Genomic DNA, 62,593 nt, shown 5'->3' with positions numbered 1-62,593 from the left:
TTTGATAAAAACTAACTTGAACTCACTAACCATCCACTAAAACCAAAGCCCACTACCCCCAAAAATATCCAAACTCTGATCCATGCATGTTACATCAGGTTTTCCCCTTTACAGTGTTTTTCAAGTATGTTCCAAGAACCACCTGCAATAAAATCACCTGGGATGCTTTTTCTGCAAAGTGGATCCCTGGGCCCGACTCCCAAAGATTCTGTTTCCGTAGGCCTCCGAGAGAAACCAGGACTCTACTTTTTTGTTTCCCTGATTCTTAAGTACAGTAAAGTGTGTCAATTACATAGTTTCCCTTTTTCACTGATTAATGAGTTAAGCTTTAGCTGTTTGAGCTTTATCTAACCAAGGTTAACACTTCCAGCAACAAAGAGCCTTGGGGGAAAATTCCATGAACTGAGAGATTTGGGCTGTTCTGTGGACAGTGGCCTTTTCCCATTTTCCTTCAATATCCTAAAACTATTAGATCTGAGGGAAGTGGGTTGTTTCAAGCCTAAACCTGTAGCTAGGCCCCAAAGAGAGATGATCTTGCTTTCATGTATATGACAAAGGGCCTGGGGAAGGGAAAGTTTCTAAGGATTCATGGGAGGACCTAGAGGATCTTGTATGTTAATTTAACAAAATAGCAACTTCTTTAGCTTTTAATGGCCAAGCAAATACCCAAAGTTTAGGTCAAAATGACAGACAAAGGAGATTTGTCGAGATGGGAAGGGAAAGAAGAAAGGGTACCAGTGGAGGAAAAAAATCACTGAGAGAGACAAATACTACATGATGTTACTTATACGTGGAATCTAAAAAAGTGATGCAAATGAACTTACTTGCAAAACATAAACAGACTCACAGACACAGAAAACAAATTTATGGTTACCAAAGGGGAAGGGATAAATTAGGAGTTTGGGATTAACAGATACACACTATTATATATAAGACAGATACACAACAGAGACCTAATGTATAGCACAGGGAACTATATTCAATATCTTGTAATAATGGAAAAGAATCTGAAAAAATATATACATATATACGTATAACTGAATCACTTTCCTGTGCACCTGAGACTAACACAACATTGTAAACCAACTATACTTCAATTAAAAAAAGAAAAAAAATCACTGACTCTTATGATTGTTTAATAGAACAGAACAGCTCCCTCTCTCTCTCTCTCCCTCTCCCTCTCTCCCTCCCTCTCTCCCTCCCTCTCCCCCTCCCTCCCTCTCCCTCCCTCTCTCTCCCTCTCTATCCCTCTCTCCCTCTGCCTCTCTCTCCCTCTCCCTCCCTCTCTCTCTCCCTCCCTCTCCCTCTCTCTCTCTCCCTGTCCCTCTCTCCCTCTGCCTCTCTCTCCCTCCCTCTCTCTCTCCCTCCCTCTCCCTCTCTCTCTCTCTCTCCCTCTCTCCCTCTCTCTCTCTCTGCCTCTCTCTCCCTCTCCCTCCCCCCCTCTCCCTCTCCCTCTCTCTCCATCTCTCTCTCGCTCTGTCTCTCTCCCTCTCTCCCTCCCTCTCTCTCTTACTCCTCTTCCTCTTCCTCTTCCTCTTTCTCTTCCTCTGCTATGCGAGGACACAACAAGAAAGCAACCATCTGCGAGCCAAGAAGAGACCTCACCAGAGCCCAACCATGCTGGCACCTTGACCCCAGACTTCCAGCCTCTAGAACTTACGCGGGCCTCTCACTGCCGTGGCCTCTTTCACTGCGGAGCACAGGCTCCGGACCCGCAGGCTCAGCGGCCATGGCTCACGGGCCCAGCCGCTCTGCGGCACGTGGGACTCTCCCGGACGGGGGGCACGAACCCACATCCCTTGCATCGGCAGGCGGACTATCAACCACTGCACCACCAGGGAAGCCCTGAATGTGGATCTTGATGTTTGAATATGTTTTAACCTTGCACGATGTCTATACTAACAATGTATGGGTTATTTAATAAATAAATATTTAAAAAAATAGAACAGAATAGAAGAATAATTATACCAGCGATAAGTCTATTATGCCATTTATTGATGATGGAATTACACTGGGAAACAATCACAACAAAAGAACCATCTTGAATAGAATCGTTTTCCAAGTGAAACATTCCTTTGAAACATAACATGTAAGAGACTCAAATATGTCATCAGGGAAGCCCTTGGCTTATATGTAGACATCTCAGCTGCGACTGCCACAAGCTCCACTCCACAGCACATTCAGGAATTGGTGTGTGTGTGTGTGTGTAATACCTGTATCTCGGAAGGAGGAACCATCTTTTAGCTAGGCTTCTTGGAATAGACTTGCTCACGTTGAGATGCAGGAAAGACAAGAGTTATTTTTGGTCAATGGGTGAGCACTTATCCTTAGCTATCAACGAAGGTGATTAACAGTTTAGCTTCTGAATATAGAATGGTCTGTTCAGTACCATGTCTTTTCGGTAAAGTTTCTTTCTGGTCCTTGGTGGTGCCTTAATTTCTTCCCTCTGATTTTCAGGAAAAGACAGAGGTATAGGTGAAACTGGTGTAGGAGACTTTGGTGGCAGACATCTGGTTGAGACCATTTTAACCAGCAACTGAGATGTCTGGGCAGGAGCAGGCTGGGCTGAGAGTTCTTGGCATGGGTTTAAAATGGAGACCCTGGGGTTCTTAAAGTTGTCGTAAGCTGCAATCACCTGTTTTGTGGTGGGTGAGGTTTTCAGAGCTGGTCTAGAATTCCACTTGTATTTCCCAGCATGGCTGCAATTCCACTTGGGAGCATTGTATTCAAGCTTGCAAGAAGCAGAATTGGTTTTCCTTTCCTCGTGACTTTTCTCTACACAAGTTGTCTGAAGACCCACAGAGAGTCGGAAGGTTTGGGCTGCCTCATTTTGGGTACAGCTATGGAGGAAGAGGGTCGTTCGGTGGCTAAGGGAGCACGGAAGGAAGTCTGCAGTCTCGACCGTTCTCTTTGAATAGTCACGTGCTGCCATCTCTGTCCAGTACAGGAGCTACCAAACGTTCCAGAGAGCTGTCTACAGGCTCCATTGTCATCTTCCAATTTTCAGAGTTTGAGATGGCTAATTTGTGCAAGTCCAGGATGTTGAAAGGAGGGGGGAGAAAATCAGGATATGGAAATACTTCACTTGGTTCTTCTGTAAAAGAGTCTTCAACATTTTTCTATTGTTTCTGGCTTTAAGTTCAGGTCCATCTTTTTAAAATAGCGGAGTAAAGTATCGTTTGCTTTTTCATTTTCTGATAAGTCACTTTCATCTGTTAAATTTTCTTCCACACTGCTGTTTCCATACTTCAGATTCCAATTTGGCGCAGTTAAAAGTTCGCCCCTGTTGTTTCCTAGAGTTGAGCATAAATTAATATGAGGCTCATTTCTGTCCTTAAAAAAGTCTCCATCAGCATAAGGCCAGCAGTGACTTAATGGCGTCTGCAGGGCAGGGTAGGAGCCAACTGGCTCGTCCACTGAAGCACTTGTTAGTGAGTGGCTCACAGCGAAGAGCCTCATGCAATTACTGGTCCCATTATAGCCAGTTTCCATTGAAGACTTTTTTAAATCCCTTAAAAAATGATTTATTTAATAAATGGTTGGTTGCCTAGAATTAAAATGCTATTAAAATGATAATGAATAAGAAACCTTTATCAAAGACTAGCTAATGTTTGGTTCCCAATGGCATATGTGTATCTATCTGTAACAGAAACATGTTAATTTTCAAATATGCTCTAACTATATACAGCTATATACATTTTTTAAAGTACAGATTAAAACAGTAACTGGGCATCCCTTTGTACATGCACAGGTGACTAGATCATTATACCTACAAATGGCTAACTGGCTATGAATGGCCACTAGGCTGAAAGTGTCTAATTATAGCTATTTGCCTATGATATAGTGTACGTTCAACTATGATGCCTGAAAAGGAGGCTAACCAACTCAAATTGAAATTATAGTGAAATGCTTATTTACCCAGAATTAGATAAAAGGAAACTCTCAAAGAATGTAGTTAGGTTACTTAAGAAGGGCTTCTACTTTAGCCACTGTGGTTTTTAAAAAATTATTCTAACAAAAAAGGAAACAAAACAATGTCTATCAAACAAGAATTATCCCAGATATAGTCTATTGTAATTTTCATCTGATTGTGCTCTTTTATTTTAGGACTAAAACTTCTAGGTATTATATTCAAATGAAAACTGCAAAAAAGCCAGGCCACAGAATTCTGAGTTTACAGTTAGTATATTTTTAAAGCTTACTAGAAATACTGCCATGGAAAGATCTGATGCGTTAATTGACATATTTATAGCCCTATTATGTTCCTGCTGCTTTTAAAGCCAATTTACACTAAAGACAACAAAGCAGTCTTGAAGGATTTTGAAAAGTACAGAAAATAATAAAAATTTATTTATTTAGCTAATAAATACTACAGGTTTACTGACTTCCCTCTGAAAAACCACAGGAAAATCACCTTAAATCTATAATTGATAACAGACACAATCCATGTAGTACAGTTTTAAAAAAAAAAGCATGGAATCTGGATGTGGAAGACCTAAGCTTGAACCCCTTTGCCACCAACGAGCAAAATGGAAATTATAATACCCACCCTGGAGGTGGTCTAAGAAGCAGACAATTACATGAATGTACTTTGCAAACTGTTAAACACTAAATGAAAGCTATGGTGACTTTTATTCTCTTTCCTTGTTGACAGCATATTGAGGAGAAACATCTCAGTAGTAAAATGTCTCACTGACCCCAAGCTTCCAACTCTGCACCATCACCAGGCCTCCCCAGTATCAAGCATGAGCACCCACCAAACGCGCGATTCTGTTTAGTCCTCACAACAGCCCTGTGAGGTCGGCAGTTTCATCTTCTACCTTTGACAGATGAGGGAACTGAGGCCCAGACTGGCTGAGGTCGCACATCTCGCAAGTGGTGGAGCTAGGATTAAACCCCGGCATTGGGTCCCACGTTCACGTCTCCAGCCACCGTGCTCTGCCGACTCATTTACGTCCTCTCACGTCACTTGACCTCTTCCTTTGAGTTCCTTCTCGTAAAAGCAGGCTTCCTCCCCCCATCACCACCCGCATCCCCAGGACATGAGTCACTACAATCGCCTTCGCGCCTCTCGGTTCTCCCCTCAACGTTAGCGCTAGGTGAGCTGTGTCCGGAGCCGCACAGGGGAGAATCCTCAGCCGAAGAGTCAGCGGCTGTCAAGGGAACCACACAGTTGTTAAAACTGTGTTGACAAAAGAGAGGAACGCAACTCAGCATCCCCGTTAAATAATACACTATGTAAAAGCAACACCCAGCGGTGCTCGATACATGTTAATTTCCCAATAACAGTAACCTGCGTTTTGAAGAAGGCTTCTAGCTGGTTCTCACGCACACCAAAGTTTAAGAACCAAAAAGTAAGAATTCAAATCCCAGGAAGAGACTGAATCAGGGAAGGGGGTCTGAGAGCGTGAACCAAGCTTTCACATTGTGGTTCAACCACCTGTTACTTGTCACCTGCTTCCATGTCCTCATCCATAAAATAGGGACAATGACAACAGTACCTCCCTTACAGGACTGTCCTGAGGGTTAAATGAGTTAATACACGTAAGGAACGAAAATCATTCCTGGCACATGAATTATTACTTTCCTATTACGGTTCCTTTTCACTCGAATGGGAAGTCCAAGCTCTCTCCGTCTAGACCCTCCTTGTAAAGGCCCAGCCACCTCTTCACCACACACTGTGCTGTCTGCCAGCCATGTCCTATTTTAGGGTGCGACTCTATAATTTCCCACTACTTGCACACAATACTTTTTTCTTCTGGTTGTTTTTTTGGCCTCGTACTTCAGCTGAGCAGTTAACTCATCTGTATCTAGATTTATTTCAGTAATTTAGGGGTTTACAAACATAAATATTCCCTCACCTGTTCTCCGTGGCACTTCCTTTGTTGACAGGATAACTCCATAACTGGAATATCCCTTGTTTACTATTCTAAGAACAGGAAAACCATGGACAACATTTTAGTCAGGAACTGCATGCCTTTTTTTAAAAAAATAATACTTTCAGAGTGTGATGAATAAAACCCTACCTGTGTTCTTTTGGGAGCATGCTCTGACAAAGTAAGTCCCAACATGAGTTGCTCTACTGGAATTTCCAAATGGTTCTATGAAGCAGCAGAAGACTTTTAAACACATGACATCTCTGTTCCCGAATCTTGTTCTAAGAATGTATAGTTCTTGTTCTAACCAAGCAATATATAGTAAAGTCCTATAATACTCCCTCATAGCCATATAAACGGTTTTTACTGACCTCAGCAGGAATTAGTATAATCTGTTTATAAACATCAACTAAACAGTGTTAACTAATAAGCCTTGACTATCATTAAGATTGTCTTTATTTTATTAAGTTAACTGTTTTATTTTTGATCAAAAAAAGTAAATGAAAGATTAATTTTTTTCACTATTTCAAAACTAAATATAACCATTTCAGCTGCTTCAAGATATCTTAAGGGCTGAGACCACTTCCCTTTTGGCAGTGACTGGAAAACATTATCTTTGCTACAATGTTAATTTCCACTTATAACACTGTTATGTTGAAAAAAGTAATATAGTAAGATATTTAATGACCAATTTGCAGCCTTGTAAAATAGTAAATAAAGGCTTTGACTTGTTTGAAGAACTCTATAGAAATAAAATTTAAATTTAACTTTGAGGAAAGAAATTTTCTTTAAGGAGCATACATGGTAATGTTAAAATAATGTTTTGTGGCTTCCCTGGTGGCGCAGTGGTTGAGAATTTGCCTGCCAATGCAGGGGACACGGGTTCGAGCCCTGGTCTGGGAAGATCCCACATGCCGCGGAGCAACTAGCCCCGTGAGCCACAATTACTGAGCCTGCGCATCTGGAGCCTGTGCTCCGCAACAAGAAAGGCCGCGATAGTCAGAGGCCTGCGCACTGCGATGAGGAGTGGACCCCACTTGCCGCAACTAGAGAAAGCCCTCGCACAGAAACGAAGAGTCAATACAGCCATAAATAAATAAATAAATAAATAAATAAAAATAATAATAATAATAATGTTTTGTGAATTACTTAAAACCAAATATCTATCCTTACCTTGTTAATTTTGTCTGAAAGAATGTGTATGAAGCTGGAAACAACCTAAGTGTCCATCATCGGATGAATGGATAAAGAAGATGTGGCACATATATACAATGGAATATTACTCAGCCATAAAAAGAAACGAAACTGAGCTATTTGTAATGAGGTGGATAGACCTAGAGTCTGTCATACAGAGTGAAGTTAGTCAGAAAGAGAAAGACAAATACCGTATGCTAACACATATATACGGAATTTAAAAAAAAAATGTCATGAAGAACCTAGGGGCAAAACGAGAATAAAGACACAGACCTACTTGAGAATGGACTTGAGGATATGGGGAGGGGGAAGGGTAAGCTGTGACAAAGCGAAAGAGAGGCATGGACATATATACACTACCAAACGTAAGGTAGATAGATAGTGGGAAGCAGCCGCAGAGCACAGGGAGATCAGCTCGGTGCTTTGTGACCGCCTGGAGGGGTGGGATGGGGAGGGTGGGAGGGAGGGAGATGCATGAGGGAAGGGATGTGGGAACAGATGTATATGTATGACTGATTCACTTTGTTATAAAGCAGAAACTGATTAAAAAAAAAAAAAAAAGAGAAATCTAGAAACAATAAATGCTGGAGAGGGTGTGGAGAAAAGGGAACACTCTTGCACTGCTGGTGGGAATGTGAATTGGTACAGCCACTATGGAGAACGGTATGGAGGTTCCTTAAAAAACTACAAATAGAACTACCATATGACCCAGCAATCCCACTACTGGGCATATACCCTGAGAAAACCATAATTCAAAAAGAGACATGTACCAAAATGTTCATTGCAGCTCTATTCACAATAGCCCGGAGCTGGAAACAACCTAAGTGTCCATCATCGGATGAATGGATAAAGAAGATGTGGCACATATATACAATGGAATATTACTCAGCCATAAAAAGAAACGAAACTGAGCTATTTGTAATGAGGTGGATAGACCTAGAGTCTGTCATACAGAGTGAAGTTAGTCAGAAAGAGAAAGACAAATACCGTATGCTAACACATATATACGGAATTTTAAAAAAAAAATGTCATGAAGAACCTAGGGGCAAAACGGGAATGAAGACGCAGACCTACTTGAGAATGGACTTGAGGATATGGGGAGGGGGAAGGGTGGGCTGTGACAAGGCGAAAGAGAGGCATGGACGTGTATACACTACCAAACGTAAGGTAGATAGATAGTGGGAAGCAGCCGCAGAGCACAGGGAGATCAGCTCGGTGCTTTGTGACCGCCTGGAGGGGTGGGATGGGGAGGGTGGGAGGGAGGGAGATGCATGAGGGAAGGGATGTGGGAACAGATGTATATGTATGACTGATTCACTTTGTTATAAAGCAGAAACTAATTAAAAAAATAAATAAATAAACTTAAAAAAAAAAAAAAAGAATGTGTATGAAAAAAAGACAATTAATAGGTACATAAAACTGGTGATATTCAAAACAAGCCCCCTTTAATATGAGTGGTTGTTCATATTATAAATTAGAATATAAATTTTCATATATTTATAAGTATAAATAGACACATGGAGGATTTCTTACCACCTGTGGCACTATCCCTTCCAGGTGGGAGGTTTTTATTTTCAGGAACGGGTACTTCTGTATCCAAATTCCAGTGAGATAAGTTGTAAAACAATTTTTGTTTTAGGATAAACTTAATGTAAGAACATCTTAAAAGCTCAAATACATAATTTTACAAGTCCCTTGGTTAAAATATAACAAAAGGCACAAAGTTCCATGACCGGCGCCCTCCCTCCTAAAAGGACACTCAGCATGTGTGAGGAGCTGGCAATGTTCTCATCAAACTATCATCAGCTGGACAACACCTCTTAGGAGATGAAAGGCTTTTATGAGAATTTATGATTTCATTCACATTTTGTAAAAATAATGGCACACAAGTTTTCAAAACTTGTGATTTAAAAAATACAATAAAATGTCCAGTTCACAATGGCACAGTCACCAGATTTTATCTATCTGAGTATCAGATCTGAAAGAGTATAAAAATCTTTCCAGGGGCTTCCCTGGTGGCGCAGCGGTTGAGAGTCCGCCTGCCGATGCAGGGGACATGGGTTCATGCCCCGGTCCGGGAAGATCCCACATGCCGCGGAGCGGCTGGGCCCGTGAGCCATGGCTGCTGAGCCTGCGCGTCCGGAGCCTGTGCTCCGCAGCGGGAGAAGCCACAACAGTGAGAGGCCTGCGTGCCGCAAAAAAAAAAAAAAAAATCTTTCCATCAACCGAACAAAATCCTCACATACTCAGCACTGAGCAGCCCACCTCTCATTCTAGACTCCAGATGCTGAGAAGCACTTAGGAAATATTTTTTAAGGCAAAAAATGAATAAGGATAGGTACAATATCTACTGAGGATTTATGTTCCAGACACTGTGCTGAGTGGTATGCAGGAAAAGCGTGGGGTGTGTGCAGGAGAGGGATGTGATCATTTATCCTGGAAAGGGAAAGTGAAGAGGTGAGCAGTTAATTTAAAAAAGTGATATCTGAGGGATGAACTCAGTTTTTATTTTTTTAATCTCAAATGAGAAAACCCTTTGCAAACCAAACTCCGAGCAATATACAAATGAAATGTTAGGTAGTACTAGGTATTATCTCTGCACTAAGGAGAAACAAGGACAAATAAGCTTAAGTACAGGATGAGGATTTAATTGATCCACAGGGAAGTTATCTCTCGACAGGAAGGAGAGTTGAACATTGGAATGTGGGCTGCAGATTATCTTTCTCTGGAGGTTTTCATGAAAAATAAAATTAATAAAATTCTCTGCTCTCTGAGATAACATACATTGGATCTAGTCTCTGCATGAGAATCACCAGGGGAGCTCTTTAAAAATAATAGTTGAAGAAAATGGCACAGATTCTGATTCAGTAAGATGAGGCCAGATATTTGTATTTTTAAAGCCTCCTGACAGATTCTCAAGCTTCTCTCAGCTCTGTAATCCTGGTTCCCTAAGGTACAAAATAACCTGTGAGAGAAATAGCCTTACCTTAACATGATAAAGGGGAGGTGATGAAAACCATGCTGTCGAGGTCATAGAATAAAAGTAACCAAATTCGTCAGCCAGTAAGGAAGGCTGTCAGTAGCCCATGAAGTCAGCCAGACTGCAAACTGCCTACAGGGTGGGCACTGGTTCTACTATTTGATATCCACCTGCCTTACCAATACTTTTCACAAAACACGTGTGAGAAAATTTAAAAGGTAAGCACTGCCCGACGGTTCAAAGTGGCATGTTTCACCAAATCCAACTGCAGTTAGAAATGCTTGGAGGACTTCCCTGGTGGTGCACTGGTTAAGAATTCACCTGCCAATGCAGGGGACACGGGTTCGAGCCCTGGGCCGGGAAGATCTCACATGCCGCGGAGCAACTAAGCCCGTGTGCCACAACTACTGAGCCCGTGTGCCACAACTACTGAAGCCTGAGCGCCTAGAGCCCGTGCTCCGCAACAAGAAAAGCCACCGCAATGAGAAGCCCGCGCACCGCAACGAAGAGCAGCCCCCGCTCGCCACAACTAGAGAAAGCCCGCGCGCAGCAACGAAGACCCAACGCAGCCAAAAATAAATAAATAAATAAATAATTTTTTTTTTTTAAGAGAAATGTTTGGAGATTTACAAAGAAGCTGGTTAGCTTTTCCTTTGTTAAAAGACATAAAGATTTTCAGGGAACTCTACTCAATACTCAGTAATAACCTATATGGGAAAAGAATTTGAAAAAGAATAGATATTTATGTATAACTGAATCACTTTGCTGTACACCTGAAACTAACACAACATTGTTAGCCAACTATACTCCAATATAGGATAAACATTTAAAAAAAGAAAAATTTCCATTCGGTATCTCAGATGCACCAAGAGGTAAAAGTACAAGCTGCTGCCAGAGAGAAAGCAGCGGGGGACGTGGCAGGAAGCTTCCGCGGAGTGAGGCCTTGACCGCCGCCTGGGCTGCTCCCCCGACGCTGCTTCCCCGGGCAGCTGCCGTACCTCTCGGGAGACAGACGCGCACAGCCTGGGGCCGCTGTCCTCACCATTTCTTCCCCCCGTCCCGCTTCTCTGTTTCCTCACAATCCTGCACAGGTGTGGGACAGGCACGCTGAGGGTACGGCACGAAGCTGATTTCAAAGAGCGCGTGAACTTGGGCTCCGCATCCAAAGGAGCTCAGGAGAAAGCTTAGAACGCAGGAGAGAGGGCCTGTGGGGTGAGGCGGGGTAGCAACAGGAAATTAACTGGAAGCCAGAGGCGATCAGACAAAAACGGGGGGCACAGAAAAAGCAAGGTGGAAGGTCTAAGTGACAGAAGAGTAGGAAGTGAAGGTCTGAAGTGAGAAAGGAGATATTTTCAGACAGGACGATAAAACACAAATTAGAAAAAGTATGGTGAATTATCTGGAATTAAAACACAGGGTCATGAACTCTGCTGTTAATGATTTAAGCCAGGTGCTCCGTTTGAAAGCAGGATTAACCTTACACACAGGCACAGCCGACACTCCCACATGCCTCAGAGGTACCAAAAGGCCCGCTCCTGTTTAAGGCGTAACTGTCCGAGAACTACAGTGTAATAAAACAAGTGAAGCAATCTTTAAGGCGTTGCTTAAACGGATTAAGGCATTGCTTAGGGCATGGGTATCTGCAAAAAACCACAAACTGAAGCCACCGCAGTACTCAGTGTCTTTGCTAGTCGTTTACAACTGTTTGTCGCCTAGAGGAAGGGTGGGTCCTGAAGACGCAGAGAACGCAGCTCAGGGATGCTCTGCATCAGTAAGAACCGATCCACCTGCGCCGCGCCCGGGCGGAAGGACGGGGAGGGAGGCGCGCGCGGGCGCGGGGCCTGCGGCGCCGCGGGGTGTGCGGGGTGAGTGCGCGGCCCGGCCTCTGTGACGGGGACCTGGGGAGGGGCCGGTGGGTGGGCGTCCGGCAGGTGAGGGCCGGGCCGCCTCTTACCTCTCGGCGCCGCTGGCCACCGGCTCGTTCCCGGCGGCGTCTCCGCGGGCGCTGCCGCCCCGAGGCCCCGGCCGCTCCGCGTGCACAGCCTCCGACTCGGCCCGCCAGCAGAAAGACAGACGGCAGCGCGCGACCCCGACCCCTGACCCCCGACCTCGACCCCACCCACGGCCCCGCCCCTAGCCCGACCCCTGACCCCCCGCCCCTGGCCCCGCCCCCGCCCCCGCCCCCTCGCCGGACCCGGACCCTGGACTCCGGCCCTGTCCCCGACCTTGAGCCTAACCTCGCCCCCGACCCCGGCCCTGACTACGCCGGGCCACAACCTTGATCCCGATTCCGCCCCCGCGCTGGACATCTCCTCGGACCCGGGCCCCGCCCCCAACCTGGCCCCCCCGCTCCCGCCCCGCCCCCGCGCCACCAGGCTGGGCTGTGTGTCAGGTGCTGTCCACGCTGCCAACATGCAGTGTCCCCATAACTGACGTGAGAGCAGGAAGGTGTCCCCGCTGAGCGCAAGCCCGCCTCTGGGCAGTTCCTCATGAGTCCAGATTCGATTATACGACAGAGCTCTGACATTTGAGCCAGAAATGGGGGTGGTCCTAATGCATTCTGTGCGTGTAACACCCAGCTCTGGACTCAACCCCCCAAAGCCTCATTAAGCAGCTAAATGCACTGGTTCTTAATATCTGGGGGGAGGGATCCTTGGAGAAAAATGCAGATGCACTAGATGCTGACCACCATTTCAAGGGTTTCTCAGATCTCTGACTCCCGCCTCCACCCCCAGCCCCTAAGTGTGTCCCCCATTTCCATTTTCCTCTCAGAAAAGCCTTCCCTGACTCCACTTTAAAGAAGCCCTTAAGCAGTGCCCTTCAAATTTATAAATATTTGAAATAAAATTATGTGGGTAAAACACACACACAAAAATAAAAATAAAGAAGCCCTTCCCATGCACTTTACTGCATCTCAGAACCCCCATCTTTCTTTCTTCCCTGGACTCCTCACCACCTTGTTTGCTTCTTTGTTGTCTGTCTCTTCCCAGCAGAATATAAGACTCCATGAGGGCAGGGGCCCTGCCCGTCTAGTTCACTGCTGTATCCCCATCACTTTAAAGCTGTGCTGGGCTCTCTCCCATCTTGCAAGATGGCGGGTGAAAAGGCTGAGAAGCCAGATACTAAGGAGAAAAAACCTGCAGCCAAGAAGGCTGATGCTGGTGGCAAGGTTAAAAAGGTGAAGCAGGGGGCTTCCCTGGTGGCGCAGTGGTTGGGAGTCTGCCTGCCGATGCAGGGGACACGGGCTCGTGCCCCGGTCCGGGAAGATCCCACATGCCACGGAGTGGCTGGGCCCGTGAGCCATGGCCTCTGAGCCTGCGCGTCCGGAGCCTGTGCTCCGCAACGGGAGAGGCCACAACAGTGAGAGGCCCGCGTACCGCAAAAAATAAAATAAAATAAAATAAAATAAAAATAAACGTGATCATTGTGACCTCCTGATTTCAGCCAAGGTCAATAAACTTCAAGTCTCTAGAAAGAGTCCAACAGTTGTTATTTAGACCAATGATTGAGAACATATGGATCAAATAGAGAACAGACTTGTGGTTGCCAAGGGGGAGGAGGGGAGGGGACGAATGGAGTGGGAGGCTGTGATTAGCAGATGCAAACTGTTATATATTGGATCGATAAAGAACAAGGTCCTACTGTAGAGCACAGGGAACTATAGTCAATATCCTATAATAAACCATAATGGAAAAGAATATGGGAAAAAATGTATATATATATATATATATATATATATATAACGGAATCACTTTGCTGTACAGCAGAAATTAACACAACATTGTAAATCAACTATACTTCAATAAAATGAATTAAGAAAAACATGGGTCAATTTATGTGGATTGAAAAAAATCGATTTTAATAAATCACTTCCTTGGCCTGTTGAATGTCTTAAGACATGGTTTGTTCTTTCCTATTTATGTAAATGAGGATTTAGAGTAATTCACCCAAATCTGCTTGGAAGAGAGAAACTTCTGGCTACCAGAATATTCTACCCACCTCACCTCCACCAATTCCCTTCTTGCTCCAAAAACACCCATGAAATTGATGAGAATCACATTCTATTCCAGTAGTTCTCGTTAGTTCTATACTATATATATATTTTTTTATTTTATTTTATTTTATTTTTATTTATTTTTTTTTTTGCGGTATGCGGGCCTCTCACTGTTATGGCCTCTCCTGCTGCAGAGCACAGGCTCCGGACGTGCAGGCTCAGCGGCCATGGCTCACAGGCCCAGCCGCTCCGCGGCATGTGGGATCCTCCCGGACCGGGGCACGAACCCGTGTCCCCTGCATCGGCAGGCGGACTCTCAACCACTGCGCCACCAGGGAAGCCCTATACCATATTTTAAATATAGTTGTATTTAAAGTATGCCTTTGTGTTTACTTTTTAAAGTTTTACTTTTTTAACATATTTATTGGAGTATAATTGCTTTACATTGTTGTGTTAGTTGCTGCTATATAACAAAGTGAATCAGCTATAGTATATATATATCCCCATATCCCCTCCCTCTTGCGTCTCCCTCCCACCCTCCCTATCCCACCCCTCTAGGTGGTCGCAAATCACCGATCTGATCTCCCTGTGCTATGCGGCTGCTTCCCACTAGCTATCTCTTTTACATTTGAGAGTGTATATATGTCCATGCCACTCTCTCACTTCATCCCAGCTTACCCTTCCTCCTCCCCGTGTCCTCAAGTCCATTCTCTACATCTGCGTCTTTATTCCTGTCCTGCCCCTAAGTTCTTCAGAACCTTTTTTTTCTTTTTTTTAGATTCCATATATACGTGTTAGCATACGGTATTTGTCTTTCTCTTTCACTCTGTATGACAGATTCTAGGTCCATCCACCTCACTACAAATAACTCAATTTCGTTTCTTTTTATGGCTGAGTAATATTCCATTGTATATATATGCCACATCTTCTTTATCCATTCAATTAAAAAGTGGAATTTTGTATCTCCTGTGCTGGGCACCATGATACCATCATGATTTTTTTACAATCCTGGCCAAGGGTTTTTAAGTTTGGTAAAAAGCTGGCAAACACTCCCAGACTTTGCCGTGGCACCCTTGGCTCATGTGGCTTTCCCCATTTCTGACCACTTTGGAGTGTGATTGTCCAGCCAGTTCATAGAATAGAGCAATTATGGTGAGCCTGGCTTAGCTGGAACACACTGAAATGAAGGAGCAGCGATAACAGACCTCATATTTACATTTTTGCCCCAGATCTGGGAGTAGTCGTTGGCAGCTTCTGTCTTTGTTGGGGGCTGTGCTATCAAGTGTGGTGGTTTAAGATTATTTAGTACGTCTACTGTCCTCTGCTTTTCTTTGATTTTGTTTTTTGATTTCTTAATTTTTAAAATTTATATCTTATTTTTAAAAATTGAAGTATCGTTGATTTACAGTGTTGTGTTAGTTTCAATTGCACATCAAAGTGATTCCGTTAGACATATATATATATACACATATCTATTCTTTTTCATATTCTTTTCCATTTAGGTTATTACAAGATATTGAGTATAGTTCCCTGTGCTATACAGTAGGTCCTTGTTGTTTCCCTGTTTTATCTTTCCTCTGCTTTTGGTCCACAATGAAGAATATCTTCTACAGTAAAGCCAGAGCTGAGAATTTTTGTTTGTTTACTTTTGTCTCCTTGGTGTTTGGATATGAGAATAAGAAGCCGGTGAGCTTCTTATCTGTGTTAATCTGGACATTTCCTCGGTTGTGGACGAGGAAGCTCTTTCCCCAGTTCTGCTTGAGAACTGTGCTGATGTGACCACACTCCCTCAGGGCCTGGTCGGTCTGTGGAGCCTTAATTATGTTCACACAGGGTGCATGGCCTCCACAGGGGCCCAATGGGAAAATAACACTGATGTGTGCCCACCGGGTGCCCCTTTCCTTTAGGAAAGCACCCTGTCTTCCCCAGATACTGTCCATGTCCAGACAGGAAACTGGGGTTTCTGCCTACAATCCCTGCCAGACTTGGGATATTTGTGAAAGGCTGATTTCCTCTGGTTGGAAGGTGCAGGGTGAGCATGCCGGTTCCAGGCTAAGCTCTGGGCCATTGTGACCCTCAGAATGCTCAGGAGTCAGAGACCAGAAAACGGTTTCCATGGTACCTTCCTGGAGATGAAGGAAAGCTTGGAGAAAGAGCAGTTGCGAGGGACTCCACCCTTCAAATTCTCTGTGCATTCTTCTCCGTAACTTAACGGGTCAGCATGGGAACAGCCAGGAACAATCAAGTTGAACTGAAACTCCCACTCCTTGAAAAACCTAAGACCCCAAAAAACTATAACCATCCTGAGGTTCTCCGTCACACCTTTGAGACTCTGTCTAACCTTCACAAGCTGCTTCCAAATCGTATGATGGAGCTGCTCTTTTCCTACAAGAGTGCAGAAGACAAGAAAAAATGTATGTGGGCAGAGGGTAGGTGCCAACTCTTTCTAGAAAGTGTACATTTTGTGGTGGTACCCACGGCCCCTCCTTTAGCCACGAGTGAGAATTCAGTCTTAGAGAGCAGCTGTGGTCCACCCTTGAGACCCATGGCCCATCCTGATCGTGCTGTGGGACCCCCTGCTCATGTGGGCTCATGTGGTTTACCCACACACTGACTTGACTTTCCCATGGCCTCGTCAGGTTCCTTCTGTTTAAGTTGGTCTTTTATGAACCAAGATAGTTCTGTCACTCTTCTTCAGGCAGAGCATACCTGTGGAAAGATGGAAAGGGGACTGAATGGCAGATACCAGTAAATGTACAATTTCAGCTTTAGATCTGATTTTAAGATTAGTGAGAGAACTTCCCAGTTGAAGGTCAGGCTTTGGTTTATTCTCTGGCTCTATTTTCTACTCCGCCTTTCTGTCACCAGGATTGTACCGCCCCTAGGGAAATGCTGGCCATTTCCCCGGGGCATTCTAGGCAAACTTTGCCTTTCACAGTATGGAGTGGGCTGCCCCTTCCAGATTCTGACCTGGAGGGTGATAACTCTGCTGACTCACAGAGCTGGGTGGAACCTACCTCCTGGGGTGTTCAAGCCCAGGTGGATGGCAGCCACTTGCGCCCCAAGAACTTAGGGAGCAAAGTAGCAGCTGTCACAGTGATTAATACACAAGTCCTGTGTAGGAAGGTGGGTATTGGGGTAATGATTTTAAAACATTATGGCCAAGTTGGCCATTTGTATTCTAATTAATCCCTAATCCCTGAATCCACAGTATTGTGAATCAATTGCAAGATCCAGATTACACTAAAGATTACCTAAAAATCATCAAGAAAAATGTAAGCAACCTAATAGAATAGATAAACGTTATAGACAGGCAGTTCACAAGATGAAACACAAGCCATCAATAGGCATGAAAGATGTTCAAGCACTCTGGTAATCAAAGAAGTAAAAGATAAACCAAGGAGATCCTTTTAGGCTATCATAGTGGTAACATTTAATAATAAACATGTGGGGAAATTAGTATCCTCACAACTGATGGCATGTTCCTTGATTCGGGCTCTTTCAAAGAAATTGTCAAAATTTTAAATGTATGTTGCTGGCTTATTGAATGAGTTGAATTTGGTAAAGAGTAAGCAGAACGTCATTTTCTTCTTCTCACAACTGCCGCCTTGTACCCATTCTGTTGATCTTCGCTCATCGCCTTTGGGTGAAATTACAAGCAGCTCTCGTAGCTTTCCTGGTCATGCTCAGGTACTAAAAAGTCCTCTCTCATCTCCAAACTCCAAACCCTCGTCCAGTTTGAAGGCTCTCTGCTCTGCACTTCACCGGCCTGATTTAGACTCAGAAACTGGCAGCAGGTGGGGCCACGGGCCGGATGTCTTCTTCTTGCTTTGCTCCCTCCCTTGGTGGCTACTCTTCGGTTGACAAGGGCGAGGGTGGGAGGAATGGGAAAACTTCTCCTCGATTGCAGAAACATCACAGTGTCCTCTGTCATTTGCGGTCTCTGGAGAGTGGCTGCCTTCAATAGCTGATCTTTTCTCTCCGTGGCATTTGTGTGGGTTCTTTGGGGGCTTCCACTGCTGGGGGTCTCACCTGCACAGCCTCCTGCTGACCTCTCCCCATCCCCCCACCACCCCGGCGTTGGCACGGTACACTTCCATCCTACTTCATCCCAGATTGCCTCAGCCTTTAACAGAGTCCTCTTGAAATCCTATTCAAGATAACTCAAAGCTGACTCCTTTCTGGGAGCTCGGAGGAAATTTGACCCCTGTCCTCTGACCTTCACCTGGTTGGTGAAAGTATAGCTAGTTTCCTGCACTGACCTCTTTTCTCTGTGGGCACAGGCAGCTGCGGTCCCAATCCTTTACCATTAGACCTTTCTGGGTGTTAAGGGTTGAACTGTGTGCCCCCAAAGATATGTCTAAGTCCTAACCCTCAGTATCCCGGGATGTGACCTCATTTGTAAATAGGGTCTTTACAGAGGTACAGATGTGATTAAGTAAAGATGAAGTCATAATGGAGCAGGGTGGGTTCTTAATCCAATATACTGGTCCTTATAAGAAGACAGAGACACACAGGGAGAAGATGGCCATGTGACGACAGAGGCAGAGATTGGAGTGATGCGTCTGTAAGTCGAGGAACACTGAGGATCCCCTGCAAACCCGAGAAACTGGGAAGAGGCGAGGAAGAATTCTCTCCTAGAGGCTTCAGAGGGAACACAGCCCTGAGGACACCTTCCTTGGCTCTGGATCTCCAGCCTCCAGGCTTTTAGACGATACATTTTTTGCTTAAGCCCCCAGTTTGTCATACTGCTTTATGGCAGCCCCAGGACACTAATACATCAGGTGTTAGGGGACGCAGCCCGGCTCACGTAGTTCTCTTAAAGTACCTTCATTTGCCAGGGGGAGGGGAGATGCTACAGTACCCAGCACTACAACAGCTCTGCCTAAAGAAGTCTTCATGTGCCAAAGAATGTTTAGCTTTTTCTTACACAGATAAGTTTGTTGTTCATAGCTGGGTATCAGGCACCACTGGATTTTTTCAGACTGTGTGGCCTTAGGACAAAACTGAGACAACAGAAAAATTCACATTTTAACATCCTGCTATATACGCATGCCCTTCAGCTTAGCAATTCCTCTTCTAGTTAGTGTCCTAGAGGAATACTGGCACCCGTGCACACAGATGCAGGAACAAGGGTGTGTGTTGAAGCAGTGTTTATAACGGTGAAAAACTGTAAACAGCCTAATGTCATTCAACAGCCAAATGGTTAAATAAACGGATACATCCATACTGTGGAATACTGTTAAAAAGAAAGTTGACGTTAAAATATCTGTAAAACACACTGCAGGGTTTTAATAAACAAGCTACAAAATAAGGAACAATGATTCCATTTTTGCCAAAAGAAGATTATGTATTTGTAAATGCAAATATGTATATAAATGCATAGAAAAGAGTTCCAGAAGGAGACACAGCAAATTCAGGGTGGTGCCTACCTCTGAGGAAGGATAGAGATGGGAGGGAGGAAGATGTTCCCTTTGCTGTTGACTTGAACCAAAAGGACCGCCTGGTATTTCTCCAGCAAAGACGGGTTTATTCAGGATCGGAAGAGAACCGCAATTCGGGGTCTGCAACCTTGGTGAACCACCGGCAAGTCTCCACATGGCATGGGAAGGAGAACATTTTATAGAGGGGAAAGGAAGTTAGGGGCGCAACAAAAATAGTAAACAAAGAGTCTGCGGTTGAGTCCTAGCAGGAAAGAAGGGAATCTTTCTTCTTTCTGGTTGGGCTCAGCTCTGAATGCAGGGGTGAGAGCTCCCCCTGCTGGTCTCCCGGCTCTATTTAACTGAGGTTTCTGTTCATTAATTTTTTACACTATGTATACTTCTTTAAGTTGTTTGATTTTATTTATTCCAGTGGAAATCTTTTCATGTGTCTTTAATTTTTGTAACTAAAATGCAATTTTAAAATCGAAAATATAGTGAGCATTGGAGGTTGGAGGTTGGAGAAGTGGGTTTTGATTTCCCAGTGATATTCCAGTTATATGTTGATTTAGAGTTTGTTCTCTTAGCCTCCCAGTGTAGACATGAATAGATATTGATACATCTTTAGCAACTGGTAGTGTTCCTGCCATGTAGGCTGCTGTCCATCTCATTAGATTTGAAATTCTGACAACCAAAGCAAGCTCTATGCTCTTCCTATTGTTTGGGCAAGCCTGTGGGAGCTTCTGGGAGCCCCAGCCGTGTGGTCACTGAGCTAATAAACTGCTGCTAAGAGCCCTGGCCTTCACCCACTGGGCAGGAGCTCCATATTCCAGGCCTGCTCTTGACTCACTTGGAGTGGTTTTTCTGGCTCCTAAGGATCAATCTATTCATCAAGTCATTAAGCCATTTAGTCCGAATGCCAACCTATGGTCCCTTGAGCCAATTCTTTGTCCCTTAGGTCTCTGTCAATTACCCTGCCTGGGAGGGACCTTCAGGGATTCAGCCTGAGAAATAATGGGGGCTGGACGAGCACTGATCTAATTCCTAATCCAATGCAGGGTCGCCCTGAGTCTCTCTGAGGCTCAGCTTCTCTTCCTACGGTAGGTGTGTAACAGCTTATTTTCTATGCACCCAAATGGATTACAGAGGTGCTCATAGCACAGCCTGCAAACTGGCTTTTGCTTCTCAAATTGTTACCAGCTGGCAAAGAGATAACAAGCTTACACTACAAGACAACTCAGCTATGTCACTAAACACCCTGCGTGGTCCGACTCCCCTTCTCCTCCCTCCCTCCTTCCCTCCTTCCCTTCCTCTCTCCTTCTCTCTCTCTACCTCTTTCTCCTTCCTTCCTTCTTTTTGGAGAAGATGGTTTTAAGGAAGGAAGGAAGCAGTGTACTGGATTACATTCTGGCACAAGCTCTTTGTGTCACTACGGATGTGCGATTTGGTTAGGGGCCAACTGAGGTCAGTGTGAAGCAGTGGATGTGATGTCAATGCAGAGTGTGGTTAATATCGCTGAAGATAAAAATAGTAGTCCAGTTACTTACCATTCGTTTGAGAATCATGCAGAGATCACACCGATGACCTTCAGTACCTGGGGTAGGACGAGCACACCTGCTTTGTTCGTTCATTCACTCATTTCCTGCTGTGCATCTATTAGATGTCTAGAACCAGGCTACGGTCTAAATGTTGCTCACTGATATTTTTGGAATGAAGAAATGGCAGACCTAAATAGCAATTAAGTGGCACAGTCTTTCTCAAATTAATGACATCTTACTCGTGCTATGCAAAGATGGAAAGGAACATTGAATTGTATTAATGATTGTTCTATTACTAGGTGAGAATTCTGAATTCTCTGGCTTAGAAAGGATCTTAGAAAGACATCAATTTCCCAAAGAGATTAATCTGACCCCCAAACCAAGCAGTATGCTCCTGTGGAGAAGAAAAGTCGACAACAATGCAAATCAGGGGTGGAAGAAATGCCATTTGTGGAATAAAAACACAGAGGAGCCTCCAATGTCAACCATAGTTGTCAGGTAGGTGCCTAATTTTTGTCCTATACAGGCATATTTAGAGATGTATAGGATGACCACAAACTCTCTTTATGCCTTAAAAAGCTAAAAAATGACAATGTTGTCTTTGGCATATACAGTGAGTGTGGAAACAAACATTGCTCTGTATAAAAGCGCATGAGTCCCGTTTTCACACCTCCCAGTGTCTGCAGGAGCCCTCACTGGGAGAAAACTCATGGAGACTGCAGCAGGAGCGTGGGTTCCCCACGGGCCATCGCATTCCAGGTCAGTGAGCAGAGACCTAGCACGGCTGGAGAGGGATTCTTAGGGACCTAACCCCCAAGCTGTAGGGCTTTTATGCTGCATGAGTTGGGAAGCACCAGCCCACCCCAAGCATGACCAGGGACCTAGGATAGTATCATATGAGTGGTAGAACTTTGGCTTTACACCTAGTCTACAAGATTTCTTCTTTTAAACATAAGCAGGTACAGCTATAAATTTTCCGCTTAGCACTGATTTTACTTTATCCCACAAGTTTTGTTAGGTTGTGTTTTTATTTCATTTGTTTCACGATATATTCTAATTTCCCCTTTGACTCATTGGTTGTTTAGAGGTGTGTTGTTTAATTGCTGTATATTTGTGGATTTTCCAGTTTTCCTTCTGCTGTTGATTTCTAGTTTAATTCCATTGTAATTAGAAAAAGATACATGATTTCTTTTTTTTTTTTTTGCGGTACGCAGGCCTCTCACTGTTGTGGCCTCTCCCGTTGCGGACGCGCAGGCTCAGCGGCCATGGCTCACGGGCCCAGCCGCTCCGCGGCATGTGGGATCTTCCCGGACCGGGGCACGAACCCGTGTCCCCTGCATCGGCAGGCGGACTCTCAACGCGCCACCAGGGAAGCCCGAACCTTGATTTTTGAAAATTATTTCTGTCAATCTGTTTTTTTTGATTGGAGAGTTTAATACATTTAAAGTAATTATCAATAGGGAAGCACTTACTTTGGCCATCTTGTTCCCGTATGTCTTATATCATTTTTTTGTCCCTCATTTCCTCCATTACTACTTTCCTGTGAGTTGATATTTTTGTGTTGACACATTTTGATCCCCTCCTCATTTCTTTTTGGGTATTTTCTATGGATATTTTCTTTGTGGTTACCATGGGGGTTACAGATAACATTCTAAAATCATGATGATCTGTCTTAAATTTTTACCAACTGCATACAAAAGCTACTGATTTACAACTCTGCCTCTCCATTTGTTATTGATGTCACAGATTACATCTTCATATATTATATACCCATTAACTTAGATTTATAATTATATCTTAAGTATTTGTCTTTTAAATCCTGTAGAAAATAAAAAGTGAGGTTACAAAGCAAAATTTCAATAATAGTTTTATATTTGTGTGCATGTATTTACCTTTGCTGGAGAACTTTATACTTTCATGTGGCTTTGACTTACTATCTAGCATCCTTTCATTTCAACTTGGACTCCCTTTAGCATTTCTTGGAGGGCACATCTAGTGGTAATGAACTCCCCCAGATTTTGTAGAGGAATGTCTTAAATTTCTCCCTCATTTTTGAAGAACACTATTTGCCAGATGTAGAGTTAGCAGTTGACAATTTTTTTTGTTCTTTCAGCACTTTCAACATATCATTCCATTGCCTTCTGGCTGCTGAGAAATCTGCTCATCATCTTATTGGGGATCCCTTGTATATGAGTTGCTTTTCTCTTTCTGCTTTCAAGATTCATGCTTTGTCTTTGACAGGTTTGATTATAATGTGTCTCAGTGTAGGTCTCTTTGTGTTTATCCTACTTATAGTTCATGGAGCTTTTTGCATTGTATATCATGTCTTTCCTCAAACTGTGTTAAGTTTTTAGCCATTATTTCTTCAAATATATGGCTCTGTCCTACTGTCTCTCCTCCTCCTCCTCATCTTCCTGGAATTCCCATTGTGTGCATACTGGTCACATGATGGTGTCCCATAAGTCCCTTAGTCTCTGCTCACTTTTGTTCTTCTTTTTGCTCCTCAAACTCAGTAATTTCAAATGTCTTTTAAGTTTGTTGATTCTTTCTTCTTCCTGTTTGAGTCTGCTGGTGAACCCCTCAGTGAAATTTTCAATTCAGTTATTGTAATTTTCATCTTCAGAATTAATTAAAAAAAATAATTTCCATCTCTGTTAATATTTTGTTCACAGTGTTTTCCTGATTTCCTTTAGTTCTTTGCCCGTTTTCCCTTAGCTCTTTTGAACATATTTGACAGCTGTTTTAAAGTCTTTGTCTAGTAAGTCTCATGCCTGTGTTTCTTCATGAACTATTTGTGGAGATTTTGTTCCTTTGAATGGGTCACATTTCCCTGTTTCTTTGCATGCCTTATGACCTTTTCTTGACTGTGCATTTGAAAGAACAGCCACCTCTCCCAGTGCTTGCACACTGCTGTGCAAGGCCTTGAAATGGTGGGCCCATGAGTCCTGAGATCCACCCAGGCCTTTTCAGGTTTAATTGGGCATGATTCCTGTCTGGGCCTGTGTGTAGGTTTAATTTTTGGGTTTTTTTTTTTTAATCCTGCCCTCCCCACCCCCCACTGCTTTTAAATGTCTTCCCAAAGAGTCTCATTCCAGCTTCTTCTCAGGGTCTTAAATGCTCTATTGTCTTCCTCTGCTTGTAATCTCTTTCTCTGCATCCATGGGTGTGCAATCAGCTTGTACTTTTCATGTGTTTCACTGCCTTCTGTGGCTTCTAGCCCAAGACCCAAACTATGCCAGTGTTTCCATCTGAACTTTGAGTCAGGCAAGACAGCAACCAATCCCTCAGGCAACCCAGACAGGCCAGAATGTTGCAAACAAGTTCCAGTCTGTTCCTTCCATCCCAAGAGGAGGTGGGAATTAGACAAATTCCTTCCAACCACATCATGCAGTGGAGTAGGTGGGGCAAGAGTGAGTAAAAATGTCACAAAACCTCCTCTCATTTTTAATGTAATTTTTTTCTTGACTGGACATTCACTTGTTTGCTGTAGATGTCTGATGGGTTTCTGTAGTTGATTATTTGATGTTTCTGTTGGGCAATGAGGACCTGAAACTTCCAACATCTTGCTGATGTCACTCTTATTTATTTTTCCTATAGCATTTTTTTCTCTCTGTACTTCACATTGCTTATTTCTGTTGATTTATCTTCTAGGTTCTTTGACTCCTTTGTCATCTACATTCTGCTAGAGTCCCTCCAGATAATTTTTTTTTTTTTTTTTTGCCACATCATGCAACTTGTGGGATCTTAGTCCCCCAACCAGGGATTGAACCCAGGCCACCACAGTGAAAGTGCTGAGTCCTAACCACTGGAACGCCATGGAATTTCCTAGAGAATTATTTTTAAATTTCAGATTTTCAGTTCTAAATATTTGGTTTTTTTGTAGTTTATTTCTCTGATGAGAATTCATGTAGTTTTAATCATTTCAAGTGTGTTTTTCTTTACCTTGTGGAGCACAGTTATGACAACTGCTTTAAAATCTTTGTGGGACAATTCCAACATCTAGGTCATCTCGGGATTGACATGTGTTGTCTTTTTTCACCTTACTGTTCACATTTTCATGGTGTTTTCTATGTCAATAATTTTGGATTGTATCATGGACACTGAATATTATGTTGCATGGATCCTGAGTTTTGTTGAATTATCTGGAGAATGTTGATGGTTTTGTTTTAGCAAGTAATCAACCTGCTTAGGTTGAGACTACAAGCTGTCTTGATCTTGTGTTAGTGGCGCTTAAAATCCCAGTTTACTTCCCAAAGCCTTTACCAGGTTGGTTTGAGCCTGTCCCACTTGTGAACCTAAGCTGTGTAGGTTCATACCTAGAATTAGGGGACGATGTCACTCCTCTGTTCTGGGATTCTCCTCTCCAGCCCCAGGGAATCCTTTTCCTGGTTAGAGGTATTCTTCTTGGCCTCAAATTTTGTTTTGCCAGCCACACCATGGCAACCACTGCACTGCTGCACAGTCGGGCCTGCCTTTGGGGCATATGTCCCGTGCTTAGGACAGAGATCCCAGCAATTGTTTCCTAATGTCCCACAATCTCAGAAACTCATGGGCAGATGCTTCTCCACATTTTGATGCCTTACCACAATCCATCTGCTTTTGTTTAATTTCGGCATCCTCAAACCATTGTTTTTCACCTTTTGTCCAAGGATGTTAGTTGAAGTCAGTGGGAGGGATGGGCGGCTCATGGGGACACAGTGGGGCTGGGACTCTCCGACCGTTACTGGGACTCGGACTCTGGAAAAGCGACTTACATCTCCATGCCTTGGACTCCTTACCTGTAAATGGGTAGCAGCAACAGTTTACCTCATTTTTAATTTTTGGCATTGTTTTTTGAGGACAAAACGTGCTTATGGGCATTAAGCACTAGAAACAAATAGTGCTCAGTAAACATGAATGGGTTATTATTATTAATATATTTCCTATAAGACTGAACACTTTGGATTAGGATTACTGGAATAAAAAAATTAAGAATTAAGAAGTTAGAGGTTCGGTGGGTTGGCTATCTGGATGCTGATGCTTGAAGGAGGTTAAAAAGGAAGGAGGACATTTAGAAGAGCAAAATATTCCATGCCAATCCTATAGCCACTGGAATTAAACTCTTGTCAAGTGATCCATGTGGCAGCCATCGAAACAGAAAGTCACAAGGACAGTTAGGGCAGCTTTCAGGTGTGCTTTTTATAAAGTACCACATTAAATGAGAATGAAGACTATACGATAAATGAGGAAATAATCACTGATACAGAACATCACTTTCCAATGAAACAATCCAATCCCTTCATCCCTTTTTATCAAATTATGGGGGTGAGGGTGAAACTAAGATTCTAATTTATCCTCTAGTAACATTGCTCCTTCTGTTTGCTCCCCCTGCCAGATGGCTGAAAAAGAACATGCAACCCACTGAAGATCTTGACTCGGTCATCCAGAGACTGTTGGTGTTTGGGCCAATCAAGTCAGTGAGCCTGTGTGGACGGCAAAGTGCAGTAGTGGTTTTCGAACACACGGTCTCAGCCTGCAATGCTGTGAATGCCTTTCAGAGCAGGACGCCGGGCACAGTGTTTCAGTGTGCCTGGCAACAGCGATTCATAGCGAAAGACGTAAGACTCCCCACTACCAAAAACCTACATAAATTCTCAAAGCTGGTTTCACATCATTTGTTTTTCATCAGGGCTCTAGTGAAGTATAATTATCGTAACTGGCATTTTAGCACGGAAAAAAGGCACAGCAAGGTTTACTTAGTTCAGGAATTGGAGAGCAGAAATAGTAGCACGTCCCTTCCTTGGAAACGTTCAGCTTTGATGAGATGGTCATCACAGACTCGCTTTTGTGGACAGGAAGTTCACAATGGCATTCATGCACTCATCTGACAGCCACCTCTCCTGCAGGATACTGCTTTCTTCAGCATTAATCGTGTGTAACTTGTCTTTCTCCCTATTTCTGATGACCTGTTTTGAAATTCTCATGGCCTGAAAAAACAAAACCAACAGTAAGGTTAAGAGGCATTCTAAGAGGAGTGAGATTATCCTAGAATTCTGATGCTTGTTTCTCTGTTGTTCATTTGATCCTCTGACACCTTAAGAAATATGTGTAGATAAGACACTGTTCCTCAAACGTTCGTGTGTGCACACATCCTCCCAGCAGGTGTGGGGCAGGGCTTGTGATCACACATTTGTAAGAAGCTGTAGATAGAAACCAAAGCTTCTGGTTCCAAGACCACATTTTGAGCAGTGAGAACATGAGAAAATCAGTCACCAGCCCTCACATATAAAAACGAAAGTGCTGCGTGGTCAGAAGCTCCTCAAAGTTAACCTGTCTGGCTGCTCACCTGGATTCAAGGATGAAAGTGCTGGCAGAGGTTGCCTATCAACCTCCTCAAAGTGGTGCCCAGAAAGAGCCACCCCTCTGTCTCCACAGCACAGAAATGGAATGCCTATTTGATACGTTTTGTAAAAATCAGTATTTCTAACATTATTATGCTTACTTTTAATCTCAGATTTAGATGTGCTCAGAGCCAGCTGTCTTGTTTTTTAAATTGCTTATTCTCTTAAGGCAAATAGATGACTTCCATGGTTCTTACAAGCAAAACAAAACAAACAAACAAAAAAAACGAATACTAACGTTTGGGGGGAGCTTTGCATATGCTTCCAGCCTGACCCGAACTTCGTTCTGAAAAGTGCCATCGGGAAAAACTTCAGTAACAAGTCCTTGGGTACATGCTTCCCGGGCTGTCAACTTCTTCCCAAAAACGAGCATCTCTGTTGCCTGAAATGAAAAGCAGGATTGAGACGTTAACGCAGTGAAACAAGGCTCAGCTAACTTCAGAATGAACTGCTTTCAGTAGACATAGGGACATCTCCTTCTGGTCTCTGAGGTCGCCAGTATTTCTCATTAAGGGAGAAACTAATGGCGCCACAGGCAATGGTTTGCCACTTTGTGCTGAGACCATTAGGCTTTCTAGACAGTTTGTAGAGGTTGCTGCTTCTGTGTGTGTCTACAATGGGGAGCAAGAGCTGGGAGCCTGGGGCAGAAAGGCTGTGAGGCAGATGTTGTTGATCCCATGACACACGGCAGCAATGAGTTCCTGTTTTATACACTATAAACAATTATAAAACAAAAAGAAAAATCACTGTCATAGGAAATGCCAACCAACATTTGGGAAAACCAACTGTCAAAATTCCCTTCCTTGGGTATTTCCCTGGTAGGCCAGTGGGTAAGACTCCACACTCCCAATGCAGGGGGTCTGGGTTTGATCCCTGGTTGGGGAACTAGATCCCGCATGCCTCGATTAAGAGTATGCATGCTGGGCTTCCCTGGTGGCGCAGTGGTTGAGAGTCCGCCTGCCGATGCAGGGGACACGGGTTCGTGCCCCGGTCTGGGAGGATCCCACGTGCCGCGGAGCGGTTGGGCCCGTGAGCCATGGCCGTTGGGCCTGCGCGTCCGGAGCCTGTGCTCCGCAACGGGAGAGGCCACAACAGTGAGAGGCCTGCGTACCGTAAAAAAAAAAAAGAAAAAAAAAAAAAAAAAAAAAAAAAAAGAGTATGCATGCTGCAACTAAAGATCCCACGTGCTGCAACTGAGACACGGCGCAGCCAAAATAAATAAGTAAAATAAATAAATAAATATATGTTTTTTAAAAATTCCTTTCCCTGGAAATTCACACAGTGGTCTGGCTTTGACAGTTTTCTTTCCCTGCCCAGGTACTCCAATGAGCTCCACTTCACTGAAGGAAAGTGAGGGAGACTCATGTTCACTTTCTGACAATACTGGGAACACCAAGTGGATATCCTTTCCTATATTTGCAATTTCTCTTCCAGAAAAGGAAAGACAGTTTCAGAGTCAAATGTTCTAAGCCTTAGGGTTGGATCTGCCCAAATTTTCAAAGTTCAAAGCTGTGTAAGAATTCAAGGAACGTGACTGAAGAAAGAGATTTAAAAAGGGAATTCCTTGGTGGCCTAATGGTTAGGATTTCAGGCTCTCACACTGCCGTGGCCGGGGTTCAATCCCCTATCGGGGAACTGAGATCCTGCAAGCCGCATGCCATGTCCAAAAACAAAAGAAAGAGAGAGATTTTAAAAATAAACATTTTTTTCAATGAAAACCTAATAGCAACGAACAGAGGCTCAATTCCCACTCCCCCCCTCTCAGATCCCGAAGGATGTTTGCTAAGCCTCTCCCTACCCCGGCTCTCGGGCTTGTCAGGATCCCCTTGGGGCCCTGCCCACCAAGGGTGGGCACCTAGGTGTCCATAACTGCAGGGACAGACCTGAGCGGCCACTGGGCCCCTTGGAGCCTTACTGCCCTGTGGGACAGTCTGGAGAAAAGGCTGTGGAGGCCGGGAGCGGCGCTGGGAGCACGAGGCACCCAGCTGAGAGTCACCCCCAGTTTGGGGAGAGAGCGTCTAAATTTCCCTACAGACCAGACGCTTCCCACAGCCTGGTTCCTCTATGTTTAAAACTCTTGAAGTTGGGGAGCAAATAATTCGCTTCCGTCTATTGCCTCTACTATCGAGGGAAAGAACAGAGAGTGTGGGGTTACTTTTGGAATGGAGATGACATTACATTTTGTCTTAAGGTTTCCAAAAATTACCTTGCTTGGGCCCATTATCTTCGGAAAAGTGTAAGAGGAGCATCCTTCTGGACTCTGGCCTAGTTGACTGAACGGAGTATGAAATGTTGCCTTTTTGAAGAGAGAGAAAAAAAAAGAGAAAAGAAAATCATCTTTTCACGTGTGATTTCAAAAAAATCACTATTTGTTTCTATCCTCCTTACAATATTTAATTGAAGAACTTTTAAAAAAATTATGGTTATTGTATGATTATACAGGCAGACCTCCTTTTATTGTGCTTCACAGATACTGCATTTTTATTTTTTTTATAAATTTATTTATTCATTTATTTAATTTTTGGCTGTATTGGGTCTTCGCTGGTGCACGCGGGCTTTCTCTAGTTGCAGTGAGCGGGGGCTACTCTTTGTTGCGGGGCACAGGCTTCTCATTGTAGTGGCTTCTCTTGTTGCAGAGCACAGGCTCTAGGCACGCGGGCTTCAGTAGTTGTGGCTCGTGGGCTCTAGAGCGCAGGCTCAGTAGTTGTGGCGCACGGGCTTAGTTCCTCCGTGGCATGTGGGATCTTCCCAGACCTGGGCTCGAACCCGTGTTCCCTGCATTGGCAGGTGGATTCTTAACCACTGCGCCACCAGAGAAGCCCCAGATACTGCGTTTTTTTTCTTTTTTTTTTTTTACAAGTGGAAGGTTTGGGGCAACCCTAAGTCGAGCAAGTCTGCTGGTGCCATTTTCCCAACAGCGTTATTTTTTAATTAAAGCTGTTTTAAAATGTCTGATTGTTTTCTTAGACATAATGCTATTGCATGCTTAATAGACTACAGTATAATGTAAACATAACATTTATATGTACTGGGAAACCAAAAAAGTCCCGTGACTCACTTTATTGTGATATTTGCTTTATTGCGGTGGTCTGGAACCAAACCCACAATATCTCTGAGGTCTGCCTGTATACACACAAAATCCACTCTTAACGTATGCGGTTTGAAGAGTTTTAAACAAATGTATACAGTTATGTAGCCATTACCATGATCAAGATATAGAGTATTTCTATCACCCCCCCACGCCAAAGTTTCCTCACGCCCCTTCTGCAGTCTGCCTCTCACCCTCAAGCAACCACTGATCTGTTTTGTTCCTACAGTTTTACCTTTTCTAGAATGTATATAAATGGAATCACACACTCTGTAGCCTCTTCTCCTTTTGTGGGCTTCTGTCCTTAGCAGAAGGCTCTCGAGTCACCATGCTGTTACTGCACGTATTAGGGTCTGTTCCTTCTTATTTCTGAGTAGTATTCCATTGTATGGATGTGTCATAATTCGTTTATCCATTCACCAGTTGGAGCCATTGTGGTATTTCCAGTATTCTGGATATTATGAATAAGGCGATGACGAAGGTATATTTTCAACTCTCTTGGGTAAACACCCAGGCATGCAATTGCTGGGCTGTGTGGTTCATGTGTGGTGTAACTTTCTGAGACGTTGCCAGACTATTTTCCGAGGTGCAACAGCGAGTTCCAACCACTCCGCATTCTCCCTGAACCTGTCGTTATCCTTAGTCTTTTCAATTTTACCCACTCTAGTAGGTGTGTCGTGGTATCTCGGTGTGGTTTTAATTTGCTGTTCCCTAATGACTAATGATGTTGAGCATCTTTTCGTGTGTTTATCAGCCATTTGCATACCTTCTTTGGTGAAGTAGCCTGCAATAACTTGCCCACTATTTTTAAGTTGGATTGGTTGTGTTTTTTTTAAATTAATTAATTAATGGCTGCATTGGGTCTTCATTGCTGCGCGCGGGCTTTCTCTAGTTGCGGCGAGTGGGGGCTACTCTTCGTTGCGATGTGCGGGCTTCTCATTGCGGTGGCTTCCCTTGTTGTGGAGCATGGGCTCTAAGCACGCGGGCTTCAGTAGTTGTGGCATGAGGGCTCAGTAGTTGTGGCTCGTGGGCTCTAGAGCGCAGGCTCAGTAGTTGTGGAGCACGGGCTTAGTTGCTCCGCAATATGTGGGATTCCTGGACCAGGGCTCGAACCCGTGTCCCCTGCATTGGCAGGCAGATTCTTAACCACTGCACCACCAGGGAAGTCCCTACGAGTCCTTTTCTTAATGGTGTCTTTCCCACGTGTTTTTAAGAGCCCTTTATATTTTCTTTTCTGTGGGCTGTTTATTCCTCTCTGTTGTGTATTTTTTTTTCCTTTTTTTTTTTTTTTTGCTGTACACGGGCCTCTCACTGTTGTGGCCTCTCCCATTGCGGAGCACAGGCTCTGGATGCGCAGGCTCAGCGGCCATGGCTCACGGGACCAGCCGCTCCGCGGCATGTGGGATCTTCCCGGACTGGGGCACGAACCCATGTCCCCTACATGGGCAGGCGGACTCTCAACCACTGTGCCACCAGGGAAGCCCTCTGTTGTGTATTTTTATATTAATTTGTTGATCCATCACTTTATAGACACATTAAAAAAATATATTAGGAAGCTTAGCCTCTATTGAGTTGAAAAGTTACTTCCTCAATCTGCCATTTGTCTTGATTTTGCCCCAGAGGTTTTTTGATTGGTTTTAAATACCAGAAACTACTTTAATATTGGTTATTTAGACTACAGAGTCATTTGTAGTTTTTTTCTAGATGTCAGAAATAATTTTGTTTCTTTTTTTTTGTTTTTTTCTTTTTTTTTTTGCGGTATGCGGGCCTCTCACTGTTGTGGCCTCTCCCGTTGCAGAGCACAGGCTCCGGATGCGCAGGCCCAGCGGCCATGGCTCACGGGCCCAGCCGCTCCGCGGCATATGGGATCCTCCCAGACCGGGGCACGAACCCGTATCCCCTGCATCGGCAGGCGGACTCTCAACCACTGCGCCACCAGGGAGGCCCAATTTTGTTTCTTGATGAATGAAAAGTTCTTATGAAAGGAAATTAACTTATAATCAACAATTCTGTAAACAGCATATTTAGATTTCATTTCCCATAATCAGGTATGGCGGGGTTTTTTTAACGAATATTGCTAGAATATATAAACATATAATGTGCAAAGCATACAAATCAAAATAATGAAAGTATAAAGTAAACAGTTATTAATGTCACCTATCTTCTCTTTTCGCCCCTAAAAGAAAGCGTATTGGAGAAAATGTGCTGAGAAGTCACAGCCTAAGGAACATAATCAGAAAACTGAAAGAAGAAGCCAACCTTGGTAAGAGCCACAAACAGGTGCGTGGAAAGCTGATAATAAGCATTTAATTTACTTATAAACATTATCATAAGCAAACACTGAGCTAATTTTCAGAAATGGAGCAGTAGATGTAGTTAAGGGTTAGATGCTGGCGTCAGGCTGCCTGGTGGCCCTGGAGCTTCTTAACTTCTCTGTGCCATGGTTTTCTCATCTGTAAAATGGGATGAGAGCACCTGCCTCACAGGGCAGTTAACGTGGGCATTTACTGAACACATATAATGTGCATCAGCAGAGTGCCTCCTAGATACTGAGCACTCAAAGATCTATTACTGTTATGATTTCTGCCTTTTTATTAACTCAAAGAGGAAATGTACTGTTTGCTGACAGAGAAGCTAATAGGCAGAGGCACTACTTATTGCCCATAATAAAGAATAATTTGGTTATATGGGTTAAATGTTAACCCACGTTTAATATGGTATCTGTTCATGAAGCCAGGAATGAGAAACCCTGTAAAATGAATTCCTCTCCACAGCTTCTTTCTTCTGTGTCTTTTCCTGATTTTAAATTGAACCTTGGTTTAATTCAGTTGGGTGAACTCTTAGCAGTGGTCACTATTTGTCAAATATTTTACTTTGGGCCCAATCTTTTAGCATATATAATATATACGCATTTCCCTCTGATTTCAATTTTAATTCAAATTGTATCGTAAGGTGGGAGTCCTAGAAATCTTTGAAAAGATGATGTACATGACAATCATTTGGAGTCCAGTGGGAGAATCAGGACAAGATTCAAATATGATGATATCTGGCCTCCAAGTACTGGAGAATGAGACCCCCAAGTTCAGGTCAGGAACTCCTGATCCCACCCTGCTCAAAGCAGGTCAATTAACTGGTCATTTAACACACAGAATGTGACAGAAGACTGTTAATTTCTGCCTTTGAGCAGAAACTTCCACCTACAAAGGTTAGGTAGCCTAGCACCTAGACTTCCATTTGCTATTTTTATGGGAAGATTATTAGTAAAAACTAGATCTGACCATATGCCTAAGCTCATTGAAAGCAATCCAGTAAAAGATGAGCCAAAGAGTTAAGGACCCTAATATACGGTCCTATTCGTGGAGAAAATACCTCTAAACAAAACCAGGAATCTCTTCAGTGGTAAAAACCAAATGTTCCCTGCAAGGCTGTATGTACATTAGCAAATTTTACTGCCACAAAAGCAAAAGTCACTCTAAGAATCTGATAACCCTAAGAGGTGGTTATTAGTTCTACAGTAAAAGTTCTAAGATAAACGTTCATCACATTTTTGTTTATAAGGATAAAAACTGGAAATATTCTAGGGTTCCAGTGTCAGGGACTGGTTAAATTAGATAAGTTAAATAACCCAAATGTTAGCACTGCTTATCTGAGTGGTGAGATAAGGAGTGACTTTTAAATGAACTCTTTTCTTTGTACTTTTCCATATTTTCCAAAATTTTATTTTCTACTATGACATATATTACGACTGTAGTAGGAAGGAAAATTAAAATCTATATAATTCAATGGTGAACATGACTTCTCTGAGCTTTGGTTTTCTTATCTGCAAAGGAGGGAGTGAACGTAGAATAACGCCTGAAAGTTCTTCCTTATTCTAGATTTATAAATTCCAGGATTCATTTACTTGGAAAAAATGATCAAATAACTCACTTGCATAACCTCCAAAGCAGCTATTTTTTGCCCCCTGCTAACAAGCTTTGAAGGTTCCTGACTATTTTAGAGTAAAAATGAACAAGTGTTGTGTAATAGGATTAGAGCACAGAGCCAAAAGAGCTGGGGCAATGCTTACAACAACATTCGTGTTTAGGAAAATTCAAGTTAATAGTAAAGGAAAAATAAAACACGCCATATTAGACTAATTCTTTGGGGAAAATTTAAATTTGGTCCATTCTACCACAAACCATATGTAATCGGTTTACTACTAGCAACAATAAAGGAGAATTCAGAGGATCTCCTTTTTACTTGTACAACTTCATACATTTCTGGGAGCTGACTTACCCTGTCGGTCGCATACACGATATCAAATAGCCCGAGAATGGTGACGGAGATTCCCACAGCTGGTCCGTTTACCACTGCAACCAGGGGCTTCGGAAAATCTATAAAACAGTCGACAAAATCCCTACAGACGTGGAAATATAAAAGCATGTTTAAATATGCCACAGTAGCATCACTGAAGTATGCAGGCGAGACAGGGTGAGTCTGGAACGTGCCTTTCTGGCCAGGCTGGGGAGTGTCCCGTCGCCCAGCAGTGCCTCTCTGCTCTGCCACCTCCCCGGCCTCTCGCACCAGGTTCCGCCCATCTGAACGGCACTTGAGGGAAACTCGCAGAGTCCCACAGGTCAGCCTTGGTTCAAATCCTGTGTTCTAGGCATTCGGTCAGGGACGTAAGCCAGCTGCAGACTCAGAGGCTAGGGTGGCCGCCAGCACGTGCTGCGGTATCACAGCTCAGTGGGCACCAGAGACGCAGCGGGGACTAATGAGGCGGGAGGAGACGCCTTCACGCCCTCTGTGTTTCCCGAGACCATTTCAAGTCTCCTATGAGCGGCGATCGTGGCAGTCAGGGCTCCCTCTGGCCAGAGGAGAAGCTGCTGAATTCCTCTGCCTCAATATGGGAGAAGTTAATTTGTAGCGATAGTTGACTCGTATGCTTTCCAATTCAATGCGGTGTAGGGAGGCCAGGAGAACGGGTAACAGAAGGTACAGTGATGGAGCAAATGCCCCGATAGAGGTTGGGAGAATTATGCTTGCCTAAAGTCACAGCCGATTACACGGAGCCTAAGAAGTATTTATTTTACTTAGGCGCAGCTCAAGACCACACTGGTAAGGATAAGCCCCCCGGGATGAGACAGACGGGCTCTCACCTCAGCAAAACGGCCCCGCTTCTGGCTTTCTCCTCCACTCCACCAGGGGGGATATCCGTGAAGTTGGTCAGGTCGTTCCCACTACAGTAGTAGTCCCCATTGCCTGTCAACAAAATCCATGGATCCACCACTCATTCACTCTACAGCAGTCCCTGGGCATCTTGTATGCGCCAGGCTCTGTACCAAGCTCTGGAAATACCCTGGTGGACCAGCTGGGGTCCTGCCCTAATTGACAGACTAGGGAGTCAGCTGGACCTTGATTTAAAGACACATGAATAACTGTAGGCAATGCAACTATGATGATGCAAAGGGACACGAGGACAGGAGAGCAGGCAACGGGGCTCTGCTCTCACCTGGGGGTTCAGGGAGGGACTTTGCTAAGGCGGGAATGACTGGACTGAGATCTGAAGGACACGGGCAGGGGTAGATGGCAAGAGGGTGGGGGGAGTGTTCTCCAGCGGTGACAGCACGTGCAAAGGCTCTGGGTGGGGGGGACCCAGCGTAGGATGGGCTGAGAGAAACAGATGCCTTTAATTTTCTTTTTTCAGTCCAGACAGATAAATTAGAAAACAGAATTTAGGAAATCTATATAACATGAATTAGAGAGGCAAGTCTAACTGATGTAATTGTAACTCTATACCTTAAAAATCAAGAATGAACTTTTAATTTTAAAAAATTTTTTATTTAAAACATTTTTTCATAACTATTATTTTTTTGGCTGCACCGTGTGGCACGCGGGATCTTAGTTCCCCGACCAGGGATCGAACCGGTGCCCCCTGCATTGGGGACATAGAATCTTAGCCACTGGACCACCAGGGAAGTCCCTGAACTTACTTTTTAAGTGTTCCTGGATGATATAAAATATTGGCCATTTTTTTGATTCTTAATTTTCAAGGCAGAGATTTTAATATATAGCTAATATACACGAAATTTTAATAGATTCTAAAAAAAGTATAATTAGTAAAACCAATCATTTCTGATTATAATACAATAAACTAGGAATTGATAACAGAAATGGAAAACCCCCCAAAAAAATCCTTTCTGGAAATTAAAGGACCTACTATTACAACATTTAGATCAAAAAGGAACTAGAAAACGAAAGTGAAGGATATATAGAAAATCACTATAGGAAAAGCACTATTTATCAAAACCTAATCTTTCAGTTTTCTCACCTGTAAGATACAAGTAATAATAGGGCCTAACCTCACAGGGTTATTGCAAGAGAGCTTAGAAAAGTTAAGAATCAAAAAGCTATCAGATGAATTAAAATGCTTAGACCAGTGCTCAGCAAACAGGAAGTATGATATAAACGTTAGCTGTTATTACTATTACGAAACCCAGCAACTTCACTTCTAAGAATAAAGCCTTTGGATATTTTTGCACATTCGCTGCAAGACATATGTCCAAGGATACCCTTGCAGCATGATTTTAATAGCAAAAGACTAAGTACAGTCTCCCCATTCATCAATAGAGGAACATGATGAGATAAATTATGGAATCCCAAAACTTTCATACTTTGTAGTCCTGCAGAGAAAAACTTAGATGTATACGTGCTGACAGAGAACAATTTTTCGGGATATGCTGTTAGGAGAAGGTGGGTATAGTATGTATGTACTACATGCTTCCTTTTCTGTTTACAAGAGGCGGGGTACACACACGAACACACATAGGCAGTTTCTGGAAGGCTCAAGAAAAGCTGAGTTTTTCTAGGAAGCAAGACTGGGGTTCTAAGGAGAGTGAGATTTAGTTTTGTTATACGCTATTTCATAGTCTTTGGATTTTTTAAAAAACCATGTGCCTGTATTATACTTTTAGTTTAAAAAGTTTTATGTATATGTATAGCTGATTGACTTCGTTATAGAGCAGAAACTAACACACCATTGTAAAGCAATTATACTCCAATAAAGATGTTAAAAAATTTTTAATTAAAAAACCAGAAAACATTCTTCTCCTGTATCAAGCCAACGCCACCTCTAGACTGATTTTGTCGTCTCCATTCTCCTAGGTGTATTTGTGAAATATAAGGGCCATGCTCAACTCTTCCCTTTCCTTCACCCCCTCATCAGCTGTTAGGTATCTCTCTTTCTGCCCATCTCCCTTTTTTACTGAAAGCTCTCTGGTATCTCTATATAATATTTTACAAATTTTAATGAAAATTAAAAGAAAATAAAATCACTCTGGGAATTCACTGGTGGTCCAGTGGTTAGGACTCCCCACTTTCACTGCCAAGGGTGCAGGTTCAATCCCTGGTTGGGGAACTAAGATCCCGCAAGTTGCATGGTGTGGCCAAAATAGAAAATAAATAAAATCAAATCAAATCAGTCCTGCTTCCATTGCATCAACACACGGTAACAGCTCCCGTCTCCCAAGTACCTGCTGTGAGCCTTGCCCTGCACTGTCTCGTGCCACCACCTCGATCATTCTGTGGGGTCAGGAAGACACTGTCTTCTCCATTCAGGAAGCAGAGGTCGCCCACAGGTAGTAAGGAATGAAGCCCGGATTTAAACTTCAGTTGATCTGAGTCCTGACCCTCAGCTTGCACCACTACACGCAGTGCCCCTTCCAAGTTCAATGACCTCCATTCTCCGAGTTCTCATCAGCCCAGGCCCAGGAGCATCCATCGTATTTTCCACTTATTATCACAGGGCTGATATAATTGCTAATGCTTTTTATTATATCTTAAACATTTGCTATACTGTTGGTTTTTAGACTTGTAATTTTTAATACTTGTATATAGTCTATTGGATGTTCTATAATGTGCTTTATAATTCTGTCATGCAGCATACTTACAATGTTCTAACATTTTTACAATTATAAGTAATAATGCAAAGATTATCTTTCTTGCATAAGACCTTTCCTTTTTCTTGGATAATTTCCCTAAAATAAATTCCCATAAGTGGGATTCCTGTATCAAAGTATATGAACATTTTACATATTGTCAAATGCCCTTTCCTTAGCTACTTACACTTTTTATAGCCATTACGCTGCTGTCAGCAGGGGAGCAGAGGCATTTACCCTACCATAACCTTGTCAAAATTGGGTATGACGGGCTTCCCTGGTGGTGCAGTAGTTGAGAGTCCACCTGCCGATGCAGGGGACACGGGTTCGTGCCCCGCTCCGGGAAGATCCCACATGCCGCAGAGCAGCTGGGCCTGTGAGCCATGGCCACTGAGCCTGTGCGTCCGGAGCCTGTGCTCCACAACGGGAGAGGCCACAACAGTGAGAGGCCCGCGTACCGCAAAAAAAAAAAAAAAAAAAAAAAAAAAAATTGGGTATGACATGAAATTTTGCTAATTCAGATAAGTATAAAGTGGTATCTCATCATTTTGATTTCTGTTTGTGCTTATTAATCTGGTTGCATTTACCTTGTTTCTTTAATGCCTGGATTTTCTCATATAAATTATCTGTTCATTTTACTCACCCGTTTATCTGATAGGTCTTAGTACTTTTCTTACCAATTTGTATCTGCTTTTTACGTGATAAAGATATCAATCCCGTGTCTATCATATTTTTTATGTATTTAAGAATTAGAGTATCTTAGCACTAGGAAAGATATTAGAGCTTATTTACTCAACTTCCTACCTAGGTGAAAATCCCCCCAAATAGAAATTTAACCAAGAAATCTAAGAAAATGTCTCACCTGTTAAAACAGTTATGGCTGAATCATCCTTGCTTGCAGCCTCAAGTGCAACCATGATGTCGTGATACATCTGCGTGAAAGGGGGAAGATGAGGAAAAGAAGAAAACTCTGAAGACGATGACCATCACCAGGGGCTTCACTAAACACCAGTCTGCAAGCCCAGCCTCTGCAAAGCGCCTAACACTTATGTTGGCTGTATTTATAGAACCTAAATGGCGGCCCGGAAGACTGAAAGGACTTTCATTCCTTTTATGATTACGTGGTGTGTATTCTGTACCAAGTGCTATGTCGAAGATGCTGGGGAATATATCCATGTTTTTCCCCCAAAATGAACGAGTAAGACACAGTCCTTGGGCTTTTGGAATTAGTAGACGGGGACAGCTCTAAGATGGGTGGAGAGTACAAAGCAGCAGAGAGCTCAGAGGAGCTGCCGGTATTTTTCTGGGGTGGGCAGGACGGGACGGGGAGCAGAGAAGATTTCCAGGAGGCAGTTTTTCATTTGGGATGGCAGGAGAGAGCATGAGTGTGGCAGGCAGTCTGGGAGTGCTGTGGAGAGTGAAAGGCTGGACTCCGTCAAGAACAGCAGGGCCAATGTTTCAAATCAGCAACGTCTCTGAAACTCTTGGACGTGTAGCTGTCATGGCTTTCAAGGCATTTCAAACAGGTGATGAGAGAATGGTGAAGAGGGCTGACATTTACAGATACACATCCTTTACTGAAAAAACAGACGCACAGACTTTACATAATGTATGAATGGAGGTGAAATCATTTCTACTGAGGGAGGGAATGAGGAAGTAGCTCCATTATGACTACCGGGATGGTGATGCAGCATGACAGGGTATCTGGGAAGAGCCAGGCTTACGGGATGGATAGATCACGGCTTCAACTTAGATCTTCCTGGTTATTAGTCATGTGAGTTGCAGCAAATAAGTACTTAACCTAATTATTTTATTGTTTGGCAGCAATAATGGTAGAGGCTCCTTGTGGGAATTAAACCTCTGCGTGGAAAGTACTGACACACACGCGCCACTCTGTAAAGAGTAGTTATTACTATTACTACCATGGATATATAAAAATGAGTCAGTGGGCTTCCCTGGTGGCGCAGTGGTTGAGAGTCCGCCTGCCGATGCAGGGGACACGGGTTCGTGCCCCGGTCCGGGAAGATCCCACATGCCACAGAGCAGCTGGGCCCGTGAGCCATGGCCGCTGAGCCTGCGCGTCCGGAGCCTGTGCTCCGCAACGGGAGAGGCCACAACAGTGAGAGGCCCGCGTACCGCAAAAAAAAAAAAAAAAAAAAAAAGTCAGGAGAAAAGGAAAACGTTTTGAGACTCGAATGCTTTGTTAACTGCATAGTGCATATCCAACTTCATGGAATCCTTATTTAAGACTATTTTAAGGTAGTGTGCTTTCTCTACTACAATAGAGGTGATATGTCCAATGAAAAGGGGTTACAGCCCTTTTGAATTTTACTCCCAGTTCAGCACCAAGTATCCAATTAATTCTCTCCTTTTTTTGTCAAGGGGAAAGGGCTGAAGTGACTATTTTTTCCTTAAACTTCAGTTTATTTTTTTTAAATGAGGTATAACTGACATATGTTTGTTTCGGGTGTATATCATAATGATTTAATATTTGTATACATTGTAAAATGACTGCAATAAGCCAACGTCCATGGCCACACATTGTTAAAATGTTTTTTCTTTGTGGTAAGACATTTTAAGATTTATTGTCTTAGCAACTTTCAGACACGGAAAACAGTATTATAGTCACTGCGCTGTACAGTATATCCCTGTGACATATTCATTTTACACCTGGAAGTTTGTACGTTTTGACCCCCTTCACCCCACACCTATGACAACCGCCAATCTGCTGTTCTCTGTATTTATAAGTGAGATCATGCGGTATTTGCCTTTCTCTAAGCTATTTCGCTCAGCATAATGCCCTCAAGGGCCATCCACGCTGTCACAAATGGCAAGATCTCGCAATTTTTTATGGCCGAACAGTGCTCCACTGTGTGTACGTACCATGTTTTCTTTGTCCATCTTCCATCGATGGATGCTTAGGTTGTGGAAGTGGTTATTTTTATTATCGTTCTAGTTCAATGACCGATTCAAAGACTAACAGTGCCCTTGTGAAGCAGCTCATTTCAAGCAGAGCTGGGTCGTGATCTATTTAAGTTCTTCTCTCCCTTTTCCTCTACTTGTACAAACTAAAGCTCCATGCAAGTAGATCAGTACTCACTCTCAAGTCTAAGTGACATGGAGAGACGTCCAGGGAGCGTCTATGCCAACCTCAGAGAAGCCCTCTGCATCGTCTCTTACAGTGACATGTGTTTCATTTATATTCACATCATTTATCTGTGTTTCCATCATCAGAAAAGCTGCAGTGCCTTCTGGGCATGTAGAACCTACCTGAAGCTCACAAATGCTAAATAATGAATGTCCCACTCTGCTGTATGAAGTAGCCACAATTATTAATCTTCTCTATAAATCAAACAAGAGCTCTCACAGAAACAGGAAGGATGCTGACACACACTAGTTTTTGAGTGAAACAGAGGAAGAAAAGAAAAGCAGGACGGACTCTTAGGGCAGGTCGTGTTACCTGAGTGGTGAGTGCATTTTTTTTGTCGGGCCGGTTCAATGTGATGGTTGTGATGCCATCTTGGGAGGTCACCACCAGGGCGTCACTTCCTGGTTGCTTCCTGTCTGCTGCAGGTGTCACCTGGCTGGAGGACTCAGATGAAGCACTCAAACTGGACACCAAGTCCACGTAGTTCTGCCTGGCGGTTTCCTGAAGAGAGATGACAATTTTAGCCCGTGGTCAATGAACAAGCATTTTGAGAAACTTCCTGTGCTAATAAGTACACCTGGCAATGAAGAAAGAATAGAGATTCTGGTTCGGTAGAGGGATCTCAAGATCTAGAAGGCTCATCTGTCATGGCTTAATAATGAGAAGCAACCCCTTCCTTTAGCAGCACAGCAAATGGAATGAGAGCAGAATGATAAGTAAACGTACCTTGGGCAGACTGCCAAGAGCATTCCAAGCATCCCACTTGGCCTTACTGATAAAGTCAAGCACACCTGGTTTGGGCACATTACAAGGTCCTTCAGTGGCCTGTGAAAAGGAGAGGGGCAATTATTGGGCAAACGCCCATGCAAACTGGAGCCTTAAATAGTTAAGACCCATAAGATACACGCTAGCGTGAATGCACCTTCCCCTCCCAAGGTACATAAATTGATTTGAATTTCCTTCTCCCTTTGATGCTGTTGCTAAAAATGCACAAGCAAGAGAGAAAAGACTGGAGGGACAAAATATGCTATTGGCTATCAGTCCCTAAAATAAGTTATAATTGCCTGTGCATGAAAATAATGCAAGATTAGGGTTTTGGGAAAGTATTGAATGCTTTTTAAAAAATCATCATCGTTCATTAGTTTTACAGCGATGGTCACATTCTTCATACATGATCAAAATCTTCAAGCAAACAATCTTCAAAGGTAACTCGCCCACAAACATTTAGAACACACAGTGTATACTGAAAGCCCATTCAAAAGAAACACCCTCCCCAACCCAGTTCCATGGCAGATATCTGATAACTGAGCAACACAGCTGCAGCTGCATACGAGGGGGCAGGGGTGGGGTCACCAGAGCCGCTGGCCCTTAGGACACTTAACTGAAGGACACGCAAGCAGAAAGCAAAAAGCAACTAAAGTTTACTTGTTTGAGGGTAGGCGCACTGAGTGTTTTGAGATGAAAAAAATATGCACTCAGTTATTTTCAGAGATGGCAATTTAAAACTCCATTTAATAACCATGTTTTTCCATTTTGTAATATAACTAGCTAAAAGAGGAAAGAAGAAAGAGGCTTTGAAAACCAAAGGCAGCAAAGGAGGCTAAGACTCTCCAAAGAAAAAGAGATAAGACTCACGTTGCAAGGGTTAGCCACTTGAGAAATTAGAGGCAACGCAGGCCGTAAGACTGCCCCCCTCCACTTCTGACACCAAGTGCAAGACTGGGGGGCTTCCGAGACCACCCTCGGGTTCAATAATCTGCTAGAATGCCTCACAGAATGCACTGACGGCTGTTGTACTCTTGGTTACCAGTTACTAGGGGGAAAGTATATGGATTAAGATCAGCAAGGGAGAATGCAGAGGGTGGGATCTGGGGAAGGTGTGTGTGGGACACCCCAGCCCGCCGCCAGCCGGCCACCGGGGAGTCAGAACAGCGCACTCTTCCAGCCCCGTGACAGCACACAGAGTACTGCCCACGAGGGAAGCTCATGCAAGCCTCAGTGTTCAGAGTTTTCATTGGGGCTCCACCACCTCGGCATGGTTAGAGTGTAATCGCAGCCCCTACTCTAAAGACCACTGTTAGCCTCTCCAGGCGAACAAAGACACTTCTATCACTCTTGGCATTTCAAGGGCTTAGAAATTACCTCCCAGAAGCCCAGGGCAAAGGTCAGACCTCTTTGGGGGCAAAGTTAAATTCTTTACTATACACACCAGTATGAAAGTAAGAGAGGCTCATACGCGGCACAGGAAGAGAAAAATAGAAAACACACTGGAACCCAGAGGGGCTGACTTCCCAGGACATTTTTCAGACATTGTAACTTAAAAACTTGAGTTTTAAAATTTTGTAATAAAAAATCTCAAACATGTACAAAAGTAGAATACTGTAATGAATTCCCAATCTTCATCACCCAAATTCAGTAACTCTCATTTTTGCCACACTTGCTTCATCCATCCTTTTCTTTCCTTGTTTGCTTCATTATTTTAGAGAATGCCAAACACCATACTATTTTACCCCTAGGTACTTAGTATGCATTCCTAAAAAAAAAAAAAAAATCAACATTTTCTTCTACAACCATGATGCCATTAAGAATAATTCCTAGGTAACATCTAATACTCAGTTCCTAATCAAATTTCCCCAATTGTCTCAAGACCACTTTTTCAGCTGATTTATTTTAATTAGTGGCCAAATAAGATCTACACCTTTGGTTGTTATATCTTTTAAGTCTCTTTTACTCTGGAGTGGTCCTGAGGAGTTACTGTTTGCCTTAATAATATTTTGAAGTCTAATATAATAAACTCTCATGTATACACTCTTGGTAGGAAAGGCAGCAACACAAACCCTAAAAGCACGAAGGCTGCATTTTAGTACAACACACAGCATGTCTGTCTGAGGACCTATCTGCTCAAAATGTCTTTATATCGCACCTTAGGCATTTACCTGCTTATACAGTGCATAGAGTTTTAGCTTCACTTCATTTCCTGGATCCTTCTTCAGGAGTTTCACCTGATTCATGGCGTTTTCAAAGTCCTTCTGGCTGGCTCTCATTGCTGGGCCACACAAGTGCAGCTGAAGTGCCGGGAAACGAGTGACCTGCAGAGGACTGCAAACAGGCAGGCTGACTGCTCACCGTTCCCAGCCCTTACACGCCAAAATGCTACGTTTCTCCAGAAACAGTTTCCCTATACGTCCCCAGCCACCTGGCTGTGAATGGTTAGTGGTTTCCCAAACTGTCCCGAGATAAGAAATCAGTACAGAAGCTAACGGAAGTAATGTAGCCTTCAAATTAAACAGAGAAAAAGCAGCCAGAAGCCGGGGAGCCGTGGGATTGTGCCACAGGCAGGAAGTCAGCAGAGGCCTGTGGGATGGAGGGGAGCAGGAGTGCTGCGCGGGGTGTGAGGACTGCAGAGCCACTTGCGCACAACTGAAGGAAAGCAGAGACCCAAAAGGTTGTTTTTCGAAGTGAAGTGGTTTTGACGTAAGAATGATGTGAGCTGTGTCAGGCTGACCTCTCAGCTTCCTGGTTAGTAGTCACTCGGAGCTCAGCGTCTGAGGGGTCCTGCAGGGGACGCATCGATAAGAGCAGATGAAGTGACTATATCATCTGCTATAAATCCCCAGAGTTTATGAGGACCGTCTGAGAGTTTCAGTCTGGGCAAGGCTCCCCTCTGCCGATCCAAATAGCTCTCCAAGACCTTGGGGCACTAGCTCCTGCCGTGGTAAAGGGGACTCTTCAATCAGCAGTGGTGAAAGCCACGTAGCAGCCACCGAAGCATCAGCCTGCCTGGCCACACCAGCAAACTGCTCCAGCATCAAGGGACTTGTATTTGGGGGCTGGCAGCTGGGCATCAGCTCTTGGATGGCAAAGTCAAAACTCTTTACTGGCTCATGAAGAGGCATTATCCTGCATGCTACTGGCTTGTGAAATCATTATTATGCCTGCAGTGAACCTGTGTTAAACAAACAGTGGCAAAGACAATCTCAGTCTCTGAGTTTAATATGTCTGCCCCACCCCCAGACAAAATAAAGATACTGAGACCAAGGGGGTAAAGTACAAAGAATTCAGTCATTTGGGTCCCAAGGTCCAGAAACAGCCTCTGCAGTTGAAACTGAGTCCCCCTAAAACCGAGTTTCCTTACCGAGTTTGTGAGTCATCCCTCTGTCCAAAACTTTATTCCCTTTCTTGTCCCCTCTGACCTCAATCCTGGGCTAACTGAGCGCTAATCAACCAGAGTCAGATGACTAAAATTGCTGCTGTCGATAACATCGTTTCTGTACTAAAACTGCTATTATAGACATCATTGTTAACGTGCAGACTCAGGCTGTTTCTGCAGAGCAGGATGAGCTCACAGACCCCTGTGCCATGGACCACCTGGCCAGAGAGTTATAAACCAGAGACATCCAATGATTAATAAATGTCACAAGAGGATAATTAACTTCAGCTTCTTTGTTCTTCCCCTCAAAAAAAAAAAAAAAAAAAAAAGCCTGTTACACAAAGATCAATTTGGAGTGGACCTGAGGCTTGTCCTCCCACTCCCTTGCTTAGTGCCCTGCAATAAATCCTTACTTTGCTGCAAACTCCTGCTGTCAGAATTTGGTTTTCTGCCCCTCAGGCACATCAGCCCTTTGCTCAGTCACATAGTCACTGGTCAGCAAAGTATAAACTTTTATCAGGTCAATTCCTTACTCTCTGCTCAGCAAGCATGTGTGTCCCAGCACACACACACAGGTGAAAGGAGGGGAAAATGAAGATGTAAGAAATGTTCAGAGGAGAGATGAGCAGTTGCTGGCATTCCAGATAGAGAACACTTCTTTCTCAGGCAGGTGGAGGACCTACCTGGGGGAAATCTACCTGCCTCGGATGCTAGGCTGTGAAGCCTGCTGAGCAGACACACTCAACCCTCACCCAGAGATGTCTAATGAGCCAGATGCAGAGCAGAGACAGCAAGTGCTACCAGGTAAGTAACTTTTTAAGCACACACAGTAAGCAGAGGGGAGGGGAAAGCATCAGTGCACAGCAGTGAGGTCACAAACAAACAATGGATGTTCACAATAACGACCCTGATAAAGTTAATGGCATCAAAGATGATTACAATACTAGTTACAAATAAAGCCCAAACCTAACAAATGTATCACCTCCTCTGCAATAATGTAACTTTCAAAGAGTAAGTTCAAACCTTGAATTAGCCTCATTCAGTAAAATTAGCCTTCTATGAGTTTTACATGAAATAATTGAATCCGTTTTTTTTTTTTTTCCAAAAAGGGAAAAACTCTGCATCTTACATGAATTTGGCACCTGGCAAGTTACAAGCAGAAAATGAGAGGAAATCTTAGAATGTACATAAAGGGCGAAATGTGCAAGTTCTCACAAAATATGGTGCAAACTTATTTATTTTAAAATAGAGTTTTTAAAAAATTACAAAACACGACCGCTTAGTATATAAAATCGGGAAAATCATAACTCCACCCCCGAAGGCAACCGGCACGTTCCAGGGTTTTCCCCTTGCCGGTCCACAGCCCGGTTCTGGTTTCCACGTGGCCCGGCTGTGCATCCCGCCACCATCACTAGGCAGGACGTTCTCCACGAAGCAGACGGGTCACCCCCACCTGACCGCGGGGCGCGCTCCCACGGCGGGCACGAGCCCGCAGGGCCACTCACGCGACCCGCCACTCAGCAAAGCATCTCTGAGCCCGGCGGTGGGGGCGGGCGGGGACGCGCGCGGGGAGACCCAGCTCCGGCCGTCCTGACCCTCCGGCCCAGAGAAGGGCGAGCGGGAGAGGGACACCTGACGTCACGCTCTGCTGGAAGCCCACAAACCCTGCTGCTACCGAGACGCGATGACAGACAGCGCGCCCCCCGCAAGCACGGCGGCGTCCGAGGGCGACCTTGGGCCCGGGCTCGGCACTTACCTGCTGAGAGCGACCGAGCACCACCGCCGCGCCAGCCTTCCGGCCGCTCCAGCCATGGCTTCCCCTGGGCGTGGGCGGGACTGCAGGCGGGGCGGTGGGGGTGGGGACTGACTCCCGGACGGGGCCGGGACACCATAGGTCTGAGCCGGGCCGGGCCGGGGCGGGGCCTGAACGCGATAGGTTGGAGCGGGGCCGGGGGCGGGGCCTGAGCCCGGGGAGGGCGGGCAGGGGAGGGGCCTGAAGGCGACTGGTTGCGGCGGGGCCGGGGGCGGGGCCCTCCCGGGGGGCGGGGCCAGGAGTGATAGGTTGGAGTGGCCGGGGCGGGGCCGGGGGCGGGAGGAGCGTGGCTCTGCCTGACGACCCTGCGGGGCTGGCGGGAGTGCCGGCTGACCCGGCGTTAGAGGTCGGAGGTGGGGAGGCAGCCGAGGGCGTGTGAAAGGCACGTGTTCGCTCCGCAACGTGAGTGGCTCGAAGACCCAGTAGACTGGGGGAGTCAGACGTTCTCTGTCGAACAGTTTAAAACCAGCTTTTCAGGTCAATCACCGTCTCAGGGTGTTTTTGAGTTCTGCCAAAGCATTTAACAAACTGTTTTTATGGGGAAGAAACCCTGAGAGTTGGAAGGGCCTTTGTCGCCTCGTCCAGGTTCCGGAGGAAAAAATTCCGATTTTTAGATGAAGGGAGTTGACACCTGCGGACCAGCTAGAGCGAGCCAGACTCACTGTTATCCTCTGAGCAGCCCTGCAGGGAAAATGCTGTCGCCCTGTTTTGCTGATGTGTAACGTGAGGCAGCTAAGATTAATTAGATGACTTCCCCTAGGACCCGAGACTTGCAAGTGGTCAAAGTCCCAAGTAATTTTATTATTTGTGCTTCATCATAGGTGGGGGGCAAGACTGCAGGCCGTGTAGGACAGTTTGGACTTATTCTGAACCCTTCAGATGTTAGAAGGTGATGGCTGGTAGGCTGAGCTGAGCCTCTCAAAGACCTGAGACCCTCTCTCAGGCTGACTTAAGTAACCCTCGGAGGTAATGGAAATGGCTGAGAAGAGATTGAGATACTGGTAGACTCACTGGGCTCCGGAAGGTGAAACACCGCTCATAGAAATATTAATTTTAAAAAAATCCCTTACTGGTAAGCGTATTTGGATGGTGAGACTTTTCGCAAGACAAGTGAAGTCTTCTCAGGCTTATGCCTACTATATTTTACACAGAAAAGTGGGGTATGGGAGATTTGCTGTTTTTGTCAAAGTATCGTTTAAAAAATATGGGAGCATGTGTCAAAGATTTACCTAACCCATTAATTAGGGAACCAGCAGGATGATAAAAAAGAATTTGAAACACTGGTTTATAGAGTCAGTGTAAAAATGAGTGCTGGAGTAGACTGCAGGGTTAGGTACAAAACTGGCTGATGTCCTACAGAACAGTTAAGACCTTAATCTCTGGGGCAAAATTTGTTTTCCCCTGTTGGACGAAACAGGTGCATCTCTACTAGCTGTCATTTACTGAGGACCCATTCTATGCCAGTGTTTGAGTGAGGAGAGATGGTGGAGAAGACAGACATTCCTGGCAGAGAGTTCATCTTGGGTCCACCTTTGGTCTGTTAAACTGTTCCCAGGAGTCCAGGCCATGCCGTTTAAACATGGTTGCTATGGCCTTGTGGGTGGAGACCAGTACTCAGCAAACGGGAAGCATTGTGAGTTTGTTCAGTGTTCCGCCTGAGGGTGAAGGTCCTTGTATCCATGCCCAGGAGAGTGCACTCTCTGTTGAGGCCAGTGGAGATCCACTGAAGGGAAAACCAGTGTGTCTGGTCATCCAGTTCTTAGTGCAGTCATTTGCTCCCCATATACTCCCACTATGTCCTCGGAGTGTAATGCTTCTAGAGAAGATTAAGAAACGCGGAAGCCCAGCCAAGACCTCACCTAAAGCTCTAATCATCCTGTAATATGAGCAGGTTCCCCCAGTGCTTATGAAGGCTTTGGGAGGGGGACGTCCCACCTGGTTAGATCTTAGAGTATTGATTGCAGGGGAGGGGTCTGTCTAGGAGGGGAGTTGATCCTGTTCTGCATGCAGAGAATCCCAGACACCGCCTCGTGGCCACAGGTGCCCGGGAGGAGCTGTCCCCTGCTGTAATGAGTCGTAGGGGCACAGTGTTGTGCTCAGTGTTGGAGCTAAATATTTACTTTTTTTTTTTTTTTTGCAGTATGCGGGCCTCTCTCCGCTGTGGCCTCTCTCCACTGTGGCCTCTCCTGTTGCGGAGCACAGGCTCTGGACGTGCAGGCTCAGCGGCCATGGCTCACGGGCCCAGCCGCTCCGCGGCATGTGGGATCTTCCCGGACCGGGGCACGAACCCGTGTCCCCTGCATTGGCAGGCAGACTCTCTACCACTGTGCCACCAGGGAAGCCCTGGTACCTATTTTTAACCCAAGTGGGGACGTTATATTTGCCTCAGTATTTCCCACATTGCAGCTTTGGCTCAACTGTCTTGCTCAGGGGTTCTCAGTACTGTATGCACACCACCCAGGGAACTTTTAACAAATGTATGCTGGGACCCCACCCCCAAACAATGAAATCAAATCTTTGAAAGCTCCCCAGGTGACTGTACCTTGTGGCCAGAGTGGAACAGCATGGGCCCCTTGCCCAGCGTTCTGATTTTACCATGCAGCAGACTCACCTGGATGCCTTGTGAAAACACAGATTTTTGAGATTCTATCTCGGTAAGTCAGGGGTGGCACACACACGTCTGTATGTCCAGTAAGTTACCAGGTGATGCCGATGCAGGGGCCTCGCTTTGGAAATCACTGGCCTCTTGCCCATCAGAACAAGGTGGGGTCATCAGGGTCACTGGGAAGGTCTGGCAACTCCTTCCCGTCTTTCATGCTTTGCTCCGGTTGGCAAAGGCAGCATCTGTAGTTTAGAAACTTCCCAGCTCACTTTGCTCACCCCCTCTCCTCCCACTTGCAGTTGAGAACCATCCTTCAAGCTTCCATGTATTTCTGGATACGGCTTCTCCATCCATCCTGTTTCCTACCCCTACCAGCCATGTAAGCCCTCACCCTTGTACTCACGTTGTTCTTCCGTCTAAAACGCCTTCCTCCTTCTGCTGTTATGCTTTAGTGGGTGTCCTTCACCCACCAAAGCATCACCCTGATATCTTCTCTGACGTGCTCCCCAGTCCCTGAATTCTCATTGTATCTACAAGGCTGCGAGGCACTAGGGTGTAGAACACAGTGTACTGTTTTCAGTTATTCACAGATTGTTTCATCAGGGCAATGAGTTGCTTTGTGTTTCTCTCATATTCTCCTTGGTGCCTTTTCTTGTGCTATGTACTTATTAGGACCTCAGTACAAAGGAGGAAAAGATGTTATAGAGTATTTCTCTAGGAGAGCATTTGCCCAGTCATCCTATTATACAAAGATTGCTGAGTGAGTGACCTTGAATTCTACCCAAGGGGCCTGGTTACCAAAATGCCTTGTCTCAAGGCAACTTGCCTACAAAAGGCTCCACAGCACAGAGACCAAAGGCAGGGTTTTGCAGTGGCCAGCTGTGATACTAGGTCTACTTTTTCTACATACAAACAGTGCACATTACTAATTAAATAATAAACAATTTAGAATTGTTATTTTCCTTGGAAACCATGCAGTATCTCCCACAGGGCAATTAGGAGAAAAATCCCTGTTTTTCTCAGAAGCAAATTGGATAAAACATAAAATGAGGCGTCAGGTGTGGTGACACCTAAAGCCTTGAACTTGTTCTGACTTTCGTCTCTGTCCACTCACTGGGCCTGTAGTTCTCACCTAGAATTTTACGCGCTGCCCAACTAATGACGTTGAGAAGGGCACTGTGGATGAAGCTCTGTCAGGGGTCGGCAGACTGTGGGGCCTGGGTCAGATCTGGCTCCCACCCCTTTTTATTAAAATTTTATTTTCTTTATTTTTTTGGCTGCATGGGGTCTTAGTTGTGGCACGCGGGCTTCTCTCTAGTTGTGTCACACGGGCTCCAGGGCGCGTGGGCTCTGTACTTTGCGACGCACGGCTCTCTCGCTGAGACGCATGGGCTCAGTAGTTGAGGCGCGCAGGTTTAGTTGCCCCAAGGCATGTGGGATCTTAGTTCCCTGGCCAGGGATCGAAGCCACATCCCCTGCATCATTGGAAGGCGGATTCTTTACCACCGGACCACCGGGGAAGTCCCTCCCACCCACTTTTGTAAATAACGTTTTACTGGAGCGGTCCCATCCATTTGTTTACCTAGTGTCTGTGGTGGTTTTCTCTGTACAAAGGCAGAGTGGAGTAGTTGCAACAGAGACCGTGCATCAGTCTGCTGGGGCTGCCATAACACACAGCACAGACTGGGGGGCTTAGCAACAGAGAGTTATCTTCTCACAGTTCTGAAGCCTGAAGTCTGCAGTCCGGGTGTCAGCAGGGCTGGCGTCTTCCGAGGCCTCTCTCCTTGGCTTGTAGACGGCCGTCTCCTTCCGTGTCCTCACACGATCGCCCCTTGGTCTGTGTGTGTCTCTCTCTTCTTGTGAGGGCGTCAGCTGTATTGGATTAGGCCCCTGCCTAATGGCCTCATTTTACCTTAATTACTTCTATAAAGACCCCCATCTCCAAATAGTCACACTCTAAGGTGTAGGGTTGAGGCTTCCACACACGAATTTGGTTGGGGGCACCATTCAGCCCATTATAGACCGAATGGCCACAAAGCCTAAAATACCTGCCATCTGGTCCTTCAGAGGAGAAGCTATTGACCTCTGTGATACACTTTGATTTCTCCTATAGAATACAGTGAAATACAACTCCAGATGAAACCACTGGAGTTCTCCTCCTCCTCCCTTTTCTCTTCTCTTCATGAGCAGCATTGGTTACTGTGACAGTGTCCTGGGCCACACTGCCACATCTCTGAGAAGAACTTTAGTGGGTCCATTCCCATCAGAGACCAGAGCCACAACCATGCTGTAATTAGCTAAAACCTCCACCTTCTGGAAGAACCGCTATTTCCTTACACCTACTGAGGCAGGAGATAGATGGGCTCCAGGCCAACTGGCCTCCTGTTCACACCTCCTGGGGGGAAGAAGAAGGTGGGCCCCAGGCCAGACATTCGTTACCAGCCCCCTGTTTACATTTCCTGAGGCAAGAGACAAACGGGCTCCAGGGCTTATGCCTGGACTCCTGTCTGTATTTCGAGATCTGCACTTTGATATGAAAAACAGCAACAGGAATAGGGTAGATAACCAGACATTGGGCACTTTCACAGCCGGACAGAGAGGGGCTAAACCCTGTTAAAAGATCAAGAGGTTGTACGTTTCCCATCCTTGGGGCGAGGGAGACATCGCACATGTGCAGAAAGGCTCCTTGGGGGTCAAAAAGGAGGGGATGCCAGACCATAGTAAGTCTGTTGTCTCCCCCTCCAGAGGCCTTTGCGATGAAATCCATCTTGATTGAGGGGTGCATGCACACCCAGGGGAGGGTCCAGAGACAAATTAGCCCTGGGGGCAAAACAATATGACTGGCCAAGGAGAAGACAAAGACCTGGAAGACTGCCCCCTTAAAAAGGATCTAAACCCCCAAAGGCGCGACTCTCGCGATGCTGTTACTGAGCTTGCCCATGCGTCTCTCTGCACGTATCTGCTTTTCTAATAAACACTTTACTTTCTTCTATACCTTCCAACACCTTGTCAGATTCTTCCTTTCAAGATAGGCAAAGGACTGGGGACTTAGATTCTGACTGCTGGTCCCGTGCTCTAGCGGTTAAGATCCTGGTTTCCATCCAGGTGACCTGGGTTCGATTCCTGGTCAGGGAGCTAAGATTTTGCTTCCAGCTACTGCTCGCTGCTGCTTGCTGCAAGCTGCCGCGTACTGCGTCTGAAATCACTATATCCCTTTTTTTTTCAACTTCCACCACCAGCATGAGCATTGGCCCTTTGGGGGAGCTTTTTTCATCGGAGAAGTGAACTGTTTATCCCTCGTGATGGCTGGCTGAGCGTGCCAATGGGAGAGAGAAGAGCAAAGTGGTTCCTCTGTAGCTTCTGCTACCCAAACGGGCCCCAGAAAAATCACCTGTTGTTCACAGGACGTAGAGAACTGTTGGAGAGAACTCAACACTGTGCTGTGAACTAAGAAACTGACAAGCTTCCTCCATTATTATCATTCGAGAAGTAATTCACCTGGGCCCTGGTCAGTGTAGGTCCATGAGAGACTAAGCCGTGGCATTCTAAGGCGAAGTTCAAGAATCTAGGTGAAAACTCCTATTATCTTCTGTTTCCTTTGGAGACTGAGATACGTTAGGTCTCCAGCTGGGACGGGACTGCCCTCAGGGCCCGTGTCCCCGGCATTATGACCAGTCCTCAGGACCAGTAGAGACTCTATCCGTCCAAACCTCCTCTTTCTACTGAAGAGGAAACCAAAGCCAACAAGTGAAGAAAGATCTGAGGGAAGGTCACGTCAGATTGGACCTGACCCTGAGCTGGAACCTCCCCTCTGCGCTGTTCGGTGTCCCTGGAACATGCCCTCTGGCCTGCTGCCCTCTGAGGCCACAGAGAGTCCCCTGGGCAAAGTCACTCGTTGCAGGAATTTGGAAGCTGGCAGAGTGACAGTGTCGTGGTGGAGTTAGGTCAAGGATGGAGAGGACTGTGTGTCTATTGCGACATGAAGAGCCTTCTGAACGCGGGTGGCAGCCCGGGGCACTGCAGTCAAAGTGCAATGGAACAGGTCCAGGGGAGCTGGTTTTTGCAGGTCAGAAGCGTGAATTTGCTGGAAGGACATTTGCAGAAAGAACAGGTGCTGTGGTGCTCCAGCGCTCCCGAGGTCTCCTGTAAGAGCCAAGAAGAGCCGCAGACAGCGGGACCAGCTCAAGGCACCAAGAACTAGGCAGCAGGACACTCCGGCCTGCACACGGCACACAGCTTCACCGTGGAAAAGAGATGGGGCTGAGATGGACATTCACACAGTCACTCATTCAACTGCTGAGCACCTATTGTACTCAAAGTCCTGGAGTTGTCATGCTGAGCGCAGCCCTTTGTAGCTTTCGGGACAGGGAAGAAGGCAGATGTTGATGAAATAAGCTCAGGAGTAAATGGAAAATCACGGTGGTGATCGAGGCCCTGGAGGAAGGGTGGGTGCAGGGTGGAGACTAGAGAAAGGGACCCTCCTGAAACAGTGAGGATACCGAGGACAGCGGTACCAACTGTAGCTGCTGCCTGGACTGAGCCTCCCCTGAGGGGTCTGTTCCCAAGGAGTGCTTACCGTGAGGGGTGTGGAAAATGGTTTGTGGTCATTGCCGAGTGTTTGTATGAGAAATGGGATCCCAGACTCAGAAGGGACTTCAGTGTCTTCTGATCCAATATCCCTCCAGCTCCAAGCGACAGTCATCTCTACAGCAGCCCTAACAGGGGTTACCCCATCACCTCCAGGCATGGGGAACAGACCACTGTGTCACTGTTCTCTTAGGCTTCTTGGGACACAGGTCAGGAAGTTGGGGACAAATACTTGGCTGGGACAAAAGCAGTCCGAGAAGAGAGAAGTGAATACTCTGAGCTGGAATCCAGGCCTAGGGGTACCCGGGACAGTGGAGCCATGAAAATGCACATTCAGGAAACAAACCGCTCTAAAACTGGTATATCACTGCCTTTTAGGAATGCTGAGGAAACGCCATGCAAGTGGACCAGAGTACACTTGGGATCTAACAAATCTCCCTCTCCTCCCGCCATTGAGATTTCTATCCTGGTGCGTAATTGAGAATGAGGTATTCAAATCAGTTCCACGCTGTGGCGTGCTTATTTTTTTATTATTATTACATATTCCTGTTTTTATTCCTATCGTAAATATTTCTAGAAGTGGGTTAGAAGTTATGCACACTTCAATTTTAATAAATTATACAAGTGGTGTACTTATTTATTTATTTGTTTTGTGGTACGCGGGCCTCTCACTGTTGTGGCCTCTCCCGTTGCGGAGCACAGGCTCCGGACGCGCAGGCTCAGTGGCCATGGCTCACGGGCCCAGCCGCTCCACGGTATGTGGGATCTTCCCGGACCGGGGCACGAACCCGTGTCCCCTGCATCGGCAGGCGGACTCTCAACCACTGCGCCACCAGGGAAGCCCCTTATTTTTGATATCAGTAGATGCCGTGGTGGTTTGCCATACTTGATGCCAAGAGCAAAAGCAGCTCAGTCACCTATAGACCAAAGAAAGGTCAGTGATTCGCTGCCGAAGCCGAGGGGACAGAAGTCACAGTGGTCCCTCTCCTGCCACACGCGGCAGCACGGCCAAGTGCTACAGGGTCTTTGGGGAACAAACAGTTTTAAAGCACATTTATCTTCCCAAAAGGAAGCGTGTAATTCCTTCCTAATGCTCTATCTTGACTAAAATTAAAGATCATTTTTAAACTCCCAAAATTCTTATGCATGTTCAAAAAAAAATCTGCACTGTAAGGGATTCATCACCACTTTCAAGGACCTAAAAGTTTTGATCAGCATTTCAGAGAGTAGACAGAAAATGACTTTAACAAAACAGTCTCTAAAAATGCTGCTGCATTTATCTAAAAAACATGTCTCTGGCTCTTCAGCACTTAAACTCCTTTATACCCCTGGGTATAGTCACCTGAAGGCTAGGGGCTGTCAAATTCGGTCCCCAGTTGGTGGTCTATAGCTTTTCCTTCTATAGCTTTCTCTTTAAGTGGTGTCTGAAAGGATTTTAAAAATAGTTGTGATTCTGAGGTCTGGGTGATGTTTCCAGTTATGAGGAAAAATAGAAGAAAAGGGACATGAACTTCTGGCTCCCTAGGGATGGTGGCTGTGCCTTATTAATCTCTGTCCATTGTTCCAACACCAGCTGGGTCGCAGTAGGTGCTCAGTAAGTGCTGATGAATGTGGAAGGGGCAAGGGGCCGACACATGCATGGGTCCCTCCTAGGTGGTCCAGGCTGGGTTGGAACTTTTTTTAGTGAGGTCTCTCCCTGCCATGCTCTCGGGCGAAATGCAGCATGGTTGGAAGCCCCTGCCTCTCAGAGGTGGGTGGAGGTGGGCACTGAGGGGAGAGAACAGGTACAGAGAGCCTGGTGGGGGGTGCGGCTACGGCTGCCTGGCTCCTTACCCCTCTCCCTTCCGCTCCAGAAAGTGACACTGCTGGAGACGGGACAAGCGTGTCAGGGTTCTCTGGAGAATCAGAACCGACAGGATGTGCATATATATATAGAGAGAGAGTTGAAGGAATTGGCTCACCTGACTGTAGAGGCTTGGTAAGCCCAACATCTTCAGGGTGGCCAGAAGCTGGAGGCCTCGGGAAGTGTGTCAGTCTGATCCAGAGGTGTCTGTGGGCAGAACTCCTTCTTGTTCTGGGAAGGTTACTCTAGGTTCTGTTCAGGCCTTCGAGTGATCAGACGAGGCCCACCCACATCATGGAGGGCAATCTGCGTTACTCAAAGGCTACTGCTTTAAATGTTAATCTCATCCAAAACACTCCTACACAGAAGCATCCAGAATAATGTCTGACCACCTGTCTCGGCACTGTGGCCCAGCCACCTGGACACATAGGATTAACCATCACAGCTGGCACCAGGAATCACTCAGAAGATGTGTTCAGTGGTCACTGGTTGGACATGGTGGGCCTCCCCATAGAGAGCCTGCTGGCTGTCGACCCGGAGCACAAAGCCCTCTGAGTCAGGGTGGCTAGGAGGGCTCTGCCTTCACCTGTGCCTGTACTCTCCACAGCACTGTACGGTGTAAGAGACATTGTCACAGTACATTTCCCAGGACGAGTTTTTGCCATCGTTTCTTGAAAACGGGATTGCAGGGATGCGTGTGTCTATGAATATGAAGACACGAGAAGTTATCCTCTGGGTCCGGGACTGGAGAAAAGCAAGGGGAAGGAGGTGGGGACCCGCAGGAGTTTCCAGACTTCCTGCCAGGATGTGTTCCCAGGCTGCTCTGGGTCAGGGCACACGGCAGTCTTGAGATGACTGGGCTTCATGGAACAGCCTGGCTTTCTATCAGGTTATGTTTTCACCAACTTGCTGTTTATGCAGCTATTTTGCAAACTCTCTTCAGTTACTGGGTGTTTAGCAATGTGACATATACACATGTGTGAATATAAATACACTTAGTAAAACAAACTAAAATGAATTATGGAGGAAGAATTTTTGGGGGATAATTTCATGTCTTTACAGTGTGAAAACTGAAGACCTTCAGAGTGTTGAAAATATGCAGTTTTGGGGTCCCAGGAAAAATGACTTCAGGAGTCCATTTAAAATTATCTCTGTGCTCTGTAATGGCCTATAGGGGAAAAGAATCTGAAAAAGGGTGGTTATATGCATATGTATAGCTGATTCACTTTGCTGTACAGCAGAAAGTAACACAACATTGTAAATCAACTACACGCCAATAAAAATTTTAAATATAAATAAAATCGTCTCTAATCTTTCTTCTGCCTCCACGTCTGGCATTAGGTCAAAGAGTAAATGAGGAAATCTACTGCAGTTGTCCCACTACACTCAGGTGACTCACTGCACTGTTTCCCTTTGTTAGCACAAGTCTCCCCGACGGCGTGGCGCGTGTCCCAAAGAATAGGGACTGAGGGCTGTGTTCCCAACACCTGAACTTTATAGGCGGCCGGTGAATGTTTGATGAATAAATGGATGGTGTTGTCATTTTTGCTGATGTTTATTTATACTTGGGGGGAGGGTCGATGTGGGATCTTAAGACCCCGGGAAGCCTCCTGAGAACCTCAGACTCAACACGTCCTAAGCTGAACTCACCAATTTCTTAACCCTCCCCCCAGCTGCTTCTCCCCTGCCTGTCCCCCAACCACGCACGCACACTTAGTCATCAAGCCAGAAGCCCCGTTATGACCCGGACTCGCTGCCCCCGTTTCCCACGTTCAGCCGAGCCCTGGGGCTCCAGCCCTTCACCTTCTTGGTCCTCCCTCCACCCTTTCCTCCCACCTTGCTCCCCAGCACTCTTGACCTGGATCCCGCAATAGTTTCCTAATAGGTCTGTCTCCTGCCAGGTGCCCCCTCCCAGCCAGCTCCAGCTCTGGCAGGGAGCTTTTTAAAATACAAACCCCATCAAGTCTCTAACCTCCTGCCCCAAACCTTCCAGTGGCTCTCCAGGCTGTCAGGACAAAGCACAGACTGTGGCTGACCCAGAAAGTTCTTTGTCGTCGGCTCCTGCCTACTCCTCTTCCTCAATCTTGTCACCCCTGACACGGGCCTTTTGCTCCAATAATCAAGCAACTGTATCTCCATAAAATTGCCTTCCAGGGCTTCCCCAGGGGCGCAGTGGTTGAGAGTCCGCCTGCCGATGCAGGGGACACAGGTTCGTGCCCCGGTCCGGGAGGATCCCACATGCCGTGGAACGGCTGGGCTCGTGAGCCATGGCCACTGAGCCTGCGCGTCCGGAGCCTGTGCTCCGCAACGGGAAAACTATATTACTTTGACATAAAATAAAGTATACAGTTTGATGATTTTTGATACATGTAAACACCTGTGACACTGTCACCACAATCAAGATAGTGAACGTATTCATCACCCCGAAGGTTTCCTTGTGCCCTGGGGACCCCATCTCCCCAAGTAGCCAGTGATCTGCTTTCTGTCATGGTAGAGCATCTGCATTTTCTGAATTTTACATAAATGGAGTCACACGGTATGAATTCTTTGTCTGATTTCTTTCACTCAGCATTATGACTTTGAGATTCAGCCATGTTTTTGCATGTGTCAGTAGTTTATCCCTTTTTATTGGTGAGTAGTATTCATTGTACAAATGTACCATTTACCCATTGGGTTAATGCACATTTGGGTTATTTTCAGTTTTGGCTGTTACTACAAATAAAGCTGCTATGATATTCATGCACATTTGGGCACATACATTTGTATGCATATATACTTTTGTTTCTCTTGGGTAAATACCTAGGAGTTGAATGGTTGGCTTGAATGACCCATGTATATTTAACCTTTCAAGAAAAAGCTGTTTTCCAAAGTGGCTGTACCACTGTAGATCCTCACCGACACTGTGCAGGATAAGGGCTCCAGCTTCACCACATGGGGTGCCAGCACCTGGTGTGGTCAGTCTTCTAAATGTTGTTCATTCTAATGGGAGTGTAGGTGTATCTTATGATAATGCTGCTATGCATTTGCCTAATGACTTTGGATGGTGAGCATCTTGTCACTTGCTTATTTGCTGTCAGTAGATCATCTTTGGTGAAGTGTGTGTTCAGATCTCTGGGGTACAATTTTCCTTATTCGTTTAAATGAACTCTTATTGTTGAGTTGTAAGAATTCTTTATATAATCCACATACAGGTTCTTTGTTGCATATATGTTTTGCATATTTTCTCATAATCTACGTCTTACTTTTAAAATTTCACATTCATTCCCTTTTGAAGGGCAAACATTTTCATTTTGATGAAGTCAAATTGATTTTTTTCTTTTGTACTTTGTGCTTTTTGTTTCGTATTTAAGAAATCTTTGCCAAAACTAAGATCAGTAAGATTTTCTTTTCTGTGTTCGTCTAGAAATTTTATAGTTTTAACTCTTACATTTAGGTATATGATCCATTTCCTTTAATTTTTGTAGTGGTGTCAGGTAAGGGTCCAGGTCGATTCTTTTGCATGTGGACATCTAATTGTTCTAGATTATTCTTTCCCTCTTGAATTGCCTTGGTACTGTTGTCAGAAATCAATTGACTGTATCTACGTGGATCTATTTCTGGGCTCTTCTCTTCTAGTCATCGATTCCTCTTTTACACTAAAAATACAGCATCATATATTGTAGATTTATAATAAGTTTTTTCTTTTAATTAATTAATTAATTTTTGGCTGCGTTAGGTCTTGATTGCTGCGCGCGGGCTTTCTCTAGTTGCGGCGAGCAGGGGTTACTCTTCATTGCAGTGCACGGGCTTCCCCTTTCAGTGGCTTCTGTTGTTGCGGAGCACGGGCTCTAGGTGCGTGGGCTCAGTAGTTGTGGCTCACGGGCTCTAGAGCGCAGGTTCAGTAGTTGTGGCGCAGGCGCTTAGTTGCTCCACGACATGTGGGATCTTCCCGGACCAGAAATCAAAACCATGTCCTCTGCACTGGCAGGCAGATTCTTAACTACTGTGCCACCAGGGAAGTCCCATAATAAGTTTTGAAATCAGGTAGAGCTGGTCTTCTGACTTGGTTCTTCCCTTTCAGAGTTGTTTTGGCTATTCCTACAGCCTATTCCTTTGGCCTGTGCCAATGCCACCCTGTTGTAGCTCCTGAGGAGCTGTCCTGTGTCTGGATGTTTGTCAGGACTGGTTCCTTCCCTGTGTGCTCCTAACCACTCAGAGGCAGAGGCTGAGCCCCCCCACCTGCAGCCCCCAGCTCACGCATTGCCTGGATTCTGCTGTCCCTGGGAGGGCCTGGGGGCCCTGAGGACGGAGCTGAGCATGTGCAGAGGAGGACGGGAGAGGTCTGCCCTTTCTGCGCAGGGTGTGTCTGACCGAAGTGTGTGCTGAGGGCTAGAGGAGCCAGCGTCCAAATGGAAAGATGTGGTCAGATTCTGCCCCGAGTTCTCGAGATCTGAACACTTGAGGCATAAAGACACGTTTGTTTGGGGACCGGTGGTGAATAGCACGGGGAGAGGTTCCCATGGCTTTTCTTTGAAATTCTTTCACAGCAGCATGGCAGGATTTGTGTAAAGAGGGAGTTTATTGGCAGATTCTGAAGGAGAGAGAGAGGTAAGGTTGTTATTTTCAGGCTGCCAGGGATCTTCCGTGTGTGTGGTGTTTTTTCTTCACGGATTACAAGATGCTTTACAAATGTTAAATTGCCAGACAGTCATCAATCCTTCGAGCATCCCCGTGAAATGAAGAATACAGTCGAATGGTTTGAGATGAATGCAAATTGCCTTCAACCTATGCCCACCCCCCCCACCACCACCACAGAGGAGCTCCATCACTCTGTGCTGCTGGGATGCTGATGGGGGCCCCGGAGCTCCTGCCCAGGGAACTCCAACCATTCACATTATGCCAGGTGCTCATTACCCAGGAGGGTCTGGCTAATAGCCGGACATTCCTCTGACAAACTGATGCACCTTTTGGGAAAGAAGTCCCGCAACCTCTCTAGGTAATCCTGTTCAGATAGAAATATGTGATCTTTTTTCTATAAAATCTCCTTTTATTTTATGTACACATATGCACATTTATGCAAATTTACACATTTACAAATTGTTCTTCAGGAGACAGAAGGAAGAATCATCGACCACACGGGGTGAGGACTGGCTCAAGGCTCAGAGAAGCCCTGAGCTGCTAGGGGAACAAAAATGGGGTCATGTAGGGAGAGGAGGGAGGGGCAAAGCAGGAACGGGCAGTCTGAGCACTCCTGCTGCCAGGAGGGCCTGTGTTCCAAATCTGACTACAACGCCGAGGCCCAGAGGGAACCGCAGGAGCTGCACGGCTCGACGCCTCACTTTACCGAAGGCTGCTGCCCGCTGATAAAGACACCAGTTAACGCTGTTCTCTCCTGAAACTGAGATACAACCTTTTGATCTCTTCGTCTCTTTTTTGAGAATTCTTTTATCTCCCCTCCAATACACATCCTCAGAATCAAAAACATAAAGTGATGAAAACTTGAGGTCTCTGGGTGGACCTGTGAAATTCTTTATGAAGGTCCTTTCCTACAGAGCAGTTGCTCGCAAGGAAGAGGCTTCAGACTAAGACAGACTTGGGTCTAAATCCATCTCTGCTCCCTGGTACTTGTGAGACCCTGACCAAACTCTGTAACTCCCCAGCATCAGTTTACTTATCTATAAAATGGGGACAAGAGTAATTATAATAATTATATATAAATGTATAGTTCTATACATGAAATTATAAAATATAAAACATAACTGAAATATTATTATATTACAAATATAATTTATAGATATATAATTATATATATGTATAGAAATAAAATAATTGCCTAGAGGAGTTATATTAGCTATGATCATTTGGTTATTTATTAATGAAATAATATAATACATCACAAGGTTGGCTTATCCGGAGCTTTGCAGATTAACTTGATGGAAACCGATCACTTTGGGAGAGGAAGAGTGACATGGTCAGGTTTGGGACACGTGTATCAGGGGCTCTCTCAGCGATGCCGATGCTCTCGAGGGTAAGGACTACCTGCTCGTGGGAAAACCCCCGGGGTGAGACCCCAGGCTGACAGCTC

The 62,593-nt window shown here is 45.1% G+C and overlaps 3 protein-coding genes across 3 annotated transcripts; 1 reads left to right on the top strand and 2 right to left on the bottom strand.

Moving 5' to 3' along the window:
* Window positions 1-1,992: 1,992 nt before the first annotated feature.
* FAM217A (family with sequence similarity 217 member A) lies at window positions 1,993-16,112 on the bottom strand (the record flags this gene model as incomplete). The annotated part of the gene is given in 10 exon segments (XM_081247421.1): window positions 1,993-2,347; window positions 2,351-2,803; window positions 2,806-2,936; window positions 2,939-3,116; window positions 3,118-3,511; window positions 5,862-5,929; window positions 6,027-6,101; window positions 12,005-12,310; window positions 15,691-15,887; window positions 16,016-16,112. Coding segments are annotated over 10 exon segments (1,950 nt in total). The 3' UTR covers window positions 1,993-2,296.
* Window positions 16,113-16,265: 153 nt separating this feature from the next.
* On the top strand, window positions 16,266-26,766 carry LOC308624338 (testis expressed protein 56-like; the record flags this gene model as incomplete). The annotated part of the gene is made up of 5 exons (XM_081247420.1): window positions 16,266-16,458; window positions 17,007-17,170; window positions 17,735-17,841; window positions 26,377-26,599; window positions 26,710-26,766. The coding sequence occupies 5 exons, from the start codon at window positions 16,266-16,268 to the stop codon at window positions 26,764-26,766; spliced, it is 744 nt and encodes a 247-aa protein (XP_081103546.1).
* On the bottom strand, window positions 26,718-47,519 carry ECI2 (enoyl-CoA delta isomerase 2). The gene is made up of 10 exons (XM_081245516.1): window positions 47,441-47,519; window positions 44,471-44,633; window positions 42,261-42,359; window positions 41,847-42,035; window positions 39,249-39,318; window positions 35,609-35,711; window positions 34,746-34,866; window positions 29,589-29,678; window positions 27,621-27,764; window positions 26,718-26,968 (listed from the first exon to the last, which is right to left on the bottom strand). Exons 1-10 carry the CDS (start codon window positions 47,494-47,496, stop codon window positions 26,813-26,815), a joined length of 1,191 nt encoding a protein of 396 aa, XP_081101642.1. The 5' UTR covers window positions 47,497-47,519; the 3' UTR covers window positions 26,718-26,812.
* Window positions 47,520-62,593: the final 15,074 nt, after the last annotated feature.

This window comes from Mesoplodon bidens (assembly GCF_964165515.1).
Source record: "Mesoplodon bidens genome assembly, chromosome: 10".
Taxonomy (NCBI): Eukaryota; Metazoa; Chordata; class Mammalia; order Artiodactyla; family Ziphiidae; genus Mesoplodon; species Mesoplodon bidens.
The sequence above is the reverse complement of the archived record's forward strand: the minus strand, read 5'-3'. Positions and strand labels throughout refer to the sequence as shown.

Coding starts and splice junctions, on each gene's coding strand:
- ECI2 (XM_081245516.1), bottom strand. CDS start 47,496: ATGGCTGGAGCGGCCGGAAGGCTGGCGCGGCGGTGGTGCTCGGTCGCT. Junction 44,634..47,440: donor TGCTCGGTCGCTCTCAGCAG/GTAAGTGCCGAG, acceptor GCCTGTTTGCAG/TCCTCTGCAGGTCACTCGTT. Junction 42,360..44,470: donor TCTATGCACTGTATAAGCAG/GTAAATGCCTAA, acceptor TCCTTTTCACAG/GCCACTGAAGGACCTTGTAA.